We start from the raw sequence: 72,089 nt of genomic DNA, 5'->3' as shown, positions 1-72,089 counted from the left end.
CCCAGCCCGAGAAAGTGGTATCTCTCCATGAGCAACAAGTTATCTACCTGTTGCTTCCAGGATGTAAAAGTTGGGATTTCGGTGGATTTCCATTTTTGTGGTATTAGGGTTTTAGCACTGTTAATCATTATGTATAATAGATTTTGTTTAATGTCGTCTTTGAGGTTCGGTAGGTCATGAAGCAGCAGTAGTCTAGGGTCCTTGGCTATGTTCATATCTAAGGTAATGTTTATATGTCTTATTATGTTTTCCCAGTAGGAAACCAATTTCTCACAGTCCCACCACACGTGCAGCATGTCTGCAGGCAGTCCACAGCCCCTCCAGCATCTATTGCTGGTCTGTTTATATATTTTTTGTATTCTTACAGGAGTAAGATACCATCTAGACATGTATTTATAATTTGTTTCCTGTACTTTGGCCGAGACGGAAGCTTTTTTGTGGTTGCGGAAAATCCGCATTCCATTCCCCATACGAAATTTCGGTGTTTAGTTCTCTGGCCCATTTATGACAGAATGAAGGTAGCTGCTCTTTTTCATTGTTCATGAGCAATTTGTATAGTGTTGATATGAGGTGGTGCGGGGGCAGCGCAGAGGAGCATAAAGTTTAAAAGTGTGTGCGTTGTCTTTTAAAGTTTTTTTGCAGTTTGTGGGAGTTTACATAGTGGGACAGTTGTGCATGCATGAACCATGCCTGTGGGTTGTCACCCCAGATCCCTACCAACTCAGTCAGTGGCAAAAGTTTCCCTCCGCTCATAACTGTGTGGAGAGAGCAGTCTTTTAGATGAGTCGGATAGCCCGAAGTCGGTCTGAACTTGGTCATGAATGGTAGGTCAGGATTCCCAACAAGGGGGGTCAACGGTGCTGGTCTGGAAGTTATTTGTGTGCTAGTGTTAATCAACGCGTCCCACCTCTGGAGCACTTCCTCCAAAAGGGGGTAGTTACCGATGTCTTCTGGTCTTTGTTTTGTCTGTAACCAAGCAATCCCTCCAATATTATCAACCTGTAGAATTTCCCTATCTAGGTCTATCCATTGCTTAGTGCCTAAGTTGTGGCTCCATTCCACTATTTTCTGCAAGACTATACCCAATCTGTATAGGGTTAAATTTGGTAAGCCCAACCCTCCCCTCTCTATTGACAGATATAAGGTTTTCCTAGGCACTCTGGGTTTGATCCCGTTCCATATGAATTTTTCTATGTTACCCTGCAGCTGGGTTAAATAATCTTTTGGTAATGGAATGGGCAGTGCCTGCAATATGTATAAGATGCGGGGGAGGATATTCATCTTGATGGTATGAATCCTGCCTATCCAGGACAGTGTTTTATTTTTCCATCTGGAGAGATCATTTGTGACTTCTTCTAATAGGGGGATGTAATTTTTTGCAAATAGATTGTTAAAGTGCTGTGTGATTTGGATACCCAGATATTTTATTTGTGAGTGTTGTATCTTGATGGGGCAAGTGTATCTGAGGCTTGATATGACAGGTGTCGGAGTGTTTATGTTGATTAGCTCAGATTTAGAAAGGTTTAAATGAAAGTTTGATACTCTGCCGTATTCTCCAAATGTTTGTAAGAGGGGCGGAAGGGATCTGTCTATCTTGGTCAATGTAAGTAAGATGTCATCGGCGTACATTGCCAGCTTATATTCCTTTTCTTTAGTAAAGATGCCTCTTATTTCTTTTTGTGATCTTGCATGCTAGTACCTCAATGGATATGGCGAACAGGAGTGGAGACAGGGGGCACCCCTGTCTCGTCCCTTTCTAATGCTGAAGGGCTCGGATAGGACTGAATTAGTCCTAACCCTCGCCATTGGGTCAGCATACAGGGAGAATACGTTCTCAATAAAACTGCTGCCTATATTCATGCCTCGCAGGGTGGCCCTGAGAAAGTCCCAGTCCACCCTGTCGAAGGCCTTTTCGGCATCTGTGGAAATGAGAACTAGGTCTTGTCCAGTGTCACGTGCCAGGTCTGCAAGCTGTAGCACTTTAATGGTGTTGTCCCTAGCCTCCCTTTCCGGTATAAAGCCCACTTGATCAGGTGATATAAGGTGTGTGAGAAGGGGGTTCAGTCTGTTTGCCAGTATCTTAGCGTGTTTTTATATCTGTATTCAGCAGAGAAATTGGCCGGAAATTTTCTGGTATATCTGGAATTTTACCTGGCTTAGGTATCATAATGATGTGAGCTTCTAGCAATGAAGCCGGGAAGCCTCCTGTTTGTTTGATTGTGTCAAAGAGGAGTAGTAGGTTTGGGGCAAGTATGTGGGCAAATTTTTTATAATATTTTACCCCGAAGCCATCTGGGCCCGGACTTTTCCCAGAGGAGAGGGATTTAATTGCGTCTAGTATTTCTTTAACATTGATTGGGGAATCTAATTTTTCTGCCTGGTTTTTGTCTAATTTGGGCAAAAAACCAGTAGTTAGCTATCGCTTGTTCCTTTTGGATTGGTTGATTGGTACCAGTATCGGTCTCTCCTAAATTATATATGTATGAACGGAACACCTCTGCAATTGATGTACTATCATCAACTAGACATACTAGTTGTAACTGAGAGTACAACAAAGTTATACAGAGAGAGTAAATCCACTAGTGTATTATCACACTTTAATATCTACTGATATCATAAGGTTTCCCAAAAAATAATATTGAAAAATTCGTTCCCATTCATTCATACATTATAGTTTATTAATAAGGCTAAGGAACTCACACTCATACAGTAGCAAAAGCTGTGAATTAAAACCACTTGAACTCTGTGATTAGCATAATAGCCTTAAAGTCAATATGTCACTATTAAGTATCCTCAATCCAGATAGATTAAAGTTAACTAAGCCCTTACAATCCGAGGGCTGTTTTACTTTTACATATGCAATAAAGGATATGAGGATATAGTATTAACTACTTAGTACATAATTTGTCACAAGAGTAAGCAAAGTTAAAAAACGGACGATAGGAGAGACAAAGCTGCCCCTATCGGACCCCTGACGCGCGTTTCACGAACGCTTCCTCAGAGGGGGTGCGGGCCGCTGCTACTCGGCGTCTTATATTCAATCTTAATGCCCACCACTAACACCGGATTGGATACCGGATTGGGAGTTGTCTCCTTACGCTTGGTTGATTCTCCTGTCAGTCTTGGTAGGTATCTTACGTAGGAGACATTCAGAAAAAAGGGGGGGGGGGTGTGCTTGATTCGTTACAGAGGCAACACCAATCAGCAATACGCTTGTCTTGCCTACAGTGGGTGTGCAGATTTGAAGTACTGTGATTGGATGATCAACTAGCAAAGCGTTATTGTAAACATCACAGTGGGTAGATTATAACTCTGTTGGTATACAATTCTTATTGACTAGAATTTGCGATTATGAAGTATATACCTGAGATTCCCATCCTAATTACACAATAATAGATCAGTTTATTCTTTGTGGAATTTATATAATACGCTTATGGATTATACTCAGAATTGTCAAGTCTTTTTTTGTTTTTTTACTATTCTTGTTAGAATTCAATTGCGCAACAATAAGTAATCAATGTTATCTTCTTATTTTTTTGCATGACAATTTCAGGATTTGTACTCAAATACATATGTATGAGATAAGTATTATGTGTTAATACTAACTACTTATTTTTGTTATTGTTACTGGCCACCGTTCTCACGGTTCATATCCGTTTATGCTGTAAACTGTATGCTTGCTTTCAAGCTATTACTATTCGCTTATATTTAATGCTAGGTTGAAGTAGTTATTCTAACATTACTGATGTCCCTAGGATGCTAGGTAGAAGTAGTTATTCTAATTTTACTGATATCCCCAATGATCCTGTGGGCAAATCCTTTATGCTAGATGGAACAAGCATATTATGTACTCAGAATATTTGGGATTGTACAGAATCCATATCTTTAAAAGTATTGAGATTGTAAAGATATTTTATTAACACCAAGGAACAAGCTGCGAACAGCTCAATTGTAATATGTGAAAAAATGTATAAATCTAAACAAATATATATTGATGTTCATTGTGCTACCACTCTAAAGCTATTCGAGTGTAAGTGAGTGTGCCCAATTTGGAAGAAACTTGTGCTCAAATCCTAGCGTGCAATTTATTCTTAAAAACACTACATATGTCAGGTATCTGTTCTCTGCTGTATGTCCCTTTAAATCTGTCTGTTAAAAGCCTGTCTCTCCCAGCAGCAGGTGCTAATTAATGCAGTTAGATGTGGCATTTGCTACAGCTCACACGCTAAAGAAGCTTTCTCTTCATATCTACAAGGAATTTATAACTACCTTCAACCTCCTAAAAGTTCAAACTATAACTTGTTTCTTTATCAGCAAGAGACTTTTGTACTAAAGAACTTTCCTGGATTGCTACGGATGTTTTAAACCGCAACTACAATTTCTACTTACCGGAGCTGTGTACTTCTTTCCAGAACGTTCCACTTATTCAGTGCATCACCAGATTACAGCACCTTTCATCACTACAGATTAATTCCGTTACTGCAAACCGTAAACTAACCGAAAAGGACTGTTCACTTACTCCTAAGAGTTAAAACCTTCGGTATTGCCAGTATCAAGATCTAATGCCATTGGAACTAAACTACCTACAATCAAGTTGTTACTTCGGATCCGGTAAGACCGATTGGAAGATTATTACTACCGGTTAACAGATATCTATCTCACACCGCTGCTTGTTACGTCACTCAGATTGACAAGCTTGCTCCTCTCTGCAGTGTGTATCGGTCTCGCCCACCTGTGACGTCACTACAGCTTCAAGTGTAACGCTGCACAAACAGAGTAAGTCAGTTTCCCTTGCAATTAAGTATTGAGTCATATTGTGCAAATCTTCATTCTATCATCATTTGAGACCATCTCATCTCTGATATCTCTTCTTGATACAAGTTCTACACAGGACACTCTCCTGTAACCAGTTAATATTAAAAGAACATTCTGATTCACTAAAATCAGCAGCTCTTACTTCTCTCACTGCTTCTCCATAAGTCTGCAGCTGTGATTCAGGTTATTGCAGCAATATCAATTTCAAGGACTTTAAATTCCTAAATAAATAGATACCTAACATATTAATTAGCCTAAAAACAGAATATGGATCCAGCAGACTTGCCTACTGTGGTGTATAACCTAACTCAACAAGTAAATCAGCTCACACAGGGCTTAAGGGATCTACAGGTGCAAAACGATAGCTTAAAGGAAATGATGAAAGATAATACCCCAGAGCCACAGGTTTCTCTCCCTGAAAAATTTACAGGAGACAGGTCAACTTACAGGCAATTTAAGAATGCATGCCACTTATTGTTCTTAATGAGACCTAAGACCTACAACACAGAAAGAATCAAGGTTATGACAGTCATTTCTTTTCTAAGAGGTGAAGCTAGAACTTGGGCAGATCTACTGTTTGAAAATGATGACCCTATCTTAGGTTCTCTTACAGGATTCTTCACAGAAATGAGTCTTCTCTATGAAGATACTCAAAAACAGCTCTCTGCTGAAGCTAAGATGCGCTCACTCAGGCAGGGACGTAAGCCTGTTGAAGAATATGTTACTGAGTTCAAATTATATATAGCAGACTCTGAATGGAGTGAGATTGCTCTACGCAACCAGTTCAGGCTGGGTTTGTCTGATTCGCTCAAAGATGAGTTGGCCCGTACACAACTTCCCAGAACATTGGAAGGTCTCATTAATCTATCAATCCAGATTGACCGTCGCCTTCGTGAGAGACGTGCAGAACGCCAGCAGCCAGAGAGTTCATTTAAATACCAATCTCCATATACTGCCTCAGCATCAGCTAAAGAAACTTCAGTCCCTATGGAACTTGGGGTTGTAAAAGGTCCCCTGCAACCCGAAGAAAGGAGCCGTAGGAGACTTAAAAATCTCTGCATGTACTGTGCTTCTCCTGATCATACCGTGAAGGACTGTCCTTTACTCCTACGTCAAAGGAAGAGTAAGTTACAGCCTGTTACAAGTTTTTTCACAACCAAAGTTATTAGTCCAGCTTACTGTACTCTTTCTCTCTCCCTACAGTGGGATCAACACCAAGTTCGTACTGAAGCCATCGTGGCATATTCCAGTATTATTGATGCAACACTTACTAAGAAAAATAAAATACCACTTGTGTTAAAAGCAAAACCCGTCTTTGTCAGAGTCATTGATGGCTCACAAGTTATTTCAGGGCCAGTTACTCATCAAACCGTCCCTTTGAAAGTAACATCGGGTAAGGGGCACATTGAATATCTTTCTTTTGATGTACTACCATCTCCTTTATTCCCTGTTATTCTAGGGTTATCTTGGCTTCAACTTCATCAACCAAGCATTAAATGGGGTACACTTAAATTGGATTTTGATTCCTCTTTCTGCAAAGCAAATTGTTCACCTCAACAGTTTTTATTACAAATATCATCATCTGATATACCACAGGAATACTCTGAATTCACCGATGTTTTTAGCAAGAAAGAAGCAGAGGCTCTACCTCCTCACCGGTTGTATGATTGTCCTATCCAACTCCTTCCAGGGTCCTCCATCCCTGTTGGACACATATACCCTCTGTCACAACCAGAACTTGAATTTTTGAAGTCTTACCTTGAGGAGAATCTTAGAAAAGGCTTCATTAGACCCTCTACCTCACCTGCAGGGGCAGGTATTTTTTTCGTGAAGAACAAAGATGGTTCTTTAAGACCAATCATAGATTACCGACAGTTGAATAAGAGGACGAAAAAAAACAGGTATCCTTTGCCCTTGATTCCAGAGTTAGTAGAACGTCTCAGCAAAGCCAAGATTTTTACAAAACTTGATCTCAGAGGTGCCTATAATCTGGTCAGGATCAAAGAAGGGGACGAATGGCTCACAGCTTTCAGGACTCGATACGGACTGTATGAGTACACTGTGATGCCATTCGGGCTCTGTAATGCCCCAGCAACTTTCCAGTACTTAATAAATGACATCTTCAGGGATTTACTGGACGTATGCATGGTGGTATATTTAGACGATATACTTATATACTCCGACAATATGGAGGAACATCAGAAACATGTCAAGTGGGTTTTAAGCCGTTTAAGAACACACCAATTATAAGCCAAGTTAGAAAAGTGCATTTTCCATACCTCTGAGATCACATTTCTAGGATACCACATATCCCCATCAGGTGTACGAATGGAAGACAACAAGGTAGAAGCTATTAAGAATTGGCCAACCCCTAAATGCAGGAAGGATGTACAGCGGTTCCTTGGCTTCGCAAACTTCTATCGAAAGTTTATTAAAGGCTTCTCTGGAATCACCAAACCACTTAGTAAACTCACTGGTACTAACACCAACTTCACATGGGACTCTACAGCTGAAAAGGCTTTCAATTTCTTAAAAGATTCTTTCTCATCAGCACCAATTCTTCGGTTTCCTAACCCAGATCTGCAGTATATTCTTGAGGTTGATGCCTCAGAATATGCTATAGGAGCCATACTCTCTCAAAAGGAATCAATGTCAAAGCCTTTACATCCTGTTGCCTTCTACTCCCGATTGATGACACCACCAGAGCTAAACTACCCTATTGGTGAGAAGGAGCTTCTAGTAATCAAGTCAGCATTGGAACACTGGCGGCATCTGTTAGAGGGCACAAAAATTCCCATACTTATTTATACTGATCACCGTAATTTGGAGTATTTACAGTCCAGCAAAACCCTCTCAGCAAGACAACTCTGCTGGAGTTTGTTTTTTACCAGGTTCAATTTCCACATCACATACAGACCCGGATCGAAGAATGGGAAGGCTGATGCCTTGACCAGGAATATCAATAAACCTCCTGCCTTAAATGTTTCACAAAGTATAATATCTCCTGAACATTTCATTGGAATTGTATCCAATCCCCAAGACACTTTACGTGTGGAACAAGAGCAAGACACATCTCTTCCAAAGGAAAAATTATTTCTAAAAGATGGCCTCTACTACTTCAAACAAAAGCTTTATATTCCTCCATCATTAAGGAATCAGTTGTTACACGATCACCATGATCCACCCTTACTGGGACATCCTGGTATCCGCAAAACGATTGAATTGTTACGTAGGAACTATTGGTGGCCAAATATGGAACAAACAGTAAAGGATTATATAACTTCTTGTTTGATTTGTACCACCTCAAAGAAGGCTTCCTCAAAACCGTATGGATTGCTCAAACCTTTGCCCATACCACCTAGACCATGGCATACAGTCGGAATGGACTTTATTGTCGAACTTCCCAAATCTAACGGTTGTAACACAGTGCTTGTGATTGTTGATCTTTTGACCAAAATGGCTCACTTCCTTCCCTACAAAAAGTTGCCTTCAGCTGCTGAAACCGCTGATCTCTTCCTTACTGAAATAGTACGATTACATGGAATTCCATCTGTCATTGTATCAGAGAGGGGTTCGCAATTTACCTCAAGATTTTGGAGGCAACTATGTAAGCTTCTACAAATTGATCATAGATACAGCACAGCCTTTCATCCCCAGACCAATGGGCAGACGGAGAGGGTGAATCAATGTCTGGAACAGTATATTCGCTGTTATTGTTCGCATCAGCAGGACAAATGGTTTCAAAACATCTTCATGGCTGAATATGCGTACAATAATTCACAAAACTCTTCTACTACAACTTCTCCATTTTTCTCTAACTATGGGTTCCATCCTACATTTCATTTCCACCCTCAGGCTGAGATCAACTCTCCTTGCATAAATGATCTAGTTACTAACCTATCCGAAATACATCAATTTGTAAAGAATAGTATGGAATCCGCTCAACTTAAACAGAAACATCAGTATGACACTAGAAGGAAAACACCGCCTCCTTATCAGATAGGTGATAAAGTTTGGCTTTCTACCAAGAACTTAAAGTTAAAGACACCATGTAAGAAGTTCTCCAAAACTTTCATTGGTCCTTACGTCATTAATAAGGTTGTTAATGAAAATGCTGTCACTCTAGATCTACCATTGGATCTTCGTATTCATCCCACATTCCATGTGTCTGTTCTAAAACCATACACTCCTACCCGTACTCCTCCATCTCCTACTCCATCCAACTTGATTCAAACTGATGAAGAAATTTATGAAATCAACCGCATTTTGGACTCCAGAATTGTTAGGGGTCGTCTTCAATATCTTGTTAGGTGGAAAGGTTACTCCTCAGATGAGGATTCATGGGAGCCCTCTGAGAATCTGCAAGCGGAGAGATTGATATCACGTTTCCATCATGCTAACCCAGATAGACCTGGACCTTTAAGCTGCAGAGCAGCTCCTTAGAGGGGGGGACATGTCAGGTATCTGTTCTCTGCTGTATGTCCCTTTAAATCTGTCTGTTAAAAGCCTGTCTCTCCCAGCAGCAGGTGCTAATTAATGCAGTTAGATGTGGCATTTGCTACAGCTCACACGCTAAAGAAGCTTTTTTATAACTACCTTCAACCTCCTAAAAGTTCAAACTATAACTTGTTTCTTTATCAGCAAGAGACTTTTGTACTAAAGAACTTTCCTGGATTGCTACGGATGTTTTAAACCGCAACTACAATTTCTACTTACCGGAGCTGTGTACTTCTTTCCAGAACGTTCCACTTATTCAGTGCATCACCAGATTACAGCACCTTTCATCACTACAGATTAATTCCGTTACTGCAAACGGTAAACTAACCGAAAAGGACTGTTCACTTACTCCTAAGAGTTAAAACCTTCGGTATTGCCAGTATCAAGATCTAATGCCATTGGAACTAAACTACCTACAATCAAGTTGTTACTTCGGATCCGGTAAGACCGATTGGAAGATTGTTACTACCGGTTAACAGATATCTATCTCACACCGCTGCTTGTTACGTCACTCAGATTGACAAGCTTGCTCCTCTCTGCAGTGTGTATCGGTCTCGCCCACCTGTGACGTCACTACAGCTTCAAGTGTAACGCTGCACAAACAGAGTAAGTCAGTTTCCCTTGCAATTAAGTATTGAGTCATATTGTGCAAATCTTCATTCTATCATCATTTGAGACCATCTCATCTCTGATATCTCTTCTTGATACAAGTTCTACACAGGACACTCTCCTGTAACCAGTTAATATTAAAAGAACATTCTGATTCACTAAAATCAGCAGCTCTTACTTCTCTCACTGCTTCTCCATAAGTCTGCAGCTGTGATTCAGGTTATTGCAGCAATATCAATTTCAAGGACTTTAAATTCCTAAATAAATAGATACCTAACAACATAACAACACTTAAATAAGATTGTGGTGAATGTGTATAAATTATAAAAATGACACTATGAAAGTAGTGTGTTTGTGAATAGATATTTTAAGGGATAGCAAATCCTATTATTATGTTCCAGTGATTGAAGACTCGTGTGTGAAGTGATTGATAGGTATAATTTAATACCTATGTAGATCCTAAGTGTAGTGAAGTGTAAATTGAATTAGTTACATTACGGCCTTTAGATCTGTGTGTTTAATAACTAATAATCTCATAATCCCATTTTGGACATGATTCACATGGGACTGGATATGGTTCACATGGGACTAGACTAGTTATATTAGCTATAACATCTGATAGTAACTTATAGCAAAGGATTTTACAGATAAACAAAATAATTATTGTAGTCATTCATCCCACTTGGTTTAACAGTATTCAATAAGTAAATCCACCTGCATTCCATTTTTAGCAGCACTTTTTCTATGTTACCACCTCGAATGCCAAGTGATGCTTTCTGAATTACTGTGAATTTCAAATCTTTAGGAGAGCTCTCATGGTGTAGTAAGAAATGTTTGGCAACTGAGGTTATTTTTTTGCCCTTGCTCAGATCACGTTTTGCTGTTTTAATATTATAGCAGTGTTCCAGAATTCTTGTTTTTACCTCCCTGGTAGTCATGCCAACGTAAAACATTTGGCATGAACAGCGTAGTGCATAGACTACTCCAATTGTAGTGCATGAAAAATGGTAGGGTATTTTATAAACCCTGCCAGTTTTATCAGTCAAAGTTTTGATTTTCCACACATATTGGCATGCAGAGCATGTTCCACAGGGGTACATGCCTGGGTCCTTATGTTGTTTTTTTGTAGATCTCACAAAATGGCTAGATACCAATTTATCCCTTAAATTATTTGGTCTCTTATATCCAAGTGATACTCTTTCACCAATGAGAGGTTTGAGGGTCTCATCATTCTGTAGTATTTGCCAATGGTCATTTATGATTTTTGTCACATGTCTCATCTGGGGGTTATACGTGGTTATTAGCCTTGGGCAGGATTCAGCTTTTGTTCTTTCCTTGGGAACCAATAGGTCATCTCTGCAAACTTTAAGTGCCTTATACTTGGCTCTCTTTACAGACTTTTTGCTATACCCTCGTGATATTAACCTTTGTGATAGTGCCTCACTCTCTGTTATGTAGATGTCTTTACTTGTACAGTTTCGGCGGAGCCTTAAAAATTCCCCATATGGGATCGCTTTCAGGGTGCTTGGTGAGTGAGCACTCGAGTGATGCAAGAGAGTATTAGTTGCCGTTTCCTTTCTGTAAATTGTGGTGTTGATAATACCATCTTTGTTTTTAAACAATTTCAAGTCTAAGAAGCATATCTCCTGCTGGCTTGCAGAATATGTCAATTTTATGTTTAATTCATTCTCATTGAGTTTGGACATAAAGAGTTGCAAATCATCAAATGTACCCTCCCAGATGAACAGGACATCATCAATGAACCTTACCCACAGGGGTATATGTTCGGTATACATTTGCAATACATCTGAAAATACACAGAAACGTTCCCAAAAACCAAGAAATAAATTTGCATACGTAGGTGCACAGGCAGTACCCATTGCGGTACCCTGTGTTTGAAGATAGTACCTATCATTGAATGTAAAGAAATTATGTGTTAAAATAAAATGTAACAACTGAATTATGAAAGCATTATGTGTTTCATTCTCTAGACTGTTTGAGGCTAGAAAATATTTAATGGCTTCTATTCCATCCCTATGCCTGATGTTGGTATATAGGGACTCTACATCTGCTGTGACTAGCCACATGTTGTCTGTTAGTTCAATGTCTTTTACCATTTGCAAGACCTCCATCGTGTCACGAACGTATGATGGTAATGTTGTTAAATATTCCCTCAATCTTAAGTCTATGAATTTGCTTGCATTCTCAGTTAAGTTAACATTTCCAGACATGATAGGTCTACCTGGTGGTTCTAGTGGGTTTTTGTGTACTTTCGGTAGGAAGTACAGTGTGGCAATTTTAGGATTGTCTTTTGTCAAAAACTTTTTTTCTGAATTGGAGAGTATATTATTCTCCCATGCTTCTTTAATCATTCGATTATATTGTATGAGGTAAGAACTCTCTATTAATAATTTGTAGCAGGAATTGTTGGACAGTTGTTTTGTAGCTTCATCTAGGTACATTTGTCGTGGCCATAGGACCACATTCCCACCCTTGTCTGATGGCTTAATCAATATATCTTGCCATGATTCAATCTCCTTTAAAGCTCGTATTTCAGGACTGCTAAGATTGTTATTCAGATTGTATATAGGTATCTGTTCAATTTTTTGGCAAACCATTTTGCAAAACACTTGTATCTCCGGTGATAAGGATAAGGATGGAACATATGTTGACTTAGGTTTAACATTTGACTTCCAAACTTGATGTGTCGGTGTCAAATTAATATTATCAGTATCCATACTACTTTCTGACAATTCACACAATATATCAGCTGTGGCTAAATCTTCTGCATTAAGGATATTTGGATTATATGCATACATTTTCTTGAGTAACATTTTTCTAGAAAATAAGTGTATGTCCTTAATCAATTCAAATTTATTAAGAGAATTAACAGGGCAGAAAGATAGTCCTTTAGATAGTACTGATTTATGTGTTTCACTTAGTATATGGTCTGATAAATTAATCACTCTCATTTGTTCATCCTTATTTTGCTGAATGGACTCAATTCCCTTCTCCTTGTTGATTGCCTTACTGGGCCTGAGAACTTTCTTTTGTTGCCTCTGTTCTGTGTATTGGTTGGATTGGACTGTGTGACTGGTTGCGTTGTGTTCTGTGGTGTACAAAAAAGAAACAGAGGAGGGGGTGGAGGAGGTTCGAGATTGTGCAGAGCTATAACTTCTAGGTCTGGTACTAGATGTACTTGGTGTTGTGTCATTGGGTTCATCCCCACTCATGTGGTCTGAGTCTACATCAGAATTGTCAGTTTCACTCTCAGCACTGCTTTCAGGTTGCTGTACTAAGTATCTACTGGTTCTCCGTCTAAATGTGGTGTTGGTGTTATTACGCCACCTATAGACTCTATGGTTTGAGAAATCCTCTATATCCCTTTGAAGTTTCTGTTTTTTAGTAGCTATTATTTCTAGCTCTAGTTTGTCCAATTCTTTTTGATATCTGTCATATTGTGTTTTATAGTCAATTTTATCATTGAATTGAGACAACTGAGCATTGTATTCTTCAATCTCTGTATCCAATTTGGTTAGTTCCAATTTATCATGTTTAATTAATATTTGAATTAATTTCAGAGAGCATTCTGACAAAGCTGTTTCCCAATCTTTAACTAAAACTTCATTGTTCAAATTGAAAGCAGGGAATACCTTCATTCTCAGACCTCTAGGTATAATGTTTTTCTCTGCATACTTCTCAAAGAAGTGCCAGTTCCACCACCTTTTAGACTGTTTATGTAATGTTTGGTGCAGTTTACATAGTACATTATTTAGTTCCTCCTCATTAATCACTATGTTGTCCTTAGTTGAGACATTAAAAATAGAATTCAATTCTTGTAGTCTCTTTTGGTGGCGGTTCGCCATATCATTTGTACTATCATGTTTGACCTGGCTGTGTTTGTTTTTAATGTGGTGTACATGTGTTTTTTGCTGTCTGCGTTTTAGTGTCCTGGCCAGTAGCTTCCCAGCTTTATCCCCCTGCTCATAATATCTTTGACGCAGCCGTAATGCCCTTTTCTGTTGTTCTAGTTGAAGATATACATTAAATTCTGACCTTGTTTGATTGAGGCGAGTCGTGAGTTCAGCATTTTTTGGGGTTTTTTGTGTTCCTGTTCTAATTGCTTAAGATTTTATAGGATCGTGTTGTACTTTGTTCTTTGCTGTCTGATTATATTTGCCTTATGCTTCATTAACAATCCTCTTATTACGCATTTATGTGCCTCCCACACACTGACCTGTGATACATCTGGTGTGTTATTAATCTGGAAGTATTCCAGTAGGTTTTTCTGTATGTCTGGCTGTATCAGAGGGTGGTCTAGTATACTGTCATCAAGTCTCCAGATGTACGGAGTGACTGGGGAATCTGGCCACTCTATCTGGCATGTTACAGGAGCGTGGTCTGACCATGAGGTGGAGTGAATTGAGGTGTTCCTGACTAGGGTGAGGCCTATGGAGTCAGTGAAAATATAATCAAGTCGAGAGTACACTCCGTGTGGGTTAGAGAAAAAGGTGTAGTCCCTGACTGATGGGTGAAATGTACGCCACATGTCGTATAACGCCAGTGTACTTATTTGATTGTTTATATGATTGATATCTCTTTTAGGTATGTTTGACTTGCCTCCCGATGTGTCTATGTCTGGGTGGAGTGGGACATTTAAGTCTCCGCCCATGAATGTTACTCCCTTCAAGTTGTCCAGAATTTTCCCCGATAGCATGCGCATGAATGCAGATTGTGATCTGTTTGGAAAGTATACGTTTATGATTGTGATTGGGCGTCCATGTAGTGTGCCAGTCAGGATAAGCACCCTACCTTCAGTGTCTTTCTCTATGTTAGTAACTTTTAGTGGTATGTTTTGTCTTATGATTATTCCCACACCGCTTTTCTTTGCAGGCCCGGATGAGAAATATGCGGTGGGGTAGAAACGGTTATGCCATTTGGGTTCAGACCCTTTCTTGAAGTGTGTCTCTTGTATCAGAACAATGTCCCCCTGTAGTCTGTTTAAATCATGTGTAATGATGGATCGTTTTTGGGGAACATTGAACCCCTTTACATTAACCGATATAATGTTTATTTTGTGTTGTTTTGATGATATAGCCATCCCTAGTGAGTATGCTATGTTTATGGAGTGTGAAATTCTATGAGCCTACCGTCAGCGTCGAACCCTCAAACCTCACCGTCTGAGTGATAGCAGTTCCTATCCAACCGAGGGGGTTGGGTGGGCAACCTAGGAGTCGGATATGGGAAGGGGATGGAGGGGAAAGGAGGAAAGCAAAACTGTCAACAATATTTTATATACAAGTATCAACTTAAATATTTTAATATAACAGAGACTAATATGCACAGTTCTTATCAGTGAAAAAGAACTTTTATACTCTTGGTGTGCTGAATGAGGGAAGGGGCCCTTATCCCTAGGGGCATCAGTAGTGGTATTAAAAATAGTGTTATGGACTTCATGCTAATGCATGGAGTTTTGGCATGTGGAGGGGTTATAAATACAACATATAATTATTTTCTGTGAGAGCCAGGTTGCGTGCCAAGACTTTTTAGTTAAATATTTCTGGTTAAGTGACAATTTTTACTCATCAATAAACACCAGATCTAGACATAACATTTCTGCATTCCTTATAACTATTTTGATAACAATATTAATAACAATAGTAAACATCAACAACTTGTAAGCATTCTTTGTATAAATACTCATCTGTCCCTTGGTTGCAGGAGAATGTGGTATTCCTCCAAGGCCGGTAGAGAGACTGTCCAAACAGGAGAGGCAGTAAGAGGCTTAAACAGAGACCGTCCTATGTAGCCCCATCTTGAGAAGTTGTAGGGATACTGGAGGGTGGGCCCGAGCCTCCTCCGGAGCTGGATAAAAATGGTCTCCTGTGTCTTTGTGGCAGTGGTAGATCCAGTGGTGTCGGGATTTTTATTTGCAGTGTCTCACAGAATGCTAGGATGTCTTCCATGTTGCGTAATGATGCAGATTTATCACCTTTTGTGGCCGTAATGCTTACTGGGAACCCCCATCTGTAGGGAATTTTCTGTGCTCTCAGCACCATGGTCACAAACTGTAAATCCCTTCGTTTCTGTAGTGTAGCGGGGCTCAAATCCGTGAAAATTTGGATATTTATGCCTGCATGCATGATCTGATTTTTCTGGCGAGAGTGTCTTAGTATCTCCTCTTTCTCTGTGTAGTTGAGAAGTTTTACAATGATGTCTCTCGGAGGGGCTTTTGCTGGGGGTTTGGCTCTCAAGGCTCTATGAGCTCGTTCAATAGTAACATCTGGGGCTGTATTTGAACCTTTTACTGTTCTGAAGAGGTCCTATAGGTACCCTGGGATTGCAGGGGGGTGTATACTTTCGGGGACCCCTCTTATCCTTAGATTATTACGGCGACCTCTATTGTTAAGATCTTCTACTTTCTCCATGAGGTTGTGAATAACTTCCTCTTGGTCATATGAGAGCTGAGATAGATGTTGTATGTCCTGGGTCGCTATGTTATGCCCCTCTTCTAAAGTGGATAATTTGCGTTCCACCTTTTTTATGTCTTTTTTCATCTCACCAAACATTTCCCTCATGTCAGACATAGCTGATTTAATGTCGTCTTTAGTTGCTAGATGTTGTAAGTCAGCCTTGGTAATCTCACAAGTGGCTCCCTCAGCCTGCATATCCTCATTTTGTGTAGTTTTAAGGGCCATGTCAGTCGTGTCTGCGGTCTGAGGTGCTGTACTATCAATGGGTTTCATATAATGATTTATCTTCTTTGCTTTAGCTGGGGTGTCTAGCTTGGTTTGTTTTTTTGCTGGCATAACCAGAGTATTGTGGTCAGCTAGATTCGTCTATTAAGTTTACTGTTCAGCACTCGCCCACACAGTGAGAGATCACCTTATCATAGGGGTATGTTCTAATGATCCACACTCATCCTATAGGTGTTAGGTATTATGTTTAAGCTTATCTTGAAATAGTGTGAATCAGGGACTGCAAGCTGAAAATGTTCCCTGTGATCAACAGAATATCAGTCCATGTGTATCTTTGTACTGATTATTAAAGACAATAAGAGTGCATGTGTGAATCAGTTATTTTGTACCACCACGAGGTATGTTAGGCCCGTGCTGCTTTTTTATGGTCCACACTCACTAATGGCCCTGCCAGACTTCCTTACTGTACTTTATTTTGTTGTACCCCTTCTGTGAGCTGTCCCTTGGCGCATCTATCATACACTGTTTCGTGTGTATATGGTCTGTGCTTTATTTCTTTAGTTTTTCACTGTGCACTGATATGGGGCTATTATAGGCTTTGCTGCATATGGCGGTCAAGAGCTCACCTCACTCCCTTGCTGATAGTGTCGGTATTTCGATTAGCGGGTCCAGCCGCTCCAGTGGTCTGAGGCGTTCTGTACTTCGGCCCCTCTCACAGCTGGTTGTATCTATGCCCTCCGGTAATTTGCATCTCACACCCGTGCATCCACTGTGCGTTGTAAGAATTAAATTAATGCTGTGATCACTATTTATTTCATGATCTTATGGCTTACTTCTTACGGGCGTGATGTCTCTTTATATGGTGCTTGTGTTGGTTACCATGGCAACCGTTGGGGAACTTGTTCTATGCAGCATGTTACTTTTATTGCTGCTGTGTTAGACTGTTCAATTGCGGTATATTGCGCTACTCTACTATGTTGTTGTCCCCATCTCTATGATTTTAACTTGGTCTATATAGTGTAGGGCTACTACTATTTAGACCTATTCAGTGATCTAATTTATATACTTATGCACAGAATTACAAACTAAAATAATTTACATATCTCTCATCTCTGCCTAGACAGGACATTTAATCCAATCCTATTCTATCGAAAAAACACAAAATATAAGCAATAACTTATCTTACAATTATACTTTTCTATTCCATGTTGTTCAATTGTCATTTTTATGTCATCTGACCGGAGATGTACTATATACTTATGTCCTTGCACATTACCAAACCCAGTCCACTTTTACTTATTTGTGCATAGAAGTTTTAACATTGCACTGTTTCTCATGCGTCCAATATGTATCTGCATAGGCTTAATTCATTTTTTGACCCTTGAATTGTCCCATCTGTTGGATCCCTTTATCTTGGGGACCATGTCCCTCAAGTGTTATTTTTTCTAGGGGTTGATGGTACTGATATTCCCTTGTTTCAATGCTCCCATGGTGTTCAGAGGGGTTATAGGCTTCCATTTTTATTGCTGCTGAGTGTATGGGTACAGCTTTAGTGGTAACATGCCCGGTGTGTGTCTTATCCAATGAATAGTGGGAGTCACTTCAGTGTCCCCCCTTATTCATATCAGCGTTGCTGGTTAGGAATACTTCCCCCCATGGGGCCTGTATCCCTACCACCCCGTGATCAGGTGCACTTTACCCTCTTGGCGTACCCCTGTGTGTGCCTCCAACCTATATCAGCGCCTTAAACTCTGGTGCCGTGTTTAATCCCCCTGGGTGTATGGTCCCAAGTCTGTACATCCATTCTGCCTCCCTTCTGAGTAATGCTTTGTTGCGATCACCTCATCTTTCCAATGGGGGTATGTGGTCTATCAGGATATACCTGATAGTGGGCACTTGGTGTGACCTCTGTGCGCAATGTCTGGCAACTGGTTGGTCAGAGTCCCCTGTGCCAAGTGCCAAGCGTATAGCCCGCCTATGATTGGCCATCCTTTCCCGGAGTGTACCAGTAGTTTTTCCAATGTAGAACCGGGCACATGGGCAAAAGAGTAGATAGATTACATGCGTCGTGTTACAGGACATAGAATGCTTGATGTTATACACCTGGTTGGTGTGTGGGTGATGGAATGTTTTGGTGGCTATTAGGCCATTGCAGGTGGTGCAGCCTAAGCATCTGTATGAGCCTTTGATGTTGATATGTGTCTTGTTTGTATAGCTCCTTTTGGGATCCGTTTTCACCAAGAGGTCTCAGAGGTTAGTGCCTCTCCGATATGCTATCATAGGGGTAAGATTATGTGCAAACTTTAGTTTAGGGTCTGATTGGACCAATGGCCAGTGTTTCCTCAATATAGTACCTGCTTCAGTGGTGTTGGGTGAAAAGGTAGTAGCCATTATGAGCCTGTTTGATTGTTGAATTGAGTCTTCTTTATATATAAGAGTCTCTTGTGTATAAGGTAATACCTCTTGAAGGATTTCATCAACTATCCTTTTCTTATATCCTCGTTGCAAGAACTTATCCCTCATATGCTGTAACTGGGAGACCCCTGTTGCTTTACTGGAATTATTACGTATTACCCGTATTATTTAATGATACCTTTAAGTAAGGCTGGCGGGTGGCAGCTGTTCGCGCATAATAGGCTTGTGATATAGTGTAGTGCCTAATGACCTTTCTTGTATGTAAATATTAAGGTCCAGGAAGTGTATCTCTGTTTCACTATATGTGATCTTGAACCTCACTGGTGTAGCTGTGTTGTTCCAATGCTCAAACCATTCCAGTAGTGCTTGTTGTCCCCCCCGCCAGATAAGGAAAATGTCATCTATGTATCTTACATAGAATATTATAGGTGTTGTGTCTGTACTCCAGAGAAACTGTTTTTCGAAATGGGACATATAGACATTGACGTATGATGGGGCCATATTTGACCCCATCGCCGTGCCTGCTACCTGTAGGTAGTACTTGGTCTCAAAGCGAAAATAGTTGTGGGTAAGGCAAAATTCCATTAATGTCATTAAGTATTCGATTGGGGGTCCCTCATAATCTGGATCTTCTATGAGGTGTGTCCTAACTGCAGTTTGTCCCATATCATGTGGGATGATGGTGTAGAGACTGTTGACATCCAGGGTAACCAGGATGTCCCCAGTCTCCACAGCAACATCCCTCATCTTGCGTATAAGATCATTAGTGTCAGCTATATACGAAGTGATTTTCTTCACTGTGGGTTGTAGCAAGATGTCAATTAGCTGTGCCACTGGCTGTGTCATCGATTGTACTGCTGACACAATTGGTCTCCCCGGTGGGTGTTGTATAGTCTTATGAATTTTTGGTGTAGTGTATAGTATGGGGACCTTTGGATGTTCTGTCACACAAAATTCATAGGTTTGCTCATTGAGGTATCCTTGTTCAAATCCTAACTTGAGGATTTCATCCAACTCTTTTTTTATATTTGGAGGTAGGGTCGTTAGGTAGAATTGTGTAGGTATTGATGTCTGTTAACTGTTGCATGATGTCCCCTCTATAATCTTCATAGTCCATAAGGACAATAGCCCCGCCCTTATCTGCGGGGCGAATGACCAAAGAGTGATCATCCTGCAATGTTTTGATCGCTTGTCTCTCAGTGTATGTTAAATTGTGTCTCCATTTTTTATTAACCCTCTCCTGCTCAAAATCCTGTGTTATGAGTCTCATGTAAGTTTTAGTGGATGGACTACTATTGTGTGGTTCAAATGTACTTAATTTCTTACATTTCTCTATAGGATTAGTACTTATATTTTTGGAGGGGAATGTTGGAAATATTCCTTAATTTTTAAGGTTCTATTATGTTTGTACATGTCCATCTTGAGATCTAATGCAGGGATAGTGTGGCTAGGAACAAACGTTAAGCCCTTATTGAGGATTTGCCTTTCTGCCAGGGTCAGTGTATGCTGAATATCCTCCTCCGGCTGCGGCGTGCCGGTCTGTACCTGCCTCCTCGCCCTCCTGATGTGTGGCCTACGTTGCCCCCTCCTCCCCGTGACCTCGTAGTTACTCCTAAAAAATGCTCCGGAGTAGAGTGTCCCCTATGTGCATATGGGTCTTGATGTATTGATTGTGGGTTGTAGGTGCCTGGTGACATTTGGGTTACATGTAGAGTACTAGTATCAGTTTCTGATGATTCAGCCCCACTTGTGTCAATGGTGGCAAATTGTACTCTTCTGGGTCTGTGTGGTCTCCTTGTTCTGCCCTCTGTGGTGTTAGTTAACCATTTATAGACTCTCCCATGTGTATAGTCTGCATTTACTGAGTCAAGTTTTCTATTTTTAAAGACTATTAGATCAGATCTATACTTTTCAATTTGCTGATTCAATTTAAGTAGCCAGTTTTCTTGTTGGTCTAGCGTGAGTGTTGTATTGTGTGTCTGTTCAAAGGTTGTAATTTCTATCTTTACTTTTGCTAAAATGTTTGTGACTTCCTCAACTACCAGAAGTACCAGATCTAAAGAACATTTGTTTAGAATGTGACACCATTTTCTCCTGAATTCAGGGTTGTCCCTGCCTATTGTGGGGATGTTCTTAACCCTGAATCCCCTGGGAATATGGCTTAGTCTGTAGTATTCTGATAAATAGCTGCCATGTAACAGGAAGATCAATTTCTCGCTTTTTTAGTTTTAACAGATTATCATATAAATTAACAGGGGTCTCACCAATGCTTCTGTTGATGGGGGCAAACAGGATCCTGGCCGCATCATCCTGTGTATACGTTACGATGCCTATTTGTGCTCCCAAGGCATGCTCTCCCACTGTTTCTTCCATATGTGTGGCTGTTGTTCCTGTAGGGGAGAGTGCTGATACTGGAGGAAATATAGGTTCCATGTTAGACATAATGTTGTATATAAAGACTCAATCAAGTTATTTTCCGTGGCTCAATGGCTATAGGACAAATAGTGGATATAAGACAAATGGTGGATCTTCAGGTGTCCAATGTATTTCAGTCAGATGTCAGTAATTTGCAGCAGGAGTGTAGAAAGTTCTAAATGTCACTTAGTAATCACCAATCTGGTGGTGGGGGTATCACTGTGAATATATTATACAATACCGTCCACTGCACAAGATTTACCCTCCTTTGGTCATCTACCTGGGTGCAGCAATGTAATACATAACATTTGTAAATAACTGCACTCTCGGGTCTTTTTAAAGTGGAGAACAAAAAACTCTCTTTTTAATGAAACTTTTTCAAGGAACTGGTCCCCGTCTTCAGCATAACAACAGTGTCAAAATCACACATTAATATATTACAATCTTAATTACATAAATGTATAATACCTGTATTACATTGCTGCACCCAGGCAGATGACCAAAGGAGGGTAAATCCTGTGCAGTGGACAGTATTTATATATATATATATATATATATATATATATATATATATATATATATATATATATATATATATATATATATATATATACACACACACACATTATAGATATTTGTACCTTTTAAAAAAAAAATCATGTTAGTGGTCCACGTGATTGAAAATGTGTTTGTTTAGTGGTCCCTGAGGTCCGAAAGGTTGGCGACCCCTGTACTAGACGATCCACACTCATGTTACACTTCCATGACAAAGTTGCTTACTACATTTACCACATATTCAGGCTTGAGAAAACTCCATATGAACACCATAACGACCAAGACGTACGCTGTACGTCCCTGTAGGCTTGATTGAAAACCGCACCCCCATAGTGTGCACACATTTTAAAGTCACTTAACCAAAAATTGCTAAGCCAACCATTTTTTGCACGACTGAAATAAATTATGGGGGAAACCACAAAATGCATCTCTCCTTTTTGAGCCTGGAGACACAAACAGTGCAGTATTGCTAGTAGCCACCCCATACTAAATTTTTAAATAAAACAATGTCCTATGACCGAGAAAATAATATAGAATGGCTAAACTTAGATTTTACCCTTGAATTGTATACAAAATATGGTGCTGTGAATTTCAGATTCCTTATCTATGTTCCTTGGAGCTAGAATTAGCTCAATTAAGATAAATTATTTTTCATGAAAACAAAACACTCTGCCATGTTTGAAACCTGCTCTTAAAATAATATGATACGGAACTAACTATAAAAAAATAGCTATCACAAAAATAGAATGCAAATTAATAAAATAATTAAAAAAATAATAATAATATATAGATTTATAAACATAATGACAATGAAGTAAGCAGAGATGTATCTAATTGTTTATATCAAGCACAGAAATAAGTGGCCGAAGAATGCCAACTACAGCCTCGTTCTCGTATATTTTGTATACAAATAAAGTTGTTTTGAAGGGATGGGCAGAGAAATGTACACTACGCATGCGCCGTTTAGTCTGCATCTTTAGGTATAAGCCGCTGTCTTTCTTTTTCCGGACAGACACCGCGATCGCTTATACGGGGACCGGAAGTGAGTGAATGAAGAACGGCGGCCACCGAGTGATTGCTGCGGAGAGGTCTGGTTTATTTTCAGTAGCCAACCAGAGTCATTTTTTGTACTTGCCCAATAAAGAACGTATTGTAGCACGACCCGTGAACGCGCATATGCGCGTTACCGCGAGAGTCGGTAAGTGTTAAGTTGAATTAATGGGACAAGTAAGTACAGTGTGTACCCAGTAGATATGGGCAGACAATGCTGCTTTTGTAGGCCCCGCTTTTCTAGTGTGTGTAGGTTATGTGGTACCGAGACTGTCTGGCAGCAGACAGCTAATGTCTCATTTGTGTCTGCAACTTAACGAGACCTCGTTGTCTGATCTGGATGTCGGTGCAGGAGTTGGTTACTTATTCCAGGAAAGTGCACAAGAAAATCCAGTGTCTGCTTTTCTTGTGGACATTTATAAAATCTTGTTTTGCTTTGCCATTTTATATTTGGTTATAAATGATCTTGCGTACGTTTTCAGATGAATGTTTTTTTCTTTTTTATGATCACCTCATTTTTAGAGGTTGATGCACCTGCTATGACTGCAAGACCAACTCATCACATGTTTATGACAAATATTTCAAGTTGTTTGGGGAAACATATTTCTCATATTTGTTCTATAGACTCATTTTAATATGTTTTACAATTTTTGTGTATTTCTTTAATATTTTATAATTTGGACATTATGTAACAAACAAGGTCTGTACGAGATTACTTTGAATCACATTTTCCTGTGCTTTGCCAATAGATCAGTGCACAAAGGTTTCCTTTGGTATCTGTTAACCGTATTTCCTTTTGCCTTTTTATGTGAATGGATGATGTATCTTTGTCATTTAACACCTCCCTGTTATCTATTGTTTATACTGAAAGAGAAAATGGGCATACTTGAATACTCTAGTCCTAAGAGAAAAATACTGTCATTGTTAATACTCTATACATTTCTGTCTTTACACTTTCTCACCTTTTGCAACCCCATGCTGATCATTAGACAAACTTGATCTTTAAAAGGACAGTAAATTCAAAAGTAAACTTTCTTCATCCAGATAAATTATGCAATATTAAGAAACTTGCCAGTGCATTTTGTTATCTTTGTATCCTATTCCCCCCTTTTTTTTTTTTTTTTTTTTAAAAGAATAAACCTGTGTGGGCTCATAAGATCTCTCTAGCTCAGTGTTTTTCAAGCAGGCATGGCATGACAGCACAGTACGTGTGTGTGTATATATGTGTGTGTGTATATGTATATATATATATATATATATATATATTCCTTGTTAGAAAAAAAGGCACTCACTGGTCTTTGTCAAAAACGCTTATTTAATGCTTGAGCGCGTTGACGTCAGAGATGTGGGTTGCGAAGTGCTGCGCGGGAAAAACTTAAAGGGACAGTACACTGTAAAATTTGTTTTTCCATAAATGTATTTTAAATGACTTGTTATACCAACTGCAGAGTATAACATATTTGAGAAATTGCATTTTCCGGTTTATTTGTGTATCTGAAGTAGCTGGTTTTGTGCTTTGAAACCACAGCCTATTACAATGGGTTGAGCTTCAGGTAATATCAGATGTCATTATGTTATCACTTTTATATACACACACTTGCTTCCTTATCTTATATTTGTCTGGAACACCAAAGCTCAATACATAGAGAGAGCAATGGAAAATGATCATTCTATTACTTAACTATCATGGCCCCCACTGAGGGTGTAATCTCTTCTGCTGGCTGTGTTTACTTAGGCTTGTCAATAGCGTATACGCCAGTATCAAAACTTTCAGTACAGGTTGGGAAACCACAAGCTAAATCAGCTATTTCAAATGCTGAAATATGATTAAAGGAGCTACTTGCAACCAATTTAATACTCTCTAGCAGGTAAAAAGGATAATTGGGAATAATTTAAAGGGGAGAAAGTTTTTGGGTGAACTGTCCCTTTAAGATGTTTGTATATAAGGTGGGCATTAAATGTATAGTGTTAGCGATTTTTTTTTTTTTTTTTTTTTTTCCTATTATGATGACATGATGTTTGTGATTTGGATATGTGGGAAATCATTTGACAAAGTTGTCATACAGACACCGAAACGTTATGTATGAGTTTCTGACAATCATTAGTTGATAACTATTGGATGAATTAAATAAGCGTTTTTGACAAAGACCAGTGAGTGCCTTTTTTCTAACAAGGAATGGATATACTTTATTGGAAGTGCACCCTGGCTGATGTGGTATTATAAGACTGCTGATCTCTCCTCAGGAGGATATGTGTGTGTGTATGTATGTGTGTGTGTGTGTGTGTGTATATATATATATATATATATATATATATATATATATATATATATATATATATATATATATATATATATATATATATATATATATATATATATATATATATATATATATATATATATATATATTGTATTAGGCTACAATGTGTGATTTTGGGATGGTGGTGTGCCGCAGGATTTTTTAATATAAAAAAGTGTGCCACTGCAAAAAAAAGTGTATATGTGTATATATTTGCTCCTTAGGTCTTATGAGCCTGCATAGCCTTCAACAGAGTATACCAAAGAAACCCATGCAGTTTTGATAACAGGAGTAAATAAGCACATTTCTTAAAACTGCATTTTGTATCTGAATCGTGAATGCTTGTTTGACTTTACTGTCTCTTTATAATCTTTCATTAAAGTCATGTTAAAAATAATTCTGCTCTTAATAATTTTTTTTTTTTTTTTTTTTTTATATTAACTACTGTATTCTGCATTGTACATAGGAAATCGCACAAAAGAAGACCAATGGCTGATGCAGTACATTATATCCACCTTCAAAACTTTAGCAAGTCTCTCCTAGAGACTCTTAATGCCCAACGTTTGGGTGGTCATTTCTGTGATGTTACTGTTCACATCCATGATGCAACTCTGCGAGCACACAGATGTGTATTGGCTGCTGGAAGTCCCTTCTTTCATGACAAGCTTCTGCTGGGCTACTCTGAGATTGAAGTCCCACCAGTAGTACCCACTCAGGTGGTACAACAGTTAGTAGAATTTATGTACAGTGGTTCCTTGGTTGTTGCACAGTCTGAAGCCTTACAGATTTTGACAGCAGCAAGCATTCTACAAATTAAAACAGTCATTGATGAATGTACACAAATCATATCTCAGAGCCGGTCCAACAAGCCAGTGTCCATTGCAAGTGCGTTGTCATGTGGTCCTCAAGGTAGATCTTCCAATAACAAAATTCAAGAACAGTCTGCTAAGGATGCCGAAGCACCAATAATGGGTCTAAGAGACTCTGGTTGTTCAGTGCCATCTGCTTTAAGAAACAGTGACATACCAATCATATCTCAATTAGGTTCTGTCAATGAAGGTCCTAAAATATTGTGTGCTTCAGAGATACGGTACAAATTAAGAGATATGCTTTCATCACAACAAAGACAGCTATCTGACGTGAGAGAAGTAACTGTGTCTGAGGGAGAACCAGTATCAGATGGGGAAGGCATATCAGCAACTTACTTAACACAGGCAGAAGCGCCACAGAGCTGTCATAGTCGAAAACAGCGTCAGCCAGTGCGCCTTCAACTTTCTGATTCTCTTCCTGTGATAATTAAAGATGAAGATGAAGAAGATGAGACTGTTGATGATGATGAAGACCATAATGGGAGAGATGGAGAGGAAGAAGAAGAGAAAGTTAATGTATTCAGCGAGTGTGGTTCTAGTTTTCCAAGTTGTGTAGAAAATGAAAAAGTCAGAAGTCCAGAAGAAAAAGAACCCAATGCAGGAACTGAGCAAAAAGACTCCTCTGGACAGATGGAATTTACGCCAGAGGGAACAGATTTTTTTACTAACCAGGATGTATTCTCTGAAACATTTATACCTCCTTGGCAGAATGAGGAAACCATTGCTGAAGGAGCTAGGGAGAGCTCAGTGGACAATGAGAAATTCCGCCCAGATTGCAGTTTAGATGGTTCAAGCTTAAGAAATTTAGCAGTGGTTGCTAGCTCAGATTTTAAATCAAGTCCTCCTTTCAACTCTCGAGCTGGTGAATCCAGAGGACTTCCATTTGTGACATCTATCTTAAGTAGAGATTTAAAAAACTCGGCAGCTGTTGGTTCAAACACTTCAAGCATCTTCCAGTTTCACTTAACCCATCCTAACCAGACACAGTCTGGAATAACTCAAGGTTTCTTCAGTGTTCAGCAAGAAGGTTCCACTAATGTTGTACAAATGAGTTCAAATATGATCTCTGGGTCCTTACAGAATGACCCAGCACAACGTCCTGGACCTTCACGTAACCCAGACCCTTCCTATGTATGCAGCCATTGTCAGAAGACCTTTAGCTCTCGGAAAAATTACACAAAACACATGTTTATTCATTCAGGTAAGAAATTGTTTTTTTAAATTGTTAATCACCTCCTATCCCAGGAAATAAGGTCTCATATATTTTTAATTTTATGGGATATCATTCCTCTATTTTAATTCTCGAAACAATTTAGTGTTCCTCTAAATAAGACATTTCTTTTTAATCCATTTTTTGCCACGCCAGAAATTATTTTATTTTTTTATTTTTTTTGAGAACTCAGAAGTCCCACATACAGTTTTATTTAATTCTTGATGTGTTGATGCAAGTCAACAAACGGGAGGCTACACTTTGAAACTTTTACTCTAGTGTTTATTACATCTGAGTAAGGGATTATGTTTTCTCAAACTGTACATCTGAGTTAGAGACTAAGTTGCCTCAATGTCATGTAATAAACATTATAGATGGAAGGCCCAGAGTGTGTTGTCTCCCTTTTGTTGATTCTGTTCAAGGCTTTTGGACTATATACAAGTTTGGCTGGGCAACCTGGCTAGCTGAATTTTCAAGAAGTGAGTGCATTTTCATTTGAGACAAGATTCTCATGATTATTTTCAAAGTGTGCCTCCCTGGACTGAATTGGCCAAGTACTGTAAATTTTGCCAAGCAAAGAAAATGTAAATGCTGATAAAACATTTTATTTTGAGATCATTTACAGTGCAGTGGTACTAAATTATTCTACACGTTTGTTTAAAAAAAAAAACAAAAAAAAACTTTATATTATTATTATTATTATTATTAAAATTTATTTGTAGTGATCCAACAGGTTCTGCAGCGCTAGCCTTTACAAGCAGCGTAGGTTTATATATTGATACAGAATAACAATTGAAAAATACAAATTTGCCAATAAACAGTCTGTCTTATAGCTTATAACACGTTTGTGTTGCTCTTTTCAATATAAAATAAAAGCCTGTAATGTTAGGTACATTTGTTAGCTTTACTCCGTTTGGAAGCTGTCTTTGCATAGTACACGATCAGGTTTCGCATACTAATAGAACGTTTTATTTAGAAGATGGTTTTATATTCCCATTTATAACTCGGAAAGCAAGAACAGCATGACTGCCATATATAGAATGTGTGTGCAAGAGTTATTATTACAGAGTTTAAATTGGTTTCAGTACAGTTTATTTTAGGGATGTAGGCTGTAGCTCAGTAAAAAGACATTTGTACGGGTGCTGTCACATTCATTGGTGTGGACAATATTTATCAGTTTCTTTCAGAACCTTGAATATTCTAATAGCAAATGTAAGGTTAGGAAAATTAATACTGAGGGATACGAGAAAGATTACTTGTCTGTCTGTTGCCTTCCAGCTATCATTGCAAAATAGTTTACAGCTGGATATAAAACGCATAACCATTTTTTTTTTTAATTTTTTTTTTTTTGTGTGATTGACAGCATAACATTTTTAAACAGTTTCCTTTTTAATTCTATTGTCAAATTTGCTTTGTTCCCATGCTATTCTTTGTTGAAGAGATACATAGGTAGTCATCTGGAGCACTACACAGCAGGAAATAGTGCTCTTGCAAAACTGCTGCCATATAGTGCTCCAGAAATGGGCAGGCTCCAAAACTTAGGTTCTGCAAAAGATACCAAGAGAACAAAGAAAAATTCATTTGAATTTTTTAATCTTTTTTTTTTTTTTTTTTTTTTTTTTTTTTTTTATATATCGCATGCTCTGTCTGAAACAAACATTTTGGGTTTTTAATGTGTGAATATGTTAATTTACCATTGTAATAGAAATATTTCTCATTGAAACACAGTGATAGTGAAGGAGCATAATTCTCCAAATAAGACAAATGGTGGGAGGAGTTTGGCTATTGGAAAATAATTGTAGCAAAAAGGATGTTTTTTTTACATTTAGACTCGGCTATTGTATAGCAACACAACAGGGATGTCTTGTAATTACAAGCTCTTTGCTGTCCATTTAAAAGGATAGTCTAGTTAAAATTAATTTTTCATGATTCAGATAGAGCATGCAACTTTCTAATTTACTCCTATTATCAAATTTTCTTCGTTCTCATGCTATCTTTATTTGAAAAAGCAAAAATGTAAGCTTAGAAGCCAGCTCATTTTTGGTTCATCACCTGGGTAGCGCTTGCTGATTAGTGGCTACATTTAGACACCAATCGGCAAGCACTAACCAGATGCTGAACCAAAAATGGACTGGCTTCTAAGCTTACATTCTTGCTTTTTCAAATAAAGATACAAAGAGAATGAAGAACATTTGATAATAAGAGTAAATTAGAAAGTTGCTTAAAATTGCATTCTCTATTTGAATCGCAAAAGAAAAAATTTGGGTTTAGTATCCCTTTAACAGGTAATAACTATAAAACTGTACTTTAGACTAGCAATATGAATATGGCTAGCCTTGTCTGCAGACTAAAGCTTCAATTTGCTGCTCCAAATAAGGCAAATGGTGGGTGAAGTTTGGCTATTTAAAAACAAAAATGGCATAGATGTTTGTTTTAAAAACATTTATTTATACTTGGATGATATCATGGTGGATTCTTTTTTTTTTTTAGTTCAAATCTGTTTTAAAAAATAAAATTATTTTTGAATAAAAATCTGTCTAAAGATATATCTTTCTATTTAAAGGGACAGTCTACTCTAGATGAGGAGTTGTTCTTGTTGTTTAACCCTTTCCTGAAAGTTTCTACATTGGAACAACTGTTCCGATGTAGACAAATTGAAATCACGCGATCGGGCACACAATCGCAAGATTTCAATTATTGGATCGGGTCTGGGGGGCGTTCCTATAACCCTAGGAACGCCCTCCAAACTGAGATCAAATCTGAGAAGCACAGTAGGCTTCAGGACAGCCGTTGGCTATGACGTTCTATTCTGTCATAACGGCTTTAAAGCCCAGTGTAATTATGACGGAATATAACGGCGTTAAAAAAAGTGGATAATCCCTTTATTACCCATTTCCCAGTTTTGCATAACCAACACAGTTTTATAGTAATATACTTTTTACCTCTGTGATTACCTTGTATCCAAGCCTCTGCTGACTGCCCCCTTATTTCAGTTCTTTTGGCATAGTTTCATTTTAGCCAATCGGTGCCCTCTCATAGGTAACTCCACAGGCATGAGCACAATGTTATCTATATGGCACACATGAACTAACACCCTCTAGCATTTGGCAGTTTTTTTTTTTTTAAAGATAAGAGGTGGCCTTCATGGGCTTAGAAATTAGCATGTGAGCCTAACTAGGTTTAACTTTCAACTAAGAATAACAAGAGAACAAAACAAATTTGATAAAAGTAAATTGGAAAATTGTTTAAAATTGCCTGCCCTATCTGAATCATGACGGTTTAATTTGGACTAGACTGTCACTTTAACCCCTTAAGGACTGGGCATTTCAGCCAAAAGACTAGAGCATTTTTGCCATCACTTGTATTATGCCCAGCAGTGCAGTGTTAATTTTGACGGCAAATTTCAATTTAGTCTTAGTTTTAGTCTTTTGATTAAAATGCCATTTTAGTTTTAGTCGTATTTTAGTCATCTGCATTGTTTTAGTTTTAGTCGACTGAATCTCCAGTAGCTTTTAGTCGACTAAAATCTAAGGGGTTTAGTTAAAGTGTAATGCATTATTTAAGCATTTCTCTATAATTTGCAAACTGATTATATACTCCAGGAGTAAACATAACACCTGTTAATATTTATGGTATTAAGGTTTAAACATGCAATACAGACACAGATTTAGCCGTTGTGATATGTAACGTCTTTATTAAACTTAAAATGAAATAAAACCAAGTTTCATAAACAAACAGAAGTGCAACTTTAAAATATAAAAAATCAAAACTGTATTGGCTGTTTTGCACATATTACCCAATATAAAAACTAACCGTTCTAGCACAGGCATAACAAACCCATATTCGTGGTTTATGCTTATTTCTATAGGAAGAATCAATTGATTGCCGAAAATTTTACGAATCTGTGAAAAAAGGTTAGCACTGCTCTAGAACTTCCAAACTCATTATATACTCCTGGAGTAAACGTTTATTAACCTGTTTTTATTTGTGGGTTTAAGGTTTGAACATGCAATACAGATTTAACTGTTGTGGTATATAACATGTCTTTATTTATCTTAAAATTTTCTAAAATTTTACAAAAGAAAAGTAATTGGATATGGATGGATTATAACACCTTGCATAAAATGTTTTTGTCAGCAAATTTTGATTTAGTTTTAATCATAGTCTTTTGACCAAAATGTCATTTTAGTTTTATAGTCATTTTAGTCTAGTTTTAGTCAATGAAATTAACACTGCAGCGGTGAAGGGGTTAATTTGTAGCTTGTATAGAGTATCCTCACACATCCCACCCCCTGATTCCTCCCAAATCCCTCTCAAACAGCTTGCTTCCCTTGACATATATTATGATTTTGTCAAAATTCAAATAAAGATTTATATTTTTCATAGATGTGTACAATGATAGTGTCCTAGTTTTACTATTTCCACAATCATTCTGGAATTAAATCTTAGGTGTTGTGTGATATACCCCACAATGGTCTCCCCCATTAAGAGATTATATATCTATATATCTAACTTTTTTTTTTTTTTTTTTTTTTTTTTTTTTTTTTTCTGCATTGTAGGATCCCTCCTCTTATTTGCCACAATCTTAGGTACTGGCAGCTTGTAGTAGTTTTCTGTAGTGTAGCTTTCCCGCCCTCTTATCCCATCCCTCAGTATCATAAGCCAATTCCCCATCTCCCTCCTTCCCTCTCCCTGCCGCTCTTAGTGGGGTTCTTTTTGTAGCCCAACAGTCCCGCCCCCCCTCCAGCAATGGGCCTCCCACCCACCAACGATCGGCGCCACCGCTGCCTGATGCAGAGAGGGCCACATAGTGGCCCTCTCTTCATCGGTACCTCTGCCCGTCTATTTCTTCACTGCCCCACTCATGGCATATGCAGAAATAGCGTGATCTCTCTAGTTTTAGCGAGATCGCAGCAGAGAGGCCCAAGTTGTTAAGGATTAAGATACAGGATACATTATAATCCAAAGGTTATCCATCCTAAAATAAAGATTCATTTTTATTTATGTAGCATATGGCTGTAATGTTTATTTTACTTATAAACTAAAGTGACATAAAACCCCAAATTCTGTTTCATAATTCAGATAGAGTGTAACATTTTCAACAACTTTCTAATTTGTGACTGCAGATATAACATGCCTCTTTACAGCAAAACTGTTCTAAAATAAACATATAAAGGGGCATAAACCCCAATTTTTTTTATTTTTTATGATAGAGTATATCATTTTAAACAACATTCCACTTCTACTCTCAAATGTGTTCATTGTCATGGTATCCTTTGTTGAAGGAGCAGCAATGCAGTACTGGAGCCTAGCTAAGCACATTGGGTAAGCCAGTGACGAGGCATATATGTGCAGCTGCTAGAAGCCCACAAACAGCAAGTCTCGGTTATCACTTGACAACCAACACTGCTTGGGCTTCCAGCATGTCGGACATAGATCTGTTATGCAGTACGCTGGTCTTTTTTACCGCATGCCATAGATCTACGTCCCCATTGTGTAAGCGGTAAATCCCAGTGCAATTCTATGTACACACACTCAAACCCTTCCTAAGTTTCAAGACACTCCATGAATAGAAGATTGTTAGAAGTAGAATAGATCTGTACAAGGATCTAAGTGTGAGGAGGGAGGGGGCAAGCAGTAAAAATGAGTGAGAACTATGTTGGCATTGTTTTAGTTTAAATAAACAATTTAATCATTAAAGGGACACTGAACCCAATTTTTTTTTCTTTCGTGATTCAGATAGAGCATGCACTTTTAAGCAACTCTAATTTATTCCTATTTAGCAATTTTTCTTCGTTCGTCATCTAAGCTTCTTTTTTGGTTCAGTACACTGAACAGCACTTTTTTTTGTTTGTTTGTGGATGAATTTATCCACCAATCAGCAAGAACAACCCAGGTTGTTCACCAAAAATGGTCCGGCATCTAAACTTACATTCTTGCTTTTCAAATAAATATACCAAGAGAATGAAGAAAAATTAATAATATGAGTAAATTAGGAAGTTGCTTAAAATTGCATGCTCTATCTGAATCATGAAAGAAAAAATTTGGGTTCAGTGTCCCCTTTTAATCATTTTAATTCGTTAAATAAAACGAATTACATTTAACCAATTATGATTATTTCTCCTTCCAATAAAGTACAGTTTAAAAGTCAAATATAAATGATTAACTTATTAAACTGGTGATGTCTTACCTTCCATTAATTTCATAATCATATATATTTATATCTATCTTATGCTATATAACTAAATCAGTACATTTCTGATATAACTGGAGAAATAATCTGAAAAGTTTTTCTAGAAATGAAAACTTTATGTAGAAAACCATAATTTAAACCAAGGCTTACTGACTAGTAATTTAAATTGTGATTAAAGGGACTGTATTACTGTGAAATAGTTTTTCTCTTAAAGGGATAGACTACACCTTAGTCATTTTAAAAGTCTTACCTTAGATTAAGCAGCAAATAGCCTCCTGCTTTTTTTCTATATCATGCAGCAGGAATGGTAAAAAAGTTAATTTAAAATAAATATTATTTCTGGCTGCATATGGCATCCAATCAGAAAAGGCTCATTAGTTGTGTCAACAGACTGTCAATGCTATTCAGCAGAGTGCCAGGGTGAAGCCCGGATTGTGATGTCATCAGTGGGCAGAGCTTGCAGCCATTTCAAAGTGGGCAGAAACAATATTCATTTTAAAATTACTTTTTTACTGATCCTGTTGCATGATATAGAAAGGGGTTCAGGAGGTTATTTGCAGATTAATCTAAGGTAAAACTTGAAAGGGACACTGAACCCAATTTTTTTTTTCTTTCTTTCGTGATTCAGATAGAGCATAACATTTTAAGCAACTTTCTAATTTACTCCTATTATCAAATTTTCTTCATTTATTTGAAATGTAAGTTTAGATGCCGGCCCATTTTTGGTGAACAACCTGGGTTGTCCTTGCTGATTGGTAGATAAATTGATCCACCAATAAAAAAGAGCTGTCCAGAGGTCTGAACCAAAAAAAGGTTTAGATGCCTTCTTTTTTAAATAAAGATAGCAAGAGAATGAAGAAAAATTGATAATAGGAGTAAATTAGAAAGTTGATTAAAATTGCATGCTCTATCTGAATCACGAAAGAAAAAATTTAGGTTTAGTGTCCCTTTAAGATGACTAAAGCATAGACTGTCCCTTTAATGTATTTCCAATGACTTGTAATACCAGCTAAAGAGTATAGAATATATGAGAAATTGCATTGTCAGGATTTAATAGTGTATATGAAATTGCTGGTTTTATGCTTTGAAACCACAGCCTATTACAATGGGTTGAGCTTGCAGGTAAAATATATCATTGTTATCCCTTTGTGTACACACACTTGCTTCCTAATCTATCTGTTTGTAAACCAAAGCCTGATACTTAGAGAGAACAATGGAAAATTATAATTTTATGAGTTATCTTCTTTACCCCATTGGGAGTGTAATTTCTTCGGCTGGCTGTGTTTATATTGCCTGTCAATAGCCTGGACTTAAGTCCAGAAACTTTCAGTATACCGCAGGCTAAAATGGCTATTTCAAATGCCAAAATAAGGGTAAACAAGCTACTTGTAAACAATTTAATACGCTCCAGCAGGTAAAATGGATTATTGGGAACAAATTAAAGGGGAGACATATTTTTTTGTGTAAACTGTCCCTTTAAAATCTATTTCATTTAAATCATATCCACCCTGCCTGATAATACTACAGCATTTTCTGCTATCCAAAGCACAAGTTAATTGCATAATTTAAGATGCATTTATTGGATGAAAAATTGTGCAATAAACATTGAAAAATTGTAGTAATTGCTTTTTGCTCCTTTTAGTTTAGTGTTGGCGGCATTTTAGCCAGGTGGTGCACCCTAAGTTCTTGGGGAGAACACTGGAAATGTCTTATTACCAGGTGTTTACTGTTCCTTTAATTAGTTTGTAGAGCTGCTGAAAACTGCTTTCTTAAAGGGACAGTCAACACCAGAATTTGTGTTTAAACAGATAATCCCTTAATTACCCATTCCACAGTTTTGCATAACCAACAGTTATATTAGTATTTTTTTTACCTCTGCGATTACTTTGTATCTAAGCCTCTGCAAACTGCCTCCTTATTTCAGTTCTTTTGACAGACTTGCGTTTTAGTCAGTCAGTGCTGACTCCTAGGTAACTTCAAGTGCGTTAGTTTGTGTGTCATATAGATAACATTGAGATAATGCCCTCTAGTGGTGAAAAACTGTCAAAATGCATATACGTACATAAGAGGCAGCCTTCAAGGTCTAAGAAATTAGCATATGAGCCCACCTAGGTTTAGCTTTCAAATAAGAATATCAAGAGAACAAAGCAAAATTGGTGATAAAAGTAAATTGGAAAGTTGTTTAAAATTTCATTCCCTATCTGAATCATGAACATTTTTTTTTTTTTTGGACTTGACTGTCCCTTTAACCCCTTAATGACCAAGGACGTACGCCACACGTCCTCAAAAAAAAGACAGTTAATGACAGAGGACGTGTGGCGTACGTCCTTGGTCTGGAAAGCAGCTGGAAGCGATCCTGCTCGCTTCCAGCTGCTTTCCGGTTATTGCAGTGATGCCTCGATATCGAGGCATCCTGCAATAACCCCCCATGGCCATCCGATGCAGAGAGAGTCACTCTGTGGCCCTCTCTGCACCGGACATCGATGGCCGGTATTGTTGGTGGGTGGGAGCAAGCCTGGGAGGCGGGTGGGCGGCCATCGATGTGCAGAGTAGAGGGAAGGGGGGCGGGATCGGGGGCGGGTCAGCCGGGAGCGAGCACGGGAGCGCGCACTTGCACAGGGGGCGGCGGGCGGGCGCGTGCACGGGGCGGGAGCGGGAGGGAACCGCTACACTGCAGAAACAAAAAAGTTTTGAAAGTTTAAATTAACAGCTAAGGGATCTGGAAGGGGTGGGGGGTTGGTCTTGGGGGGGGGGGGGAAGCTACACTACAGAAAAGGGAATTTTTTTTTTAAAAAAAGGCAACTTTTTTACTAAACTGGGTACTGGCAGACAGCTGCCAGTACCCAAGATGGCGCCCATTAAGGCAGAGGGGGAGGGTTAGAGAGCTGTTTAGTGGGGGATCAGTGAGGTTGGGGGCTAAGGGGGGATCCTACACAGCAGCATATGTAAATATGCTAAAAACACACAAAAAAAGCCCAAATATAGCTTTTATTTTAGTACTGGCAGAGTTTCTGCCAGTACTTAAGATGGCGGGTACAATTGTGGGGGAGGGAAGTGAGCTGTTTGGGAGGGATCAGGGGGTCTCATGTTTCAGGTGGGAGGCTAAGCTCTACACTAAAGCTAAAATTAACCTTACAAGCTACATAATTAACCCCTTCACTGCTAGCCATAATACACGTGTGAAATGCAGCAGCATTTGGCGGCCTTCTAATTACCAAAAAGCAACGCCAAAGCCATATATGTCTGCTATTTCTGAACAAAGGGGATCCCAGAGAAGCATTTACAACCATTTGTGCCATAATTGTACAAGCTGTTTGTAAATGATTTCAGTGAGAAACCTAAAATTGTGAAAAATTTAACGTTTTTTTTTCATTTGATCGCATTTGGCGGTGAAATGGTGGCATGAAATATACCAAAATTGGCCTAGATCAATACTTGGGGTTGTCTACTACACTACACTAAAGCTAAAATTATACCTAAAACTCCCTACATGCTCCATAATTAACCCCTTCACTGCTGGGCATAATACACGTGTAGTACGCAGTGGCATTTAGCAGCCTTCTAATTACTAAAAAGCAACGCCAAAGCCATATATGTCTGCTATTTCTGAACAAAGGGGATCCCATAGAAGAATTTACAACCAATTAAGCCATAATTGCACAAGCTGTTAGTAAATAATTTCAGTAAGAAACCAAAAGTTTGTGAAAAAAAAATGAGTAAAAAAGTGAACGATTTTTTGTATTTAATCGCATTTGGCGGTGAAATGGTGGCATGAAATATACCAAAATGGGCCTAGATCAATACTTTGGGATGTCTACTAAAAAAAAATATATACATGTCAAGGGATATTCAGGGATTCCTGAAAGATATCAGTGTTCCAATGTAACTAGCGCTAATTTTGAAAAATAATGGTTTGGAAATAGCAAAGTGCTACTTGTATTTATTGCCCTATAACTTGCAAAAAAAGCAAAGAACATGTAAACATTGGGTATTTCTAAACTCAGGACAAAATTTAGAAACTATTTAGCATGGGTGTTTTTTGGTGGTTGTAGATGTGTAACAGATTTTGGGGGTCAAAGTTAGAAAAAGTGTGTTTTTTTTTTTTTCAATTTTTTCCTCATATTTTATAAAAAAATGTTTATAGTAAATTTATAAGATATGATGAAAATAATGGTATCTTTAGAAAGTCCATTTAATGGCAAGAAAAACGGTATATAATATGTGTGGGTACAGTAAATGAGTAAGGGGAAAATTACAGCTAAACACAAACACCGCAGAAATGTAAAAATAGCCTTGGTCTAGAAAATGGAAAAGTGCTGTGGTCATTAAGGGGTTAATCACTGTTTCCAAGAGGCCATAAAGGTAAATAGAGCAAGAGGATTTTGCATTTCAGAGAAGTAATCAAGTTTTCCTCTAAGCTAGTTTGGTCAGCCAAAAAAATGATTTATGTTGTATGGTTATGCCCACCTCCAGCCTTGGCCTTGCTTTTCTCTACATCCTCAACTAATTGAGTAGTCTCATCACTCTGTGCCACTGGTTTTGAAAACTGTCCTCAGACCACCCTAACAGACCACATGTTGAGGATATCTGAACTGGAGCACATGTGAAATAATCAGCTGATTAGTAAACATTATTTTACCTGCTCTCATCCAAGGTAATCTTAAAAACCTGGCCTGTTGGGGGGGGGGGGGGGGGGGTTGCACATCTTGGAGCCTAGATTGATGCTAATGAGTGTGCATGTGTTTTATTTAGTCTATCAGTGAGGCTTTGTGTGCAAGAGCATACTTATCAGTAGCTAAGGGGCTAATTCTATAAAATTTGCCAGTCTAGACAGAGTTTTCCACTTCAACACTCGCAGCCCTCATGAAATTCTATTAAAAAAATAAAATTAAAAAAAAAAGGGTCTGTCTGAGTGGTGAGATGTCTCCTATAGAAATAGTGAGAGCTCTCTTTTACTTAAAGGACCACTCAACACTGGCTAATTTGTATATCCATGCATAGATTATTAAAAAAACATATATGCACTCGCCACCGCCGTGAAACGAGCGCAGGCTTTTTTATTTTTTTATATTTTGTAACTTTCTTGTCCCATGTTGTTGGTATTCCAAGCACAGACTAGTATACGTATACCAGTCTGTGAACGAGCAGACATGCATACATGATGCCAGAATGCGCACAGTTTCTTACAGCTGTGAGGTCTCCCGCTAAAGCATCCGCAGCCTGCAATAAGTCAGCACACAGGTGACTTTGTTGTGCGCTTGCTTATGTAACATTTGTTATGCTTTAAATCAATGGCTGCCAGGTATCTCATTATGTTTAAAAATACTTACTAGTTTTATATAGAAGCAAATTTCTTAATTTACCCATAAATGACCCAACTATGATGAAAGAGAACAGCTCCAGCTTTACTGAACATGCACATGAGCTTCTCCCTATTATGCTGATATAGTTTGCATTATGGAGTGAGCGTGATGGGGGGGGGGGGGCGGTGTTAACGTGAGCGTGTGCGGGGTCATGTGAATAAACAATATGCAAATTGACGCTCCTCCTATTGGCTGCCAACAGTTGTCCATCAACATGAGGATTATCCTCCCCAGGAGAGGGGCTGGCGGCCTTTCTTTGGCAGAATGAAACAATCAGCATTTTATAATTAATTTAAAAGTTTTAATTCACATATTTTAATGTTGTACTGCAGACACATTCCTTTTTAAATGTACTATGAGCTGTTATAATTATTTCAGTGTTCCTTATTATACGCATTGAGTGGTCACAACGGAGGACGTACAGAGGGAGACCCCGGCGCATGTTTAAACTTCAATATTATGCCTAATACAAATCAATCATGATGTTTTCAGTGCAATGTACCTTAAATTCACTGTTATATTTGTATGCAAAGGTTTTCTAAGTAATTTCGTTGTGTTTTTTTTTTTTTTTTTTTTTTTTTTTTTTTTTTTTATTATAGTATTTTGATTAGTTTGCCACCTTTTTTAAGTTGCGAGAGAAAAACAGTGAGTGTAGGGTGGAAATGTTTACAGAATTACGAAGGGATTTGAGACAATTTCATACACTCAATGTTCAGCCCATTTTTAAATCAAACAATAACATGTTGTGTTTTTGTTTGTTTTTCACCACATACGTGACCACACCACGTATACTCAAATTATTTACACTGTGCTTTTTAGAATCAGGTACTAAGTGCAGTCACCTGGTGCATTTTACATGTGGAGCCTTTATTGTAACACTATTGCAAGACTTTTTTTAAAGAAACAAATGTACACTTTGTTTTAAATAAAAGCTTTTTGCATTACTCTTGTTTCACAAACAAAAAATGCTTCTAGTAAAATCTGTTACGATTTCATTGATTGAATTTACACACAACTTGTGGAGTAAAAACGGAGACTGGGAGAATGTAAAGACCAAAACCTTGTAAGGCGGGAGAGGTTGGTGAAGTTTGTGACAGGGTGTGTTGGCGTGAGCAGACTAGATTTGCTGTGCTGGAGAGTAGAGATTAGATGTGCTGCACGTGTGTTTGACGGTCAATTAATGCCTGTGTTAAAGGAACAGTAAATTGTCATGCTATAGAATAACATTGGCTAAGTCTAAATGTTTCTATAAAAAAAAAAAAAAACCCTAAACAATGGACCATTCGGTTTAACAAGTACATACTAAAAAGGTTTTATTAGCGTTTACTAAGAATTTTAAATGAGTATTTTATATATATATATATATATATATATATATATATATATATATATATATATATATATATATATATATATATATATATATATATATATATATATATATATATATATATACACACACACACCTCCCAGCGTAGTGGTTCCATGCCTGTGATCTCTGCAATAGGTTGTTGCAGTGATCACATGGGCAAATAGGCAGAGGAGATACTATATTGATCTGTTTCTGTCATCACCTCACTTGCGATTCAGCTTCCAGTCAGGCAGAATCCTTACTATATTGCAGAGGAGCTTTTTAGTAGGCAACTTTGTATTTTCAGTATTCGCTCTATAGAGCCATCAGTAGATCAGCTCACCTATTTATTTACCCATAGAAAATATCTATCTATATCTATCACACAACCGCTTTTAAAAAGCTTTTTTGTTTTTTTGCTGCCCAGTGGGATGCCCGCTTAGAGGTTTTCAATAATTTTAGGACATTTTATTATAATTTTATTTAAAGTAATAGTCTAGTCAAAACTTAACCTTTCATGATTCAGATAGAGCATGGAACTTTCTAATTTACTCCTATTACTTTTTCTTTGTTCTCTGGCTATCTTTATTTGAATGTAACCCTTGGAGCTGGCACATTTTTGGTTCAGTACCAGGGTAGCGCTTGCTGATTGGTGGCTACATTTAGAGACCAATCGGAAAGTGCTACCCAGGTGCAGAACCAAAAATGGTCCTGCTCCTATGCTTACATAATTGCTTTTTCAAATAAAGAAGAAGAGTCAGTTAATATATAGTGGGGGAGAGAACGCAGAGTTATATGCCTTTTTGCTGCCCAGTGGGACGCCCCCTGGCGCAAATGTTTCCAATAATTATTTTAGTATCTTTTTTTTTTTTTTTTTTTTTTTTTTTTTATATATATAATTTTTACTAATCATATAGAGGGGAGAGAGGGAACCGAGATTTCTACTTGCACCAGTATTTGGTTTTCCTTGCAGCAAGAAAAATGGCGCAAAAACGTTTTTCTTAAACAGACATGGAACCCAAGATTTTTCTTTCTTGATTTAGATAGAGAATACAATTAAAAAAAAAAAAAAAAAAAAGTTACCAATTTACTTATGTTATCAAATTTGCTTCGTTCTTATGTTGTTCTTTATTGAAGAGATATCTAGGTAGGTAGCGTGCACGTGTGTCTGGAGCACTACATAACAGGAAATAGTGCTGCCATCTAGCGCTCTTGCTAATGTATAACATTGTTGTAAAATTGCTGCTATATATAGTTCTGCAGACACGTGCATACTCCTGAGCTTACTTTCTTTTTTTTTTTTTACAAAGGATGGCCAGAAAACAAAGACAATTTTATAATAGAAGTAAATTGAAAAGCTTTTTAAAATTGTATGTCCTATCTGAATTATGAAAGAAGATTTTTATTTTTTTTTGGGGGGGAGGTTTTCATGTCCCTTTTAATAAATCGGGGTCAGATATTAACCCCTCTGGATCTGACTATCAGTCTGAATTAGGGGCGGATTTGTTTTGTGCTGCCCTAGGCACTCAAAATTCTGCTGCCCACCCCACCCCAGGTTTAAGGCCTTTTTTTAGACATATTTTTGGGTCAGGGTGTAAAAAATTAAAAAAATGTCTCTTTAAGTAGATGTTCACCAGGGCTTGCATTCACTCTGGTCACACACGTGTGTATACATATAACATATTTTTAGTTGTGTTTTAAGTCACATGGTTGTATAGATTCAGCAATAAATACTTATTCTTTGCATGTATGACAGATAGACAAACAGTAAATGTACAAGTATTTAGTGACTATTCCATTTAAGTATTTTAATGCCTAATGAAGATGTATTGAAGGGAGAAAGGCATATGCTGTTTCACAGTGGTCACGGTGTAGTGCACACTGCACTGTGTAGTCTGTGTGAGTCTCAATCACGCGGTGGAGCCAGGAAGAATACTGCATTCCCCCTCAGTCCAGGCCAGGCTGCGCAAGTGAGCTCCGCCTCCACTGTCACCACGTCATGTGCACCCACATACAATCCCATGGGACAGCAATAGCTGGGCCCTGGTTGATTTAGCCACCCGGCCCTGAGTTCAGTAGAGTGGCCCTAGGGACTCAAAATTCTGCTGCCCCTTAAAAATCTGTTGCCCTAGGCACCGGCCTCGTTGGCCTATGCCTTAATACGCCCCTGGCCTGACCCTGATAGTGAGCAAAGTGACATTGAAGATGAACACCAACTATCCTCCAACAAAAGAAAGCAAAATCCTATTGGATAAATGGCCAAACCTCTGGAAAGCACTGTAATTTGTATTCCCCTGAATCATAATGTACAGAAATTCCTGTTTTGTTGTGAAGTCTGCAGATATAACTGTAACTAATTTCACCCCAGCAGATTTGTTTTTCTACTTTTTTTTTTTTTTTTTTTTCCTGTCGCCCAAGTTACTTGAAGAAATGGCTGTGCAAACAAATTTTTTGCACAGCAATGCTTGGCCCAAAAGGCCCCCCAGCCATGTAGATTAGACCCCCAATAACCACTACAGAATTTAAAAATGTCTGGGTTCTTACTCATTATGGGCAATGTTCGTAAGCCATCTATAAAATCCTATTGGTCTTCCCGTCCTATATATTAAACTCCTCTCTTCCTAGAAGAACTTATGAATTAATTCAGTTTTCTGCATTTTACAGATAACTCACCTTTAAAACGATCCAAATTATGACCGTTTTATATAAACCCAGGCCCCTAATTGAACATTGAAATAAATTGTTTCCAGGAGTTTATACCCATCTAAGAATAAATGTATTGCTGGGTCCCTGATGCTGGTCAAAGGCAGACTCGTTTATAGAAAAAATCCCCTCACAAAGCGCACCTTATGGCATTTAAATATTGTAAAATGTGTGAGATTCTCACAGGATTATCGTAAACTGGATCCACCTGACTGCCAACCTTATCTAAATATAAGTGCGAAAATTGTTTTGGGACCTTTGTTTCTTTTATTAGGCTATGCTTACCATCTGTTTGTTGACAACTACAGCGATGGCAGAAGCTCTGTTTATTCCACGAAAATTGTTTCTGACAAGGTCATAATTTAAGGTTGGAGGAAAGAAGATTTAATCTCCTGCAACTGAAACGTTTTTTCACTGTAAGAGCAATAAAATTGTGGAATAAATTACCAAAGGAGGTAGTGAATGCCAATTCCCCTAGATAAATTTAAAAATTGTCTGGATACATTTCTTTATATAAACAAAATTCATGGATATGATTGCTAGTATTAAATGGGTCACCTTTTAGTGGGGTTATTTAATCTTAACTTGATCTTTTTGTAAGTATTTTAGATTTGTATAGGTTGAACTCGATGGACTTCAGTCTTTTTTTCAACCTTATCTAATATGTTACCATTACACTAGTATCCCACTCTGTAAAATATTATACTGCTGTGATGCTCTGGCCTCTGGAGCAAATACAAAAGGTTTGCCACAACAGCTAATCTCCAAAAAGCTAAAGGCTGGGGAATCCGTAGCTTTATAGAGTGAAGAACCTTTAGCAGTAAAGTTTTTTGTGACAAAAAAAAAAATGTGTATATGTTGTCAACCATGCACAGTGAGGATACCAGAGAAGTTCCTGGAAAAGGTGGACAATCCAAGCAGCAAAAAACAGTTTTAATTAAACACAGTCGAGTCTGTTACAAAAGGGGAGTGAGAGAGGATTCCTGTTATTGCTGTTTCCTGGTCTGTGTCTCAGACTTGAGATTTACCGCACAGTTTTCAAATACTGGTTAAAATTTTATAATAAAGGTCCTAAAATGACGACATACCATATCAAAAAGGCCATTAACCCTTTGGTTGAACATATCTAAAAACATCCCCTTTCAGAACTGAGATTCATGCCTGCAATTAGCAGCATTGTAATTACCAAAATGGGTTGTCTACTCTTAAAAAAAAAAAAAAAAAATAATAATAATAATAATACTAACATATAAATTCACTATATCAATAGAGAGAAACACGAAGAGGACACGGTAGTGTCCTCTCCATAGAAAGATAGGGATTTCAGCACTCCAGAAAAATAACTCTTTAATAAGAGATATAGATAAAGGCTTAAAATAATTATATATATATAAAGGTTGGTGTTCCCCACCCCAGCGCAACCTGATCGGCGGCCGGGTCCCCTAAATCAAACCACACGTAAATAGTTAATAAATGAATTTTATTACAAGTGCAAATAGATATCAAGTGTTTCTAGATATAAAAAACACATAGAAAAAGCTGGCCAGCTCACAATAGTTGCTTACGATGCAATAATAATTACTTTAAATATAGTTATGGCAAAGTTATTTAGCAACACCCTAAACCAGTGGGTAGCCCTGTGCTTACACAGGAATCTGCTACCATGGATATAAAAAGGGGATCCATGCAAAATAACTAAAAACAGCAAAGAAAATATTGGCAACACCTCTCTGAGGATAACCCAAACTGATTGGAAATATGTTATCATGAGATAAATACCTGAGGCTCTATGCCTAATACTTCTAGGTATAAGCAGAAAAACACATGTAAATTGTTTTTGACATGTAAAGCTTATTTTTACACTTTTGTGTTAATAGACAACACCCTTACCAGAGGATAGCACCAATATAATAAAAGGTTTCAGCTACCATCGTAAAACATATTCAGGATCTATGTCTCTATAAATACTACTAGCGTAATCACAGCAATTATGAACCATGAGCATAGATTGTATCAAACAGGCAAAAGAAGGACATATTAAAAAGTTACTTGTGCTTCATTGCAACATATATTACAGCTGTTGCAAACAAAGTTCACTCTGTTACTTGGTTTCCTAAGGGATGTGTTCCATTTAGTAAATTAGACTCGACAGTCCAAAGATACTTATCGAGTGACTCCTGGATAGTCGGTTCATTCTCCGTTACGTCCTTATACCAAAGCCTGGTCTGGATACAAGACTTGCTTCTTATGGGGATTCCCAAACTGTACTTTCAGCTTGCATGGTTCCAAAGCTGTGTTAGACATTTGCATCAAGCAAACAAATCGAGCCTTGATTCCCAGCTGTGCAAGAGTGACGTTCCACGCCAACGGCCGTTTCACCCCCCACGTGACTTAGGCGTCAATGGGGCTTCCTCAGGGCATATAACCATGCAAGCTGAAAGTACAGTTTGGGAATCCCCATAAGAAGCAAGTCTTGTATCCAGACCAGGCTTTGGTATAAGGACGTAACGGAGAATGAACCGACTATCCAGGAGTCACTCGATAAGTATCTTTGGACTGTCGAGTCTAATTTACTAAATGGAAAACATCCCTTAGGAAACCAAGTAACAGAGTGAACTTTGTTTGCAACAGCTGTAATATATGTTGCAATGAAGCACAAGTAACTTTTTAATATGTCCTTCTTTTGCCTGTTTGATACAATCTATGTTCATGGTTCAGAATTGCTGTGATTACGCTAGTAGTATTTATAGACATAGATCCCGAATATGTTTTACTATGGTAGCTGAAACCTTTTATTATATTGGTGCTATCCTCTGGTAAGGGTGTTGTCTATTAACACGAAAGTGTAAAAATAAGCTTTACATGTCAAACAATTTACATGTGTTTTTCTGCTTATACCTAGAAGTATTAGGCATAGATCCTCAGGTATTTATCTCATGATAACATATTTCCAATCAGTTTGGGTTATCCTCAGAGAGGTGTTGCCAATATTTTCTTTGCTGTTTTTAGTTATTTTGCATGGATCCCCTTTTTATATCCATGGTAGCAGATTCCTGTGTAAGCACAGGGCTACCCACTGGTTTAGGGTGTTGCTAAATAACTTTGCCATAACTATATTTAAAGTAATTATTATTGCATCGTAAGCAACTATTGTGAGCTGGCCAGCTTTTTCTATGTGTTTTTTATATCTAGAAACACTTGATATCTATTTGCACTTGTAATAAAATTCATTTATTAACTATTTACGTGTGGTTTGATTTAGGGGACCCGGCCGCCGATCAGGTTGCGCTGGGGTGGGGAACACCAACATATATATATATATATATATATATATATATATATATAATTTTAAGCCTTTATCTATATCTCTTATTAAAGAGTTATTTTTCTGGAGTGCTGAAATCCAGGTCTTTCTATGGAGAGGACACTACTGTGTCCTCTTCGTGTTTCTCTCTATTGATATAGTGAATTTATATGTGCATCAGGGTCTGCACCCACGCCTAATATTGTATAAATCATATCACCCTACTCCCCAATTATCCGTATATTTTAATATATATATATATATATATATGTGTATATATATATATGTATTTCTCCAATAGTACCAGCACTCGCTATTAAATTGCAGCGTCGGGGTGCTCCCAAGTATTAAGTATGCATAAAAGGTTCCAGTGAACAGAGGCACTCGCCGGTATAGTGAACAAAGTGTTTTTATTCTATCACATCAGAATAAACGTTTTCGTGCGATAATGCCCGTCATCAGACTCCTGTCACACACACACACTGGATATAAAAAGTCTACACACCCCTGTTAAAATGTCAGGTTTCTGTGATGTAAAAAAATTAGACAAAGCTGAAATGTTTAATAACTTTTTCCACCTTTAATGTGACCTAATAAACTACACAACTCAATTGAATAACAAACTGAAATCTTTAAGGTGGAGGGAAGTAAACAAAAAAAATCTAAAATGTGGTTGCATAAGTGTGCACACTCTCTTATAACTGGGGATGCAGCTGTGTTCAGAATTAAGCAATCACATTCAAAACCATGTTAAATAAGAGTCATCACACACCTGCCATAATTTTAAAGTTCCTCTGATTAACCCCGAATAAAGTTCAGCTGTTCTAGTAGGTCTTTCCTGACATTTTCTTAGTCGCGTCCTACACAAAAGCCATGGTCCGCAGAGAGCTTCCAAAGCATCAGAGGGATCTCATTGTTAAAAGGTATCAGTCAGGAGAAGGGTACAAAAGAATTTCCAAGGCATTGGATATACCATGGAACACAGTGAAGGCAGTCATCTTCAAGTGGAACTTCATCTTTCAGCATGACAACGACCCGAAGCATACATCCAAATCAACAAATGAATGGCTTCACCAGAAGAAGATTAAAGTTTTGGTATGGCCCAGACCTGAATCCAATCGAAAATCTGTGGGGTGATCTAAAGAGGGCTGTGAACAGGAGATGCCCTCGCAATCTGACATATTTAGAGTGTTTTTGCAAAGAAGACTGGGCAAATCTTGCCAAGTCAAGATGTGCCATGCTGATAGACTGATACCCAAAAAGAATGAGTGCTGTAATAAAATCAAAAGTTGCTTCAACAAAGTATTAGTTTACCATATTTTTTTATTTTTACTTCCCTTCACCTAAAAGATTTCAGTTTGTTTTTCAATTGAGTTGCATAGTTTATCGGTCACATTAAAGGTGGAAAAAGTTCTGAAATGATTTATCTTTGCCTCATTTTTTTACATCACAGAAACCTGCCATTTTAACGGGTGTGTAGACTTTTTATGTCCACTGTGTGTGTGTGTGTGTATAGAGAGAGAGAGAAAGATATAAAGATATATTTAAAGACAATAGGAAACAATAAGAAAGCAGTATACCCTATGCCAGCACTATCCATAATAAATCTATAGAAGAATAAAGCAATCAACACTGAGTGTGGAGGCTTCCGGTGTGATTGAAACAAGTCCCTCTCCCACAAACATAAAGATGCTTCTAAATCGAGATTAAAAAATACATAATTTTTATTAAACAATTCATATATATAAGTAGTGCAATAATGAATTAAGTGCCTACGCTAAAAAAAGGTGTTGTGTGATACCTATCTACCAATGGCCTTTGGAATAACATTAACAACATAGTCCCATTACAATGTAAAGAGCTCATAAGATGGACCAATAGAGGGTTAAAGGGCCACTAAACCCAAAATCTTTCTTTCATGATTTAGATAGAGAATAGAAATTTAAACAACATTACAATTTACTTCCATTATTTATTTTGCTTCACTTTTTAAATATCCTTAGTTGAAGAAAAAGCAATGCACATGGTGAGCCAATCACACAAGGCTTCTATGTGCAGCAACCAATCAGCAGCTAGTGGGCATATCTAGATATGCTTTTCATCAAAGAATATCAAGATAATAAAACAAATTAGATAATATAAGTAAATTAGAAAGATGTTTAAAATTGCATTCTCTTTCTAAATCATAAAAGAAAAAATGTGGGTGGAATGTCCCTTTAATTGCTTCCAGTGTCCATAGGCCTATAAAAGGCTAATGAAAAAGGCTCATATAGCAATTATGAATTCCCCAAACAGAGTCTCTTAGAAGTGGCCCAAGCTATAGATGTAAAATGTCAGCAGGCAATGTCTGTTGTAATTAGTAGCAGCAATAAAGCAAATCAAGCTATGCAGACGGTATATATCAGCATATAAGCGGTAAGGCAGCAGATAGACAGTCAGTCAGTATAAGCACAGACCAGTTATGAGTGAGTACGTGACAGACCCTCAGATCACACTGGGTATACCACATTCAGGGTACAACCTACTGAGGGCATTGCCCTCGCCTAAGGGACCCTTCTAGTGGGATAATAAACGGATTAGATCTTATGGTTATGGTCCCTCGGCTGGCCTAGCTGAATAGGAAGGGGGCAACATTTATTTCCTCATTTAGGCCCCTTTGTTTCAAAGTGTCCATGTTATGGATTAATTTACAGTCTGCCTGTAGTAGGCGCTTATCTAGGTCACCCCTTCTTCCTTGCAGATCTATTAATTCCAAACCAACTGCTTTTAAGCCAATCGCAGAGCTGTTATGACATTTGAAAAACTGTTTTGCTACGCTGCTATCTTTCCACTGTTCATTTTTTTTGTCCCTTTTTATGCTCTTTCACCCGTTCCTTTAGCTCCCTATAGGTTTTACCTACATAGAATAGGGAGCAAGGACATGATACTGTATATACCACTCCTTCACTTCTGCAGTTTATGTGGGCTAGATCAATACCTTTTGGGGTGTCTACTCTTAAAAAAATATATATATATACACTACTATAAAGATTAATATGCACAGATAATGATGTTACTGGAACACCCACTGCAAGTGAGAAATAGCAGACACTCCCCCCTCCCCCTTTCTTTGCATGTGCAAAGACCCTTTACACAAACAGAAGCAAGCTGGAGTAGGTATACGTCCGTATTCTCCTAAAACTGTATTTTATGACTGCACAAGTTGTGTAAATAATTTCAGTGAGAAACCTAAAGTTTGTGAAAAAGTTAAATTTAATTTTTTTTTTTTTAAATAATCGCATTTGGCATACATCTGACTGCCAACTGGTTGCATGGAATATGCCAAAAAAAAGTTTAGATCAATGCCTTGGGCTGTCTACTTTTATTAATATATAGTTTTGGGGGTAAATTTTGGGAATTCCAGCCATTATGTTATTCCAAATGAGCCCTGCACCCTTTGCCATAACTTCCTCTTTTAGAAGTGTTGTGCGCCAGTGCAAACAGCCGCCTTCTGATCATTAAAAATAATGGTAAACCTTTACATGTCTGCTAATTAATTGAACACAGAGGATCTTAGAGAAGCTTTTGCAAAAGCATTTGTTGTATGACTGCACAAGTTGTGTGTAAATAATTTCTGTGAGAAAGCCAAAGTTTTGTGAAAAAGTTATCCATTTGTTTTTATATAATCCTATTTTGCATAGATTTGATGGGCAGATGGTGCAATGAAATATACCAAAATGGGCCTAGATCAATACACAGTTGTGCTCATAAGTTTACATACCCTGGCAGAATTTATTATTTCTTAGCCATTTTTTCAGAAAATATGAATGATAACACAAAAACATTTCTTTCACTCATGGTGTTTGGCTGAAGCCATTTATTATCAATCAACTGTGTTTACTTTTTTTTAAGTCATAATGACAGCAGACACTACCCAAATGACCCTGATCAAAAGTTTACATACCCTGGTGATTTTGGCCTGATAACATGCACACAAGTTGACACAAAGGGGTTTGAATGGCTATTGAAGGTAACCATCCTCACATGTGATCTGTTTGCTTGTAATTAGTGTGTGTTTGTGTGTGTATAAAAGGTTAGTGAGTTTCTGGACTCCTGACAGACCCTTGCATCTTTCATCCAGTGCTGCACTGACGTTTCTGGATTCTGAGTCATGTGGAAAGCAAAAGAATTGACAAAGGATCTGCTGGAAAAGGTAGTTGAACTGTATAAAACAGGAAAGGGATATAAAAAGATATCCAATGAATTGAGAATGCCAATCAGCAGTGTTCACTCTAATCAAGAAGTGGAAAACGAGGGGTTCTGTTGAAACCAAACCACGGTCAGGTAGACCAACTAAAATTTCAGACACAACTGCCAGGAAATTGTTTGGGATGCAAAGAAAAACCCACAATTAACTTCAGGTGAAATACAGGACTCTCTGAAAACATGTGGTGTGGCTGTTTCAAGATGCACAATAAGGAAGCACTTGAAGAAAGATGGGCTGCATGGTTGAGTCGCCAGAAGAAAGCCATTACTACGCAAATGCCACAAAGTATACCACTTACAATACACCAAACAGCACAGAGACAAGCCTCAAACCTTCTGGCACAAAGTCATTTGGAGTGATGAGACCAAAATTGAGCTTTTTGGCCACAACCATAAAAGCTACATTTTGGAGAGGAGTCAACAAGGCCTATGATGAAAGGTACACCATTCCTACTGTGAAACACGGAGGTGGATTGCTAATGTTTTGGGGATGTGTGAGCTACAAAGGTACAGGAAATGTGGTCAAAATTGATGGCAAGTTGAATGCAGTATGTTATCAAACAGAACGCCTCATTTTCCACTTCTTGATTAGAGTTTGAACACTGCTGATTTGCATTCTCAATACCTTGGATATCTTTTTATATCCCTTTCCTGTTTATACAGTTCAGCTACCTTTTTCCCACAGATCCTTTGACAATTCCTTTTTCTTTCCCCATGGCTCAGAATCCAGAAACGTCAGTGCAGCACTGGATGAAAGATGCAAGAGTCTGTCAGGAGTCCAGAAACTCATTGACCTTTTATACACACACACACACACTAATTACAATCAAATAGATCACATGCGAGGAGGATTACCATTAATAGCCATTCAAACCCCTTTGTGTCAACTTGTGTGCATGTTATCAGGCCAAAATCACCAGGGTATGTAAACTTTTGATCAGGGTCATTTGGGTAGTTTCTGTTGTTATTATGATTTAAAGAGTGAACACAGTTGATTGACAATAAATGCCTTCAGCCAAACACTAACCATGAGTGAAAGAAAAGGTTTTTTTGTGTTATCATTCATATTCTCTGACAAATGGCCAAGAAATCATAAATTCTGCCTGGGTATGTAAACTTATGAACACAACTGTATATATGTGTATGTATTCTGAGAATTTGGGCAGTTCTGCTATATCAAATGAGTTATCACATTGCATTATTTTAGAACATAGTACAGGGGTTGAGAAATCTGTTTAAAATTTTGGAGCCAGTAAGAATATTTAGGAGCCGGACATATTTTTAGGAGCCAGACAGTGGTGTTTGTAGATATATGGAGAATTACCCCAAAAAAGTTAGGAGCCAGGAGTAAAATTCTAGGAGCCAGTGGATATCTGGCTCCTGGGTTTGTCGAGCCCTGACATAGTATACATAGCTGCATATAAAAATAGGTTTCATAGGCCAGGGTTCTTCAAACTTTTTCTCCCAAGATCCAGTGCCATGATACCACATACCTTTTGCGACCCTATTTTTATGCTTGAAAATTTCTAAAGTAATATAAAAGACAGCTGCAATTTTTGGTAAAGTGATTAAATATATGAGTACTTTATTCCTGATTGTAGTCAAACTTTTACAGTGTTAGAAAAGGTAGTAACAAACACACACTCTCATACAACACACACTCTATCATATAAAACACACACCATACACACACAAGTCACAACCCAATAAACATGGTGTTGCGACCCAGTAATGGGTCCCGACCCGTAGTTTGAAGAACCCTGTCATAGGAAACTCAAAATAATAAAGGCTTTATTTCTGTTTAAATGGAGTGATAGCAAAAATGTTAAAAATGCTCTGGTCATTTAAGCAAGTTTTTTTTTTTTCCCCTAAAATTCCTGGTCCATAAGAGGGTTAAATACAAAACGTGCAATATTGTTATTTTTTGGTTTTTAGAACCCCCCAAAAATTGTTTCCAGCATTCAGCTAGTTACATCATCAGATATATTTAGAAAACGCCTTATAAGAGAGCGCCTGTATAATTTAATGTTTAAAAATTAATTGCATTTTACAACGCAGAAGACAAATTTGATTAAATACAATATCCTAACAAAATATATATATGTATGTATATATATATATATATATATATATATATATATATATATATATATATATATATATATTCATGTGTCGACAGACCTATTTTCTATTGAACGAATAGCACTACTCTATATCGGTATAAGAAGACTTTGGTAAGATAATACTGTTAAAGAATTACATACTGCAAGAAGGTTAGGATACATTTTTACCATCTCTTATATCTACGTACAAGAGGAGTTTAGACCACAACGGACTTTTGCACTATACTTGGTATATGAACTTTCATGTTTGCACGCATGCACTTTTCCTGTACTTATTGACTTTGAATCACTTTTTTTTGTTTTTTTTGTTTTTCTTCTTCCAGAGACTTTCCTAAAGGGACATATTTTTAACAGATCATACATATATATATATATATATATCACATTCCCTATTCATGTATTGTTTTCAAACATTTGAGGTAAACTAATACAAATTTTATATTCCAAGAACAACTATTTCCGCATATCTTTTTATGCTTGACATTTTTTTAGATTTTAAGCCTAATTTTGTTTTGGGCGCTTCTCATTAAATATAATCTGCACAATGCCTAGAGTGTGATTGATAACATTCTTGGGGGGTTACAAGGTATAAGAGTGTTTTGGCATTTCCGGGTGAATCCGATGGTGCCAAAGCACACTTTTTGAAAGGTGGTGGTCTCTAATCGCTTTTATAATAGGTCATCAAAAAGGCATACAGACCTCCAAGGCCCAGTTTTAAATAAGTTCCTATATAGGGTTTAATAGTCAGGTAATGACTTTGGTAATAGTCATCACCTGGTGTGAATAAATGTGCATTTGAGTAGTGACCCATGGGAACCCTTATATGTAGGACAAAGTTATATAAATATACCTAAAGACCCTTTATGAGGATAAAAGTGTGAGGTGACAGTTTCCTTAGCTGAAATTGTAACCCCTTCGCGACAAAGGATGTACCAGGAAGTCCTACAAAAAAATACCCTTAACGACCAAGGACGTTCCTGGCACGTCCTCTGGGGTTTCAAGCGATCGCTTTCAAGGTATTGCAGTGATGCCTCGATATTGAGGCATCACTGCAATACCCTTTTTTTGCACATTGATGCAGAGGGGGCCCATTTTAGGTTCAGCACCCTACATTTAGCCACCAATAAGCAAGCATAACAGAGGTTCTTTACCAAAAATGGGCCAGCTCCTAAGTTTTATGTTCCTGCTTTTTAAATAAATATTGCAAGAGAATAAAGAAACATTGATAATAGTACATTAAAAAGTTGCTTTAAATTGCATGCACTATCTGAATCATTAAAGAACAAATTTGGGTTTAATATCCCTTTTAAGTTGTCCAGGTGTAAGGGATTCACCCTGAATACAATGTTAACCTAAAAATGCAAGAGGCCTCCTCCAAAATCCCTTGTCAGAATTAGGCTAGGCCACCCCTGGCTGCAGGATGCAACATAAATGCTTATTTACCTCTTTTATAGCGACTCTATGTATGCATGAAATGCATTGTACTAAAATGTAACACAATTATTATTTAATTTTTCCGTTAGATTTTCAATTGCTTATTTCTACAGCAAAAATGTTTATGAAAATTTTAATAAAAATATGTATTTTTTTACACTTGTAGATTTCTCACATCATATTTACAGAAAGTAATGGTATATTTTGAATCTGCAGAAAAAAAAAACAGTATGTAAAGTTTGTCTGGTTCTGAAACAACTCTGCACAGGAATATAAAATGGCTCTGCAACAAAGGGTTAAATAAGCAAAACAAAACCTTTAAGATACCTCTGTTTAGATGCAGCAAATGTTTGTGTACAACAGAACTGACCACTCTTTAATGGGGGCATTGCCTACAGCTTTATTGGTTGATAGGGAGAATCTTTACAAATCTGGCTTATTGATGACAATCTGGACATGTTTGTATCTCACAGCCCTGAGCTTTATGGAGCTTGTTGATGTATATACATGTTTCTCATAGTCTGGGGCATAAGGTGTGTAATTGGCTCCCTGCCTAATGCCACCCCCACTGCTCACTGAACCAATCAGGGAGACTGTAACATACAGCACTTCAAAGACCAAAGTAAAGTCTTTTGATGTGCAAAATACCCCAGTCCTGGATAGCAGTACCCTTGCAAATCTCACTTTGATTTATTGGGATTATTATTAATTGGCCAGCTGCTGCATATCAATATTTAACTTTTCTGTGCTGCAGTGCGTGGTTGCTAACGCACAAGCCACAGTACTTTTTTTCCATTAAAGTGATAGATCAAAAATGAAATTTCAATTAAAAATATAAGCATTTTTGTAATATACTTTCATTAGCAAAACCACTTCTAGAAATCGTTATTACTGTTTTCAGTGGCATACACACATATCCGGTTAAGGCCTGTGCACCAGTATTCAAACACTACACCTCAGAGAGTCAACAGTGGCGAGTATAATCTCTGATCAGGCATGGTGTTTAATTACTCGTGCACGGGCCCTAACAGGATATGTGTTTATGCTGCAGAAAAACAGTAATCACTTTTACTAGAAGCATTATTGTTGATGAAAGTATATTGCAAAAATGCTTATTTCGAATTGAAATGCACCCATGCACTTTTCATTTTTGACCTTTCTATCCCTTTAAATATTTAAAGTGAACACTGTGAGTCTTTACTAGAGACCTATAATAAAAATACTAATACCTTTTTATAAAATAATTTTTTCAACTTTTACTTTAGATAAGAATTTGCCTTAAAGGACCAGTCAACATAGTAGATTTGTATAATCAACAAATGCAAGATAAGACAATGCAATAGCACTTAGTCTGAACTTCAAATGTGTAGTAGATTATTTTTTTTCTGACAATTTTAAAAGTTATGTCTCTTTCCACTTTCCCGTACCATGTGACAGCCATCAGCCAATCACAAATGCATACACGCTTATTCTGTGAATTCTTGCACATGCTCAGTAGGAGCTGGTGACTTAAAAAGTTTAAATATAAAAAGACGTGCAAGTGCACGTTTTGTTAATGAAAGTAAATTGGAAAGTTGTTTAAAATTGCATGCTCTATCTGAATAATGTAAGTTTAATTTTGACTTGAATGTCCCTTTTAATATTGTCTTCTGATTCCTCTCATCTCTAGGTGAGAAGCCCCATCAGTGCAGCATCTGTTGGCGATCGTTTTCCTTACGAGATTACCTGCTGAAACATATGGTCACTCATACAGGGATTCGTGCTTTCCAGTGCTCAATCTGTTGCAAGAGATTCACCCAAAAAAGCTCTCTGAATGTCCATATGCGCACTCATCGGCCCGAACGTTTTCAATGCTGCTTCTGCAACAAGTTTTTCTCCCACCGTACACTTTTGGAGAGACATATCGCTACACATACAGCATGAGCCCTAAGCCTTATATACCTGACTGTTTAAGTGTTCTAGTGCACACATGGGGTGGCTCGTAGCCCACTTTGTCGGAGTATGCTAGAGTAATGGAAAGCATGATGGCGACTGGAGTGTTATTTGTGATGTTTTGCTGAGACGTCCCGTATCAGAACAATACTGGGAAGCTTTCAGTTTTTGTCTTTACTGAGCACTTACATTGCATGTCAAAAATTCCAAAGTGACATATAACTTCTAGTTATGCAAACTGTCAAAAAAGCTGTCTCTGTTTTTACAAATTCTGTTTTGTGTGTTCATTTTTTTTTTAAATATTTTTTTTGAACCACGAGCATGATTCAAATTGCTTTTATTTACCTTTCTGGTAATGTAGGAGTTAAAAACCAGAAAGTAAGTTGCTTAGAACTTACAGCTTTGTTTTAATAGACTTTGACTACTTGTATACTCTGCAAAGGCATATCGTCTCTGCACCTAATTTAAGAAAAAGCAATTTCATGGCATTGTAAACCTATCTTCTGGATTGTACGATCTTTATGACCTTGGGAATCTTGCTATGAAACTACAATAATATTTTAAAAAAAAAAAAAAAAAAGCAAAAAATCCACTGGATGTAAATTGATTACTTGGGACCCGTTGTGTTGTTTATTGGTCAATTCAGTATATACTTTTCCAATATACTACATGAAGCAATGTAAAAACTGTGTGATTGGACCCCAGTATAACATAAATACTTTTGTAATGCATTGCTGTTAAACCATTACCTCTGCACTGATTTATTTCAGGCTTTCCACTAATTTTTGCCAATGTGGAAACAAATTTTAGCTCTATTTTGAGCTACAGTGCAGGGGGCAAATTGTATTTTAATGTTTTGCAAATTTATTTACCTTTTATTATACTAAGGTCGAATACCCCCACTTTTAAAATAAGTTTTGTCTGTTTAAATGGATTTTAAACAGTTTGTTTCATTGTAGTGACAAAAAAGCACTAAGCAGTGGCTTATACTCAATATAAATCATTGCAATATGTATTATTCATCATTTTAAGATGATTTTACATTTAGTGCTAATTTTGCAAGAAAACAAATAAGTGGATTGCTTTTTTTTTAACACAATTTGTTTCATTTTAGGTTTACTTTAATTGAAAGTAAAGAAATAATTGTTGTTACTAAATAAGTACTGCTTTAAATCCCTTTAAGTTAATATCACATTCGGAAGAGACATTTTGAGCATTTAAAAAAGTTTGGGAATATAGTTCAGCCTTTATAGATGGGACCAGATTATAGTCCACTACACTGATTATCACTATAGAATGTGTAGTGTGTTTGAATTGTGAAACAAATGTTAGCGTGTTTTAGTTTTTTTTTTTTTTTTTTTTTTTAACATCAATGACAAATTTAAAGGCTGATATTTTACAATTATACTCTTTGCCGCTCTGCCAATTGGGCATATCAATTGCGTGTCCATTCAATTATTTCTAGAGCAGTGCTGTCCATCAATTTTTTTTCCTCTTTGTAGCAAGTCTTGTTTCTGTAAAACTACATTCTGCTGGCCCAGATGAGTTTAAAATTAATTTATCGGCATAAATACTAGGCCTGATGGGAAGCAATATTAGGGGATTTCAAGGGTAATCTTTTATGCTCTCACCTGCTGTCTTTATACCTTTTTGCCACTGTCTTTCATTACCCTGGGTTTCATTCTTTATGCAGTATATCTGTCTCTGCATCTTTGTGCAGCTTCTCATTAACTTCATCTGTAATTTTCCTTCACTTTCTCTACACCTTATCTCTATCCATTTCGGGATAACATCACAAATAAAGTGATAGTAAATCTGAGCATTTAAAAAAACGCTAGGATTTACCATCACTAAAAATAAACCATTTCAGTCGTCACTTACTAGAAAAAGGGTGCTGAACTCACCCTGTGTCGCAAATAGATATCTAAACAACGCCTCCGGCTGCCCAAGGCACATCACTCTTTACCAATGAGGATGTCAGTTGACACGCATGGCTATTGGTCAGAGGTGGAAATGTCACCTCATTGAAGAAAAGTGCTGTGTCGTGGGCGACCGGATGCACTGAGTTTAGCCCCCTTTTTTTTTAGTAAGTGATGACTGAAACTACTGTTTATTTTTAGTGATGGTAAATCCTAGCAATTTTTAAATGCTTGGATTTACCATCACTTTTAAGTTGGAAATGTTACAAGCTTAGTTGGTAATTAACTACATTGCTGTGAATATCTATTATGGCTTATGATTAGACTCCTGCTGCTTGAAGATTTAAAAAAAAAACACAACCCCAAACCCTAATTCACTTGGTGATCACTTCCGTGAAATTCCGATATACAAAAGACATTTTACAATGACATCACAATCTTAAACTGCATGTGGTCAGAATTTCAGTGAAAATACCAGCTTTAAGCACCAACACATGTTGCTACTTAAAAGATCCAAAAAACCGATGTTTTTGAACACTAATTTTAGCTTAAAGGGACAGTCAACACCATAATTTTAGTTTTTTTAAAAGATAGATAATCCCTTAATTACCAATTCCCCAGTTTTGCATAACCAAAACAGTTATAATTATACACGTTTTACCTCTGTAATTACCTTGTATCTAAGCCTCAGCAGACTGCCCCCTCATTTCGGTGCTTTTGACAGACTTGCATTTTAGCCAATCAGAGCTGTCTCCATGGTAAAGTCACGTGCATGAGCTCAATGTTATCTATATAAAACACGTGAACTAATGCCCTCTAGTGTTGAAAAACTATCAATGTATTTAGATTAGAGGCAGCCTTTAATTAGCATATGAACCTCCTAGGTTTAGCTTTCATCTAAGAATACCAAGAGAACAAAGCAAAATTGGTGATAAAAGTAAATTGGAAAGTTGTTTAAAATTACATGCCCTATTTGAAACATGAGTTGTTTTTGGACTTGACTGTCCCTTTAATACTTTTTTTACTTTTGGCTTTGGCTCCTGCACATCTGCTCAGATAGCTGATTTCATATTTAGTTCTTTTTTTTTTTTTTTTTTTAATGTTAATTTTTTTTTAATTTAGTTGTCCCTTTTTAAAACACATACGTAATTTTTTTATAAATGTAAATGAGAGAGAGAAAGTTTTTGCGCATTCACCGGTTCACATCAACTGCCAGGGTGCTGTAAGATTAATGCAGAAGTTCGTAATAAGCACTCACTGGTCTGCAGTCAGCTTGGTTAAAGTAATTACTTTAACCAAGCTGACTGCAAACCAGTGAGTGCTTATTGCGAATATATATATTGGGCCAGATTGGTTATCAGACAAAATAGGCGGCTACCTTTTACGTAGCTTTAGAGAGAGGGTTTAATTTGCATTAAAATTAGTAACTTTTTTTGTAGGGGGAAAATATATATATTTATTTTTTATTTTTTTAGATATTTTTTTCTGGCAATGCCAGCAAGACACTCATTTTATTTATAGAAAACTTGCTTCATGTGCAATTTATCCAGATTTTTTTTTTCTTCTTAAAGAATTTATAACCAGTTGTCACACTATTATGTAAAAGATTTGCAAAACTAGACCTGCAAACACAGCTTTGTCTTCTCAAAATTGTGTGTGCTTGTGCATAAATGGAGTCTACTTCCTCTAAATGCCCAAAGGTCAACCAATATCACTCTATCATTTAGTTGTAAATCCTATTTGTAATTTTCAGATTACATTTTATAATATGAGCACACACCCTCAGACTTAGGAAATTCCCTTCTACACAATCGTTCTTAAAGTATTTGCTGTATTCCTTTATATTCTTACAGGAAATATACACTGGTTGTCTTGATAATGTTACAGTGGTCATTAAAGCTAGTTTGCTTGACCAGACCATTCTAAAACCTTTGATTTTATAATTCTGAAATATAAAATGTGGATTATCCACGTGGGAAAGAAGTACTTTTTTTTTTTTAAGGGCATTTAACTTATAATTTACACATTCTTTAGTGAATGCCAATATACATGGGAAGGAAAATTTCCCATTCTACCATATGGTCCAATTCTCTAAAACTCTCTGGTCTGACAAGATTATCTAGAAGTCATGTCAGTACTTTAAGGTGCCTCAAAGAATTTTAGAAAGGCAAATTTTAGCTTGTGAGCTGTTTATCTTGCTATGCAGGGTTCTAGATATGAAGGAGGAACACCTACATAAAACACTTTAAAAAAACAAACAAAAAAGTCTGTCCATGCTGGCAAGTTTTTGATTATTGGGCCTTTAGAGAGAGTGCATTATATGTTACTTAAATGTCCTCTGCTTTTAAATACTCGTGTAAATAGTATATTTACTCAGCTTATAACATATTATGATGTCCTATTTATTAATGTGTGTGAATTGCTGTTACTCTGTCTGCAAATGTGACAGCGCGTAAATAGTTTAAAAGTGTTGTCATCCATTAAAAAAATGCATTTTCAATTGAATATGTTAAGAAGTATTAAGTAATTTATGGCACTAATAAGTTGTTTGCAGGTTCTACAACCGGTTTTAACCATTTTTTTTTAAGTGTTACACAATTGGTATGGCAGGTATGACATGTATACAGTGAGTTTGCCTGCTTTTCATATTTAGTTGAGTTGCAGTACCTAGTTTTGTAAAATTTAAAGCTTTAATATTTATCCATAAACACAGCTTTATTTAACTAAATACAAATCTAATTAAAAATGTAGACCCTGCATAACATCTTACTTATTTAAATATTCAATACATAATGTAGCAGTTTCATATCAAGTTTAGTGTGTGTTTGCATGTAAATGTTATTTAAAACAAAGTTGGGAGAGAATTTTAATTTTTACATACCCCTTATTTGTTAACTTTTTTTTTCAAAATCTAATGGACTGTTGTCTTAACAGATAATGCAGTATGCGCATATGCGCTTCTACAAATGTTTAATATTACACCTGACTGTTGAAATTGTGAATGAGATTCATAAAGCATTATTTGAAGGCCTATTATTTTGTGGCCTACTATGTGTTTTCATTGACTCTGTGATTTGCATTTTATATGTCCAAAACTTTAAACAGTGTAAAACCATATAAAAGTAATAAAAATAAGTTTTTCCTAAGAATTAGAAATGGGTTTAATGTTTTGTTTATCTTGACTCTCCCTGGTAGTACTTACCAGTGAGAGAACTTCCTCTCCAGAGTGGCACGGCCATAAATGAAAATTGCCCTGGTTAACTGCTTAGTCGACCCCTCTTCAGTCCCAACTCCTACTTGATCTGTCCCACCTTCAAGTGGACAGTACTGAGTGAGCTGTATGCAGAGTTCTCCCTCTACAGAGACTCTGCTTGTCACCACAATCTTGACTTTGATGTTGGAAGAACTGACATAATGGGGGTTGTGTCTGGGGAAGCCTTTGAGGACATGCTATCTCTTGATGTGTACCTGATCTGTGTGGAAGGCAAATTCTTTGGTTGTGGTATAGTAAGGAAACAACTTTGTGGCCATTCCCCCCCCCCCCCCCAGCATTTTAAACCCTTATATGGTATATATGATATGTGTAATATATACACACACATACAGAAAGAGAAGCGCTATACCAGGAATGAACAGCTCAGTAGCTTGTTCACAGAAGAGAACATTCCCAAAGTATATTAGTCTGATCCACCTAAAAAAGTCCAGCCCCAAAATACCAGGCAATCCTCTGAACAAGGAATATGGCAACCCAAGACGTTTGTTTTTCCTCAGTGAGGTGCAACCACATTCCTCTAAGTACATTGGGCAAGAAGTCCACATCTGTTTCCCCCAGGGTCATAATTCAAATGCATACAGAAAGAGAAGCGGTCGACCAGGAATGAACAACAGCTCAGTTGCTTGTTCTATGGTGGGTTACCACCTAGGGTACAATCTATTAGCCTAATTGTGCTTTTCCAAAGCTCTAAGAACACTTCTACCCACATCTCTGGTATTCTAGTTTTTTCTTTGCCTCCACAAGAGGAAGGTGAAGAAGTGAGGTATGAGTGGTCCTCAGACTGATTTGAGGTCCCTTTTTCCCTCAGAGAGCTACTGCTGAGCGATAGAAGGGAGAATAGAGTATGAGGCAGTGAGAGAATCAATAAAAGGATGTTCCAGAAGTCAAGAGTTACCATAAAACGCTTCTTCAGTAATCCACAATATAAACATGAATATGCACAGTCAGTACATAGATAGCAACCTCCGTAGCAAACAGGCAAGGAGACTGCTGGGTTAGACTGCAGCAGACATGTTTCGTGCCTTCTGGCACTTGTTCACTGCTCACAGGTTAACCCAATCATTTCACCTTAAATAGGCATTTCTCTTAAAGATACATACATATATTAACATAGTCTCCTAAATAGCCTTAAATGAATACTATCTGGCTGGCTGATATTATCAATTAACTGTTAAAGTGCTGTATATTTAATCAAACTAGGTAACCTTAATTATCACATATATTTCTTCATATCCAGCACTATTATGATTACAGATACAGGTAATTGAACCTTATAATGGAGGAAAAAATTGAAATTTATACACACAAGTCAATATCTCTTCTAAAATTTAGACCTTGGGGGATAGTTGTATTCAGGGTAAAGATCCAAAATATTTCCCTTAAATTTAATTTACTTTCTCTATCCCCACCCCTTTTCCAAAGAGGTATGTGGTCTATAGCTTGTAAACTTAACAGTTTATGGTCAGCATTGTGTAATTCCCTAAAATGTCGGGCAATGGGGCTGTCAGATTCCTCGTCCTCTATTGATCTGATATGTGCCAAAAACCTGTCCTTTAGGGGTCTCTTAGTTCTCCCTACATACTGACTCTCTTTTATTATATTGCATATTCTGCCATATTCTAGGCTGTATGTAGTTATGAACTTAGGTTTCGAATGATCAACTTTCCTTTTATTTTTCATCTTTTTATCACGGTATTTTAACAAATCCTCCCTAGACAGACAATCTACTTCTTTACGTGCTTTCTCCAATACCTTGGGTTCATAGCCTCTTTCTTTGAGGCGATTTGTCAGTATATCTGCCTGTAAATTATAAGTAGCTTCTGTTGTACAATTTCGCTTGGCTCTTATAAATTGGCCTTTAGGTATCCCCTGTATAGTATGTCTAGGATGGCAAGATTTGTAGTCTAATATGGTGTTCCCTGATGTGGGTTTTCCTATGTAAATCTGTTAAGATGGTCACAGAATAGGTCAACATTTTGTTCATCACTATCAATTATGAAGAAGAGATCATCTATGAACCGGGCATATAGAATTATATTCTTTTGTAGGGGGTTTCCATCTCCAAAGATGTGGAACCGCTCCCACCATCCCATGAAGAGATTGGCGTAACAGGGGGCAAACTTTGCCCCCATAGCGGTTCCACGTCTCTGGAGATAGAAACCCCCCTCAAACATGAAGAAATTGTGTGTGAGGAGGTATTCAATAGATGTAGGAACTGTTTTGTTGCACTATCATAATTACTATGATGTTCCAAAAAATACTCAATGGCTTGAATACCTTTTACGTGTGAGATAGAGGTGTAGAGAGATGTTACATCTACCACTAGGAATCGATATGTTGATTTCCATTCAATCTGACTCAATTTAAGCAGGAGTGCAGTTGTATCCTGTATGAAGCTAGGGAGTGCTGTAGACTGTATTCTACAAGGTCCCAGTTATATTGTTTCCAGACATTCCAATTACTGGTTTTACATATAGTTACAGAAACAAAATGGTGGTTCTCTTGATTTATTTTATTTGTCAGCTTGTGTATTCTTTCAAGAAGCATATTAAAATGTGTCCCCACTACCTGATATACTTTAGGGGTAGATCCACTGATAACAATTTTTTTTTTTCTATTTTGCAGGATTGTTACAAGTTCAACTTTGCAATTCCTGAATGGATCAATTTACACATTGTAACAGTGTAATGCCGCTTTTGCTTTAAAAAGAATCTGTCCACCCAATGTTTTCTCAATACATGGAAGTGCTTCAGATTTTGATCCAGGATTTAAAGATTGGTGCACTCTGTAGTTGTGGCAGGTATGACTCCTCCAAGTTTGAGCAAAAGTTATCTGGCTGAAAGTCATCCTAAAGTTACATTATTGGGTTTTTCTGCATCATCAGAGATCAGAACACCTTAGAATGCCATTATAATTTCTTTCTTTCATGTAATTAGCAAGAGTCCATGAGCTAGTGACGTATGGGATTTCCCAAACCTTAAAATGCCTATAAATACACCCCTCACCACACCCACAATTCAGTTTTACAAACTTTGCCTCCTATGGAGGTGGTGAAGTAAGTTTGTGCTAGATTCTACGTTGATATGCGCTCCGCAGCAGGTTGGAGCCCGGTTTTCCTCTCAGCGTGCAGTGAATGTCAGAGGGATGTGAGGAGAGTATTGCCTGTTTGAATTCAATGATCTCCTTCTACGGGGTCTATTTCATAGGTTCTCTGTTATCGGTCGTAGAGATTCATCTCTTACCTCCCTTTTCAGATCGACGATATACTCTTATATATATATATACCATTACCTCTGCTGATTTTCGTTTCAGTACTGGTTTGGCTTTCTACAAACATGTAGATGAGTGTCCTGGGGTAAGTAAGTCTTATTTTCTGTGACACTCTAAGCTATGGTTGGGCACTTTTTTAATAAAGTTCTAAATATATGTATTCAAACATTTATTTGCCTTGACTCAGGATGTTCAACATTCCTTATTTTCAGACAGTCAGTTTCATATTTGGGATAATGCACTTGAATCAAATATTTTTCTTACCTTAAAAATTTGACTTTTTTCCCTGTGGGCTGTTAGGCTCGCGGGGGCTGAAAATGCTTCATTTTATTGCGTCATTCTTGGCGCGGACTTTTTTGGCGCAAAAAAATCTTTTCTGTTTCCGGCGTCATACGTGTCGCCGGAAGTTGCGTCATTTTTTGACGTTCTTTTGCGCCAAAAATGTCGGCGTTCCGGACGTGGCGTCATTTTTGGCGCCAAAAGCATTTAGGCGCCAAATAATGTGGGCGTCTTATTTGGCGCTAAAAAAATATGGGCGTCGCTTTTGTCTCCACATTATTTAAGTCTCATTTTTTCTTTGCTTCTGGTTGCTAGAAGCTTGTTCCTTGGCGTTTTTTCCCATTCCTGAAACTGTCATTTAAGGAATTTGATCAATTTTGCTTTATATGTTGTTTTCTCTTTTACATATTGCAAGATGTCTCACGTTGCATCTGAGTCAGAAGATACTTCAGGAAAATCGCTGTCTGGTGCTGGAACTACCAAAGCTAAGTGTATCTGCTGTAAACTTTTGGTAGCTATTCCTCCAGCTGTTGTTTGTATTAATTGTCATGACAAACTTGTTAATGCAGATAATATTTCCTTTAGTAATGTACCATTACCTGTTGCAGTTCCATCAACATCTAATGTTCAGAATGTTCCTGATAACATAAGAGATTTTGTTTCTGAATCCATCAAGAAGGCTATGTCTGTTATTCCTCTTCTAGTAAACATAAAAAATCTTTTAAAACTTCTCTTTATACAGATGAATTTTTTAAATGAACATCATCATTCTGATTCTAATGACTCTTCTGGTTCAGAGGATTCTGTCTCAGAGGTTGATGCTGATAAATCTTCATATTTATTTAAAATGGAATTTATTCGTTCTTTACTTAAAGAAGTACTAATTGCTTTAGAAATTGAGGATTCTGGTCCTCTTGATACTAAATCTAAACATTTAGATAAGGTCTTTAAAATCTCCTGTGGTTATTCCAGAAGTTTTTCCTGTTCCTGGGTGCTATTTTCTGAAGTAATTTCCAGAGAATGGAATCATTTGGGTAATTCATTTACTCCTCTCTAAACGTTTTAAGCAATTATATCCTGTGCCGTCTGACAGATTAGAGTTTTGGGACAAAATCCCTAAAGTTGATGGGGCTATTTCTACCCTTGCTAAACGTACTACTATTCCTACGTCAGATGGTACTTTCGTTTAAGGATCCTTTAGATAGGAAAATTGAATCCTTTCTAAGAAAAGCTTATCTGTGTTCAGGTAATCTTCTTAGACCTGCTATATCATTGGCTGATGTGCTGCAGCTTCAACTTTTTTGGTTGGAAACTTTAGCGCAACAAGTAACAGATCATGATTCTCATAATATTATTATTCTTCTACAACATGCTAATAATTTTATCTGTGATGCATTTTTGATATTATCAGAGTTGATGTCAGGTTTATGTCTCTAGCTATTTTAGCTAGAAGAGCTTTATGGCTTAAAACTTGGAATGCTGATATGTCTTCTAAATCGACTCTACTTTCCATTTCTTTCCAGGGTAACAAATTATTTGGTTCTCAGTTGGATTCTATTATCTCAACTGTTACTGGTGGGAAAGGAACTTTTTTACCACAGGAATAAAAAATCTAAGGGTAAAAACAGGGCTAATAATCGTTTTCGTTCCTTTCGTTTCAACAAAGAACAAAAACCTGATCCTTCATCCTCAGGAGCAACTTCAGTTTTGGAAACCATCTCCAGTCTGGAATAAATCCAAGCCTTCTAGAAAAGCAAAGCCAGCTTCTAAGTCCACATGAAGGTGCGGCCCTCATTCCCAGCTCAGCTGGTAGGGGGCAGGTTACGTTTTTTTCAAAGAAATTTGGATCAATTCTGTTCACAATCTTTGGATTCAGAACATTGTTTCAGAAGGGTACAGAATTGGTTTCAAGATAAGACCTCCTGCAAAGAGATTTTTCTTTCCCGTGTCCCAGTAAATCCAGTGAAAGCTCAAGCATTTCTGAAATGTGTTTCAGATCTAGAGTTGGCTGGAGTAATTATGCTCAGTGTCCAGTTCTGGAACAGGGGCTGGGGTTTTATTCGAATCTCTTCATTGTACCAAAGAAGGAGAATTCCAGTCAGACCAGTTCTGGATCTAAAAATATTGAATCGTTATGTAAGGATACCAACGTTCAAAATGGTAACTGTAAGGACTATCTTGCCTTTTGTTCAGCATGGGCATTATATGTCCACAATAGATTTACAGGATGCATATCTGCCATATTCCGATTCATCCAGATCATTATCAGTTCCTGAGATTCTCTTTTCTGACAAGCATTACCAGTTTTGGTGGCTCTGCCGTTTGGCCTAGCTACAGCTCCAAGAATTTTACAAAGGTTCTCGTGCCCTTCTGTCTGTAATCAGAGAACAGGGTATTGTGGTATTTCCTTATTTGGACGATATCTTGGTACTTGCTCATCTTTAAATTTAGCAGAATCTCATACGAATCGACTTGTGTTGTTTCTTCAAGATCATGGTTGAGGATCAATTCACTAAAAAGTTCATTGATTCCTCAGACAAGGGTAACCTTTCTGGTTTCCCAGATAGATTCAGTGTCCATGACTCTGGCTTTGACAGACAAGAGACGTCTAAAATTGATTTCAGCTTGTCGAAATCCTTCAGTCACAATCATTCCCTTCGTAGCCGTATGCATGGAAATTCTAGGTCTTATGACTGCTGCATCGGACGCGATCCCCTTTGCTCGTTTTCACATGCGACCTCTTCAGCTCTGTATACTGAATCAATGTGCAGGGGATTACACAAAGATATCTCAATTAATATCTTTAAAACCGATTGTACGACACTCTCTAAACGTGGTGGACAGATCACCATCGTTTAATTCAGGGGGCTTCTTTTGTTCTTCCCGACCTGGACTGTATTTCAACAGATGCAAGTCTTACAGGTTGGGGAGCTGTGTGGGGGGATCTCTGACGGCACAAGGAGTTTGGGAATCTCAGGAGGTGAGATACCGATCAATATTTTGGAACTCCGTGCAATTTTCAGAGCTCTTCAGTCTTGGCCTCTTCTGAAGAGAGAATCGTTCATTTGTTTTCAGACAGACAATGTCACAACTGTGGCATACATCAATCATCAAGGAGGGACCTCACAGTCCCTCTGGCTATGAAAGAAGTATCTCAAATTCTGGTTTGGGCGGAATCCAGCTCCTGTCTAATCTCTGCGGTTCATATCCCAGGTATAGACAATTGGGAAGCGGATTATCTCAGCTCGCCAAACGTTGCATCCGGGCGAATGGTCTCTTCACCCAGAGGTATTTCTTCAGATTGTTCAAATGTGGGAGCTTCCAGAAATAGATCTGATGGCGTCTCATCTAAACAAGAAACTTCCCAGGTATCTGTCCAGATCCGGGATCCTCAGCGGAAGCAGTGGATGCATTATCACTTCCTTGGAAGTATCATCCTGCCTATATCTTTCCGCCTCTAGTTCTTCTTTCCAAGAGTAATCTCCAAGATTCTGAAGGAATGCTCGTTTGTTCTGCTGGTAGCTCCGGCATGGCCTCCACAGGGTTTGGTATGCGATCTTGTCCGAATAGCCTCTTGCCATCCGTGGACTCTTCCGCTAAGGACCAGACCTTCTGTCGCAAGGTCCTTTTTTCCATCAGGATCTCAAATCCTTAAATTTAAAGGTATGAAGATTGAACGCTTGATTCTTGGTCAAAGAGGTTTCTCTGACTCTGTGATTAATACTATGTTACAGGCTCGTAAATATGTATCTAGAGAGATATATTATAGAGTCTGGAAGACTTATATTTCTTGGTGTCTTTCTCATCATTTTTCTTGGCATTCTTTAGAATTCCGAGAATTTTACAGTTTCTTCAGGGATGGTTTAGATAAAGGTTTATCCGCAAGTTTTTTGAAGAGGACAAATCTCTGCTCTTTCTGTTCTTTTTCACAGAAAGATTGCTAATCTTCCTGATATTCATTGTTTTGTACAAGCTTTGGTTCGTATAAAACCTGTCATTAAGTCAATTTCTCCTCCTTGGAGTTTGAATTTGGTTCTGGGGGCTCTTCAAGCTCTTCCTTTGAACCCATGCATTCATTGGACATTAAATTACTTTCTTGAAAGTTTGTTCCTTTTGGCGATCTCTTCTGCCAGAAGAGTCTCTGAATTATCCGCTCTTTCTGTGAGTCTCCTTTTTCTGATTTTTCATTCAGGATAAGGCGGTGTTGCGAACATTTCTTTTGAATTTTTACCTAAGGTTGTGAATTCCAACAACATTAGTAGAGAAATTGTGGTTCCCTCATTATTCCTAATCCTAAGAATTCTAAGGAGAAATTGTTGCATTCTTTGGATGTTGTTAGAGCTTTGAAATATTATGTTGAAGCTACTAAGTCTTTCCGAAAGACTTCTAGTCTATTTGTTATCTTTTCCGGTTCTAGAAAAGGCCAGAAAGCTTCTGCCATTTCTTTGGCATCTTGGTTGAAATCTTTAATTCATCATGCCTATGTCGAGTCGGGTAAAACTCCGCCTCAAAGGATTACAGCTCAGTCTACTAGGTCAGTTTCTACTTCCTGGGCGTTTAGGAATGAAGCTTCCGGTTGATCAGATTTGCAAAGCAGCAACTTGGTCCTCTTTGCATACTTTTACTAAATTCTACCATTTTGATGTATTTTCTTCTTCTGAAACAGTTTTTGGTAGAAAAGTACTTCAGGCAGCGGTTTCAGTTTGAATCTTCTGTTTTTCATTAAACTTTATTTTGGGTGTGGATTATTTTCAGCAGGAATTGGCTGGCTTTATTTTATCCCTCCCTCTCTAGTGACTCTTGCGTGGAAAGATCCACATCTTGGGTAGTCATTATCCCATACGTCACTAGCTCATGGACTCTTGCTAATTACATGAAAGAAAACATAATTTATGTAAGAACTTACCTGATAAATTCATTTCTTTCATATTAGCAAGAGTCCATGAGGCCCGCCCTTTTTTGTGGTGGTTATGATTTTTTTGTATAAAGCACAATTATTCCAATTCCTTATTTTATATGCTTTCGCACTTTTTTCTTATCACCCCACTCTTGGCTATTCGTTAAACTGAATTGTGGGTGTGGTGAGGGGTGTATTTATAGGCATTTTAAGGTTTGGGAAACTTTGCCCCTCCTGGTAGGAATGTATATCCCATACGTCACTAGCTCATGGACTCTTGCTAATATGAAAGAAATGAATTTATCAGGTAAGTTCTTACATAAATTATGTTTTCATGTAAGTGGCAAGAGTCCATGAGCTAGTGACGTATGGGATATACATTCCTACAAGGAGGGGGCAAAGTTTCCCAAACCCCAAACTGCCTATAAATACACCTCCCACCACACACATACCTCAGTTTTACAAACTTTGCCTCCTATGGAGGTGGTGAAGTGAAGTTGTGCTTGATTTCTTCTGTGATAGGCGCTTCTAAGCATTCTGAAGCCCAATTCCTCAGAGTACAGTGTTGTCAGAGGGATGAGCAGAGAGTATCGCCTATTGATTTATGGTTTCATCCCATGGGAAATTATTCAAGGCTCTCTGTAATCGGTCGCACGGATTCATCCCCTGCCTCTCTTTTCAGATCGACTTTATACTCAAACCATTACCTCTGCTGATATTTTTCAGAACTGGTTGGCTGTCTGCTATATGTGGATGGGTGTCTTCTGGTAAGTATGTATCTTTTTTTTTTTTTTGACACTCTCAGCTATGTTTGGCGCTTTATATTAATTGTAAAGTTTTAAATGTGTTTGCTTATATTTGCCATGAGTCAGGTTTATGTATATTTCCCTTTTCTATAGGACTATCAGTTGCATTATGGGATTTTGCTTGGAAAGATTATTTTTTTCTTACCTGGGGTTCCAGTTCTTTCAATTTGACTTTGTTTTCCAAAAAAAATTCGCAGGCAAACTAGGCTCGCGGGGACGCAAAGTTGATGGGGGGTTTTTCCACTCTTGCCAAACGTACTACTGTCCCTATGGAAGATAGTACTTCTTTTAAGGATTCTTTAGATAGGAAAGATTGAATCTTATCTAATAAAGCTTATTTACATCTGGTTATATTCTTAGACCTAGCTATTTCTATGGCTGATGTGGCTGCTGCTTCAACTTTTTGGTTGGATAGTTTAGCTCGTCAGGTAGAAGATACTGATTTGTCTAGCATTATTCTTCTGCTTCAACATTTTAATCATTTCATTTGTGCTGCTATATTTGACATTATTAAGATCAATGTTAAATCTATGTCTTTAGCTATTTTAGCCAGAAGAGCTTTATGGCTTAAATCTTGGAATGCTGTCATGGTCTAGTAAATCTAGATTACTATCTTTATCTTTCCAGGGTAAGAATGTATTTGGTTCTCAATTGGATTCTATTATTTCCACTATTACTGGGGGGAAGGGAGTTTTTTTACCCCAAGTTAAAGTCTAAGGGTAAATTTAAGGCTCCTAATCATTTTCGTTCCTTTCATCAGAATAAGGAACAAAAGTCTACTCCTTCTCCTAAGGCCTCTGGTTCCAATTGGAAACCATCTTTAAATTTGAATAAAACCAAGCCTTATGATCTGGTTCCACAGAAAGTGAGCATTAAAGGGCAAAAGGAACTCTATGGGGTGTCGGGCAAGCACTGACGTATGCGTGACGTGACGCATTGAGAGCTGCGCCAAGTCGGGCTGAGCGAGACGCCATTGGTCAGGCGTCCTCGCACACATTAGAGCCCGCTACAAAGTTTGGCTGCGGGGTGGAAGTGGGCTACGGACCGGGATCCACAGCCGGTCGACTCAGTCCCACCTACAAGGCCATCTACTCAGGCATATCAGACCGGATCCTTAGGTGAGACGAGCAAGGGGGGAGACAACGCAAGGTAAAACTCCAAGTGTTTTTCTCTATAGTAGCGAAGCAAGCAACAATTTTTATACAAACATATAGTTGTTTGGTCCTCCTTGCGAAGCCTTCCAGGATCTGGCTCTTAATTTCTTACTTCTTAGAGGCTTGCCAAATTCTCACTGCAACAGCTAGCAGTGCTGAAACCCCCTATTAGAATTAGGTCTGTAGAAATAGGGTAATGTAAGTGGAGTATGCCATGGCCCACTGCACACATACTTAAAAGCTATACTAAAAGGACTCCTGTGCTGGAAAATCTATCTGATAAGTGGCCTGTAAGGGCAAGAGTGACTTCATTGTATTCCCTTCGCTGATAACACGAATAGGAGACGATGCTATAAAGGATACTGGGTTATTGCAAAAGGCAAAAGGCTCAGACGGGCTAAATTGGTAT

General features: G+C 37.7%; 1 protein-coding gene across 1 annotated transcript; it reads left to right on the top strand.

Annotated features, from left to right (window-relative positions):
• The first annotated feature begins 22,980 nt into the window (after positions 1-22,980).
• On the top strand, positions 22,981-61,156 carry ZBTB45 (zinc finger and BTB domain containing 45). The gene is made up of 3 exons (XM_053690580.1): positions 22,981-23,202; positions 25,821-27,424; positions 55,819-61,156. Exons 2-3 carry the CDS (start codon positions 25,843-25,845, stop codon positions 56,070-56,072), a joined length of 1,836 nt encoding a protein of 611 aa, XP_053546555.1. The 5' UTR covers positions 22,981-23,202; positions 25,821-25,842; the 3' UTR covers positions 56,073-61,156.
• Positions 61,157-72,089: the final 10,933 nt, after the last annotated feature.

Source organism: Bombina bombina, chromosome 8 (assembly GCF_027579735.1).
Source record: "Bombina bombina isolate aBomBom1 chromosome 8, aBomBom1.pri, whole genome shotgun sequence".
Taxonomy (NCBI): Eukaryota; Metazoa; Chordata; class Amphibia; order Anura; family Bombinatoridae; genus Bombina; species Bombina bombina.
The sequence above is the reverse complement of the archived record's forward strand: the minus strand, read 5'-3'. Positions and strand labels throughout refer to the sequence as shown.

What these genes read in the sequence shown, in the direction of transcription:
- ZBTB45 (XM_053690580.1), top strand. Translation starts at nt 25,843, where the DNA reads ATGGCTGATGCAGTACATTATATCCACCTTCAAAACTTTAGCAAGTCT. An exon ending in ACACATGTTTATTCATTCAG is followed by an intron (nt 27,425 to 55,818) that starts GTAAGAAATTGT and finishes TCTCATCTCTAG; the next exon opens with GTGAGAAGCCCCATCAGTGC.